At 39.4% G+C, this 72,089-nt stretch overlaps 1 protein-coding gene across 1 annotated transcript; it reads left to right on the plus strand.

Moving 5' to 3' along the window:
- The first annotated feature begins 32,921 nt into the window (after positions 1-32,921).
- On the plus strand, positions 32,922-46,113 carry LOC123745128 (tigger transposable element-derived protein 1-like). Its single transcript, XM_069300465.1, has 3 exons — positions 32,922-33,684; positions 33,793-34,598; positions 45,712-46,113. The coding sequence occupies exons 1-3, from the start codon at positions 32,922-32,924 to the stop codon at positions 46,111-46,113; spliced, it is 1,971 nt and encodes a 656-aa protein (XP_069156566.1).
- Positions 46,114-72,089: the final 25,976 nt, after the last annotated feature.

Consider the following 72,089-nt stretch of genomic DNA (forward strand, 5'->3'; position numbering starts at 1 on the left):
CTTGAAAAAAACATTATTTAATATCACGAAGACGACAAAAAGTATGTAAGGAGTTGCTAATTAAAGAAAATGACATGCGAAGCTCTATTAGCACAGTTCAAAGTGCTGAAACAAAGTCTGAATAAAGAACACCAGGGCAGACTTGCGCACAGGCAAAACATTTACAAATATACATAAACACGACATCATTTTCCGCTCTTTTTTACATATAAACAGAGGCGTAGGAAGTTGCAATGAAATGTCGCTTACGAATAAGCCCCTTGTGGGAAGTTCGGGGTATTGTGGTGGTGCTGGATAGGATCTTCATGCTCCGGAGATGTGGTTGATAATTCTTTGGCAGTGGCTGGAAGCCGTCGAGTGATATCTCAGGCGCCGGAGAGATCCTGACTCGTATCGAAGAAGATATCTCAGACGCTGAACAGATGCTGACTCATCTAGCGCCTGATATCTCAGACGTCGGACGGATGCTGGCACGAGTGTGACATCTCATACTCTGGACAACTGGGGACTCGTCATGTGAAAGCTATACTTTTTCCAGACTCCCATAATTATCAACGTTCCTTCCCGATAGTTTAATTAATTTCTGAGCAGTCCCAGACAATCGTATCCATATTAGTTATAATTTTACGTTACAGACGACCAATAGCCTCCCTCAATCTTTGTACCCCTGAACATATGTAACGAAACACTGAAACTTTTTTGAGAAGCCTGCCACGGAAGAGAACGATAGCTTTAAACGGCCTGTCAAGGCACGTAAACCCGTACTCATAGCAACATACACACACCAGTTGATTGACGGTTAAGAGGTAGAGCCAAAGAGCGAGAGCTCAACCCTCGCAAACACAACTAGGTGAGTACACAGCAGATTAAACCCGTACACAGAACAAGCTACACACACACACACACACGGCAGGTAAACACGCACATACTACATGTGAGCATGTACACCCTGCAGGTATACACCAGTTAACATGTACAGCAGATGCGAACACAATAAATAATTCGGAGCATAAAATCGGTAAACACAAGCGCAAAACACTGACAAACAACAGGAAAACACGTACAAACAACAGGCAAACACGTACAAACAACAGGAAAACACGTACAAACAACAGGCAAACACGTACAAACAACAGGAAAACACGTACAAACAACAGGAAAACACGTACAAACAACAGGCAAACACGTACAAACAACAGGAAAACACGTACAAACAACAGGAAAGCACGTACAAACATCAAGTAAACAAGTTCACAACAGGTGACCACGTACACACACACATAAGCCGCTATAAACAACAGGTAAACACATGCACACTATCCATATAATGATCCACAATTTCCGCTTGTTGTTTTCCCCGCCAAAAGTTATTGTTATTGGCTGGTTTGAGGGTTAGACGGTCACAACACTCGTTATTCCCGTGTTAATGCCCTCAAACACTCATATTTATCCCAATAAATGCCTTCAAACACTCAAATTTAACCCCCAATAAATACCCTCAGACACTCCTATTTAACCCAATAAATGCCCTCTAACACTCATACTTAACAAGCTGTATATCCTTCAATACATGTTAAACTCGTAAATGTCCACCAACATTCATGTTTAATCCGATAAATGTCCTGCAACACGTTTATTTCACTTAATGATTGACACACATGAGATGAGCTCATCAATAAATAGACTTTAACGTACGTCATAATTTGACTTCTATACACTTCCCATTTTCCAAAATATATGGTTTTCAACAAATGTAATACTTCTTCATAAATGGCCATAAAATTATATGGTCTTCACAAGCCTACTGCCATCGATAAATGATCTTCACATGCCATACTGCCATCGATAAATGACCTGTAACGCTGCCAATAACCTTCAATAAATGGTCCGAGGCTCATGTCATAGTTCCATTATACAAAATCAGGTTTTTTTCCAACGTAAATCAATGGTCGCGTTGTGTGGCCGATCAATTAATTATTGTTATGGTTAATGCATAACACAATGTGAATACTAAAATATGGTAAAAGAAAAAAAAATCGTCGTAATTATCAGACGAGATTTAAGCGCACAAAATTCTGCTCTCTGATAATATTGATTCTTGGTGCGTTTAGGATTTATGTTATTCCATGAACCATTAATTAAAAGAACAGGGCGATTTATCATTTTTTGTGTGGGTAGGGTGAATTGAGAGATTCCTCTTTCACTGCCAACAACCGCAACTAACCATCTGTGGATTTGAAATCTTAGTCTCTCATTCTGCCATCATCCTCGTGTGAATTTGCAATCTAAACCACATTTCTGACTTTGAACCTTCAATCTCATATAAGACTTTATTTTATAACCTCATCCTAAATGCCAGCAGCCTCGCATCCTCTCACAGCTGCAACAGTCCAACCACTGCCACATATATGTGACTGGAGATCACTGAACCCCAGAGAAGCCACCGAGAGGAGACACAGAACTGATGACGTTCGAACACTTCCGGAACAAATGCTTCACTGGTGAATTTTGTTCGAATCACAACTCTGTAAATGCTTCACCTATGTACGACAAATACAAATAATTCGCCAACAGAACCAAACACCTAACCTAACCAGTGCTTAAATATGTACAATATGCTAATAAAAATAATATTAATTAATATACGACAAAATTCCTGTTTTGAATGAACTGCATGTTAAAAATTGATGAATGTATCTTTAGGGTCGACCGCTGGATGGAATGGACATGGTCCGAGGACAGGTTGCATAAACAGTGAGGTTGGCGGTTGGATTGACGAGCTTGGATCTTTGCATGCGAGGACGAGCTTCGTGAACCCACTCCTAAGTAGACCCGGTCATCGCTAAAACGTATGTTGTGTGGGACAGACAGGAAATCGAGAGTACTCTTTGATGTACAACAGGAATTACTACTCTGTGACAGGCGGACAACGTGCAATGCTGTCAGTGCATCTTGTGATCGATTCTGCAACTCGACAGCAATCTATTTGGAGTCTGGAAGAGTAATGTGGATTATCTGCGACGGACTCCATACTCCACGAGAGGCTACAAGGCTTGTGAGAACTTAACTATTGACCAAACCACACACTAAAAATTGAAGAGCCGACGACGTTTCGGTCTGTCCTGGATCATTATCAAGTCGATTGTGATGAGACGCGGGAGGTGCCGGTATTACTGGTCATGCTCACTTTGGTGAGCCCAAATGATTCTGCTAATCAACATTATTTTGTGGCATTTGCACTGCAATGTGGTTCTTCATTTCAACAAAAAGTGAACTGAACTGGTTGTTCAGTGCTTACAGCAGACGAATCACCCGAATAGAACATGACAAGATTTTACCCACATACATACCCACATCAACCTCACAACCCCATATCATACACCATACCTACCTCCCCCCACACTCAGCCTCTACCCCTACAACAGTTTTCACCACCCACCCCCACAGACTCCACCCTCTACCCCAACAGCCTCCACCCTCTACGCCCACAGCCTCCACCCTCTACCCACCACAGCCTCCACCCTCTACCCACACAGCCTCCACCCTCTACCCCCCCACAGCCTCCACCCTCTACCCCTACAGCCTCCATCTCTCTACCCCCACAGCCTCCACCCTCTACCCCCACAGCCTCCACCCTCTACCCCCACAGCCTCCACCCTCTACCCCCACAGCCTCCACTCTCTACCCCCACAGCCTCCACACACCCCCACAGCCTCCACCCTCTACCCCCACAGCCTCCACACACCCCCACAGCCTCCACCCTCTACCCCCACAGTCTCCACACCCACACCCCTCTCCCAAGCCCGCACCAAAATAATGCACTATTTTCACTCAAAACAACTTGACATTTATGTGTTCGTGACATTCTCCCGACGAGTCGACATTAAGCCGACTGCGATATTGATTCGCTCAGGGCCCGCTAGCATTTTTGGACGTTATGACATTTACCCATATTCCAATTTAATCCATGTTTTGATTCTTGAAATATTTTAAAAAATTCACAGACGAATCGTCTATGAACTTTCGCTATCGTTGAGTATCGTCGTTTAACTTTCATAGTGAATAACGAATATTAACTCAAGGTTTAGTAATGGGGGCTTAAAACTATATAAAATTCACTAGACAGTAAATAGGCAACATTTGCTGAAAACATCAACGCCGTTTCATTATAAATGATCTAATTATTTGACAAATAAAAAGCACACACATTAAATGTAGTTGTTTTGTCGTGTTCCACTTCTAATCCGGAGAGTTAATGAACCTTTCTACTTGGACTGGCCGATACAGAAACGGCCTTGCTTCTTTGCAAATCAGCGCTCGATACCCGAAGGTCTAAGTGGCTGGGTACCATTGCTTCTCTCCGTCCCACCCCAGATCCTAGTCCTCATATCCCTTCCAAGTGCTCTATAGTCATACTAACAGAGCGTTTTCTCATCATAACTATCTTACCTAGCTAACCATTCTCATTAAAATATACTGGTTTATTGTTCACAACTCTTTAGTCACAACCGCTTAGCATTTGGCTAAATACTCTTAACAACTACAAAAGATACACAGATATATAAACTGAAAGAGAGGGAGATTTGATGCACTGTTTTGTAAATAAAATTACAGGTTGAATGATAGTTTGAGTAATAGCCTGAAAAATGTGTACAGTGCGAGGAAGACTGGATTGTTTACGAGAGAGGCCGAGAGTGACAGAGACTGTGTTTGCCTGCATACGTCTTTAAACAACATTAGGGCAAGTTGAACATGCTTCATTTCCCTCTGGCTAAGCGTGAGATACCAGTGTTCAACTCATACATTATCACATTCACCCATTTCCCTTTTTCAGTGTCATACACCATGTCTGTCTCTTCATGTCCCAATTCACCCCTCCCCCCAAACCCAGGACACTTCACATGGGAGGGGGGGAGGGCATTAGCAAATTCCCCTACGATTATCTTATAACGATGATGAAGCGAGATGATGCGAGTCAGATGTGATAAACACTATTTTAAATACAAGATTACAAAAACCCATTTACCTCCAGAACATTTTATTCAGGACTACAATGTTTATTGCTAGAATGATTAACGAGAAAGAAGACCATGGGAATGATCCTCTAGAGTGGCCGAACTAGAAGTTGTCTACTTTATAACAAATCAGCAACACAGATTCAGGAAGAAAGTCATGCAAGGTAAACCTATTCAAGTTTACCAATAGACGTACACACTCTGAAGAGAATCGGAGGGTTAAGAGCCTTACATATTCATATACTGCCAGAATGCCTTTGACACTGTTCCTTAATTTTACTTAGGCCTCACATCCAAGCTCCCACTACATATACCTCCAAAATGCTGCAAGTCAAACAAGCTTAGTGCAATCTCTTTTAGAACATTTCCCTTCTTACAGAATAGGATGGAGGCTGTTGAATTAACGAGCATTGGTCAATGTCTAGAACTATTCACTCATTCCCAATGATGAAGACAGGCAGAGCCAAGCAGTGATTCAGGCAACACGTCTCATAGACACGCGCGGTGCTGCAAGGCATCATAACTCGCAGTCACAAAGTTGCATGTCGCAGAGTAAAGCAACTATCTACATTAGCTCCGGAGGACCAACGTGATTGATCAACAGTTTGCAATGCCACTTAGGTAAACCTCCACAACCAACTTGTCCAGACGACCAATAAGCAGAGTCTCACATAAATATATCGCTTGACCTGTCAGGAAAATAAAATGAGATAAAATGCTCTATGAAGACGATGAGTCACAATAACGTGGCTGAAGTATGTTGACCAGACCAAACACTAGAAGGTGAAGGGACGACGACGTTTCAGTCCGTCCTGGACCATTCTCAAGTCGATTGTGTGAAAAATCGACACAATCGACATGAGAATGGTCCAGGACGGACTGAAACGTCGTCGTCCCTTCACCTTCTAGCGTGTGGTCTGGTCACCATGCTCTATGAAAATTGTACGATATTGTAAATTATGATAAAGCGCATTAATGCAAATATATATTTTAATATTCGGTTTAATTTGCAAATTTTCGTGTTAAATTTTGAAAAACAAAAAGCAGCTATTCCTTATTTGCCAAATATGCCCGTGAATCCTCATTTAATTTAGAGTAATCGTATATCACATATTAAACGTGAAAACATTTACAATCAGAAGCAAACAGTGATAAGAGATACAGGAAGACAGCAGCAACGTGCTACTCACATAAACCAATCTTGTGGAATCACGTACAAGAATAAACACAAGCGAGTGCTAACACCTGTGCTAACACCTGTGCTGACTAACACGAGCCGAGTATATTCAATACAAAAGCTCCCACGAGTGATCAACAGGATGAAAACAGTGGATGAAGTCCACTGTTGTCTGATAGGCACGCTCCGCTGGGTGCTCTGGGTACTCGCGTTCATTTTCATAATTCAGCAGTAACTATGCCAGCCTTGTGTCCGAAGCTCGCTCTCTCTACTTAGCGAGAGAGAGAGAGAGAGAGAGAGAGAGAGAGAGAGACGCGGAGAAATTTTTATCAGGTCGGAAAGATATTATATACAATCTATTGGACCAAGTTGTCTGCTAGAAAATTTACTGTACACTACGTAGCAGTGTCTCTCCCTCCCTTCATCTTCCCCCCCCCCCTCTCTTTCTCTCTCTCTCTCTCTCTCTCTCTCTCTCTCTCTCTCTCTCTCTCTCTCTCTCTCTCTCTCTCTCTCTCTCTCCCTCTCCCTCTCCCACCATAGTTGCACACACAGACATCTAAGAGATGCTGACGCAATCCTCTAAGATTTTATGATAGAAGTAAGGGAAAACACACATACATTAGGAACCATTGACGGAAGTGGAAAGCTGTATAAAAATATGATTAATGTGTGTGAATGACAGAATGTGAACATTTTTATGTATATATGCATGTAAACAGAGGAATATGTTATATATATAGCTATGAAGGCAAGTTATTTTTGAGGAGAAAGTCTGCACGACTATGTAGCATTTGAAAGGGATACGAGGATATGGATGTGGGGATGTGAGGGTTGAGGGAAGGAATGGTGACGAACCACTTGGACCATCGGGAATCGAACGCCGACTTGCAAGAAGCGAGGCCATCGTTGTACCGATCAGTCTAAGTGGTTGGCTTCCCTAAGTGGCTTCCCTATGAAAATATTATATATATATATATATATATATATATATATATATATATATATATATATATATATATATATATATATATATATATATATATATATATATATATATGCATATATGTATGCTTTTGTACACACACACATATGTTTTATATAACCTGTTACAACCAGCTCCCACTCACATGAAAGGAAGGAGATGCATATATGCATGTGAACATATATCATTGCTGTTACTGAACTCATGTCATCTCTCAAGGTCAGTCTACTTTCCTTCGTATTTGCCTTTCGTGCCTCATTATATATGTAAGCAGTCAATGACATCATCAAGAGTTTGGCTACAGCTGGGTGTCCAGCACAAAGGGAACCTCTTGAGCAGACCTGACAACAATCACAAACACCCAGATGGAATCACCCTGCAGCCATGGAGGAAAGGTAGACAGGTTGTATAGGACTACACTTGTGCGTCTACATTGGCTGATACCGATCTACTTCACAGTACAGTTGAGGGAGACGGGGAAGGAAGGAATTATCAAGGGAAAGCGCCAAGTCATTACGACTATATAGCACTGGGAAGGGGTCAGGATAAGGATTTGGGATGGGACAGGGGGAATGAATGGTGTCCAACCACTTAGACGGTCGGGGATTGAACGCCGACCAGCATGAAGCGAGACCGCCACTCTACCGTCCAGCCCAAGTGGTTGGGAGGCCACATTTAGGGGGACCCAGAAAATAAGTACAGGGACCTAGAACGTTGTTACAGGTTCGTGCCGATAGGATCTGAGACCCTGGGCGCCTGCGGTAAATGTGCATTTAAGTTCCTAAAGGAGGCGAGTGAGAAACTCATTGGGAAAACTAAGGACTCAAGAGCAGCCAGTTTCCTGTTCCAGCGCCTCAGTGTCGGGATCCAGAGAGGAAACGCGTGCTGTATCTTGGGCACGCACCCAACCTCCGAAGAACTGGAGGAGGTCTTCGAACAGTGACTGGTATATATATATATATATATATATATATATATATATATATATATATATATATATATATATATATATATGACAATGTCAGACCACGGAGGAAAAATGAAACAGGAAATTTCCTTAAGTACTTTCGTATATTAAATACATCTTCAGAAGGTCTTTAATATACGAAATACGACCTTCTGAAGATGTATTTAATATACGAAAGTACTTAAGGAAATTTCCTGTTTCATTTTTCCTCCGTGGTCTGACATTGTCACATTCTTAATCACGTGTTTATTTTCGTGATATACACACACACACATATATATATATATATATATATATATATATATATATATATATATATATATATATATATATATATATATATATATATATATATATATATATACACACACACATATATATATATCACACTCTCACATACACTTTTGCAAAAATTCACCACGATTTCTAATACATCAGGAAGCCAAGTCAACCCACACCATACTTGAGAGGCACCAAGGTGTATCCAGTGGTTATAAACCTTTCCACACTCTCATCTCCTAAAGTGAAGTTCACACTAACGGGAAATTAACGCTCACACATTCCACCACATGAGAGGAGGGGGAGCTTCAACCCCCCCACCCCCACACACACACACACACACATCATACAGTGCTGCTACACACGCTGTTCCAGCCGCTCAACCATGACCTTCCATAAAAATGATGTGAAGAATCTACATCACGCAGCCCAGGTTACCTTCCCCTTGTAAGTCAGGTGTACAGAGCTTGTCGTTCATAAATTCGGGGGTTGGAGGCTTTATTAACAAGCATATGGCTATTGTTTATGAGGACTAGCTGCTGTATTTACGCTATTTTTTTTTACGTTTACATTGCATTACATTTAGACGAGGGGCGTGAGGTCATATGGGAAGTGAACAACGCACTCTTCGAGAAACGTTTAAATGTAATCAGTTGTAAATCTTTGGTAAAGATTCATTAATAAAACAAGGGGGGGGGGGATAGGTGCTATAATGATGGTCATTTGACTAATATTGATATGGATGGGCTGATGTACAAACCAGGGGTTATGAGGACGGCCGCTGTCTTACGAGTACAGACCGGAGACGGGTAGTCCACAGGTCTATTGTGCTGGGACTCTTAATAAATGTGAAGTTCTGGAGGTCAAACAGCGGTGTGTTTTTACTGTTTGTGAACCAAAGTCTTCGTTTCCATATTATAAGTTTGAATTTCTATTTACAAAATGATGTTTTTGGAAATATTTACTTGACAATGGACATCTTCAGCCACTTTCTTAATGATGAACATTTACAGCCTCTCGATAATGAACATTTTCAGCCTCTCAATAATGAACATTTTCAGCCTCTCGATAATGAACATTTTCAGCCTCTCGATAATGAACATTTTCAGCCTCTCGATAATGATCATTTTCAGCCTCTCGATAATGAACATTTTCAGCCTCTCGATAATGAACATATTCAGCCTCTCGATAATGAACATTTTCAGCCTCTCGATAATGAACATATTCAGCCTCTCGATAATGAACATTTTCAGCCTCATGATATTGAACACTTCAGCCTCTTGATAAGGAACATTTTAGACTTCTTGATAATGATAAATTTGAACATACTCCATGATAAATATAGCTTCAGCTTAATTTAAGATATTTCCCCCTTCCTTCTCTCCACCCTCTGAAAATTATATATTATTCACTACCTTAGAGAGCTTGCCCAGAACTCCAAGGTCTGAACTTAAATCTAGTAGAGCATGCGAGGAAAATAATTAAGATTTCAGTGTAACAGTAAATGTAATATTCTTTGTTAAAAAGAGAAAAAAATGCATTTCTAAAACAACAATTAAGGTGTAGTATGTCGTTAGGATTGGTGGTTTTTTTTTTGCAGTACATAAATCATTTGCAGCGCCATTGGCTGATATTTATATCAGAAATTTGGATGGGAAATTGATTTATCATTATTCATCAAATTGTGTAGTGTCTGAGAGCTTATCAGAAGGCATGAATGGTTGAGTGTAGTTGATACTGATGCTGAGAAGAACTCAAACACTCTCACTTATCTGCGTGGGACAAATTCTCTCTCTCTCTCTCTCTCTCTCTCTCTCTCTCTCTCTCTCTCTCTCTCTCTCTCTCTCTCTCTCTCTCTCTCTCTCTCTCTCTCTCTCTCCCTTCCCTCCGTGTTAGAGCTGTTGACCATTTCGCCAGCGCTAAAGTGTTATAACCTGATACTCGTCCTCCATAATCTACAAGTCCATTAGCCACTCTGCTCTGGGTGTTGAAAGGAGGGATTACTCGATGTGTTTTCTTCTCTTAAGGAAGAGACAACAGCGTGTGTTTGGGTATTACGCGTGACAGCGGGAGCGATGAGTTGGTCCTTTAGTACAACAAATCCACTCAATATCTGCAGTGTAACATTCGTGATTGGTAAATAATTTCGTTGAAAAACGGAACACCAGTTAGTGAATGCAGGTTTTTGCGTGTGTGCGTGTGTGGTGTGTGTGTACTCACCTAGTTGTACTTGCGGGGGTTGAGCTCCGGCTCTTTGGTCCCGCCTCTCAACCGTGTGTGTGTGTGTGTGTGTGTGTGTGTGTGTGTGTGTGTGTGTGTGTGTGTGTGTGTGTGTGTCTTGTATGTTTGACAGCAGGATCGAGCTCCACCTCTTGGACCCCGCTTATCCAATAACTCCCGCCCATCGTGTAGTTCATTCCATTTTATTCTTCTTGCGCTAATTCAATTTTATTTATCTTATATGTCCGTCTCGTATCTCCCTTCCATCCATGCCTTCCTGTCCTATGGGTATTCATTATATAAAATGTTATTATGTTAATATGATTTGCTCATCTGTTAAACTAGACAAAGTTATCGTCAAAACGGGAGACTATTTCTAGATAATGCAGAAACAACAGGGAATCCGCATAACTTTAAAAAGGGGAATTATCAAGAGAAATCGCGAAGCCATTACGACTATATAGCACTTGAAAGGAGTCAGGGATAAGGATTTGGGATGCGACGCGGGAGGGAAGGAATGGTGCCCAACCACTTGTGAACCGGCCGGGGATTGAACACGGACCTACAGTAAGCGAGACCGTCGCTCTACCGTCCAGCCCAAGTGGTTGAGTACAATGCTAGAAAGGGGATAGGAAAGAGACCCAATCACAATAAAAAATGAAGAGATATATAGAACCATTGAGTATGCGATTAATAAGTTACTTAAAGTTCATCGACGAGCTGCAGAAGAAGGTAGGGGCGGGACTAACTAGATAGCCAAGTGACGGGGTCCGCGAAGTTACTTTAAGCACCTTTAAACACGTACACAACTACACGCGCTCACGTACGCACGTACAAACACACAGGAGAGTGCCAAAGCGGTCAACAAAATTCAGTATTACACCCCCCTCCCGGGGAAAACAAAGGGAGGTTAATTTTTCAAATAATTCCATTAGAACGTATTGCAGCTTTAACCCTATGGAAATAATTAAACGAATGCTTTAACGCTTTTTTTAATCTGGGCTTGCTAACATAATGTATATTAATATTAATTCATCAGCTCGGGATCCAATGCCAGCAGGGCAGCGCTTTGCACAGTGACAGTAGCAGTTTATAGAGCGCACACGTACTAATTTGTACAGCAGGGGAGTGTTAATTTGCACAGCAGGGGAAGAATTAATTTGGAAAACAGAGATACACGCCAGCTTATACAGAACGAAAACACTAATTTGTAAATCAGGGAATACCTGCTTGTACAGCATAAAAAATGTAAAATATATTCCAACCAGGAAACAATAGAACAGCAAGAAAGTTGTAGCTCACTGAACACAATATAATTCTCTAGTATAGCCAGAGTGAAATATTTTAAGCAACAAAGCAGCTTTGTTTCGGCAGCGGGAAAAAACGTCTGATTGTTGAGCAGGGATGAACTTCGTCTGTGCATCAGGAAACGCATTAGTTTGCAGAGTATTATTTTAAGCGCTACGACAGAGCTAGTTTTTTAAAGCAAATACTTGTTTCCTGCAGCAACAATACCCGTATTCAGAGATGTTCTCACCTGCTTAGTGCGGGGGCCAGAGAGCCTGCCCGCACCGCTTCGTATTTCAACATCTGGATTATATATAATTAGTAATCAAAAAGACGGCTTTAGGGAAGGGAAACCATGCCTGATGAAACTGATAGAGATTTAGGGAAAAATAATCCGGCAGGTCAGAGAATTGCAGTCAAACTGCACCTTTACTGCCAAAAGCGCCTTTGGCGCAACGCAGCATAAGGCGTTGCTGTATAATAGCGCCTGATCTATATCATTTTGATTGCTCAACACACTTTACTGATTAGAGTGAAATCTATAATTTATGTCTGATATGAATGTTAAACAGTTTCAGTGTGACTTCGTCTGTTCATTATATAGAACATAAAATTCTTTCTATTGGGAAAACTCTATTTTTCTAATCTTTTAATTTCATTATATATTGCCTTTCGTTTAACCTTTGTGAATTCGAAGCGATCTACCTTTTGGTATTATCAGGTTGTAGAGTATAGCAAGGTTTTCTCTCTCTCCATCAACATTAAGCAAGCCAAAAATAAAGTTGCTCATAAAATAACGTTTGTGCCTTCACTCTATTGATTAACACGTCTGTAATATCTTAATTTTTGTATACTGATGTTGATGGTGGGTCGTCTGCATATCAAATACTATTCATACCTAATATCTCTAAAATATATATATTTAGTGTGAACAGACATAAATATATAGTTTCTAATAGATCCTCCGCGTTCACTCAAACTCCTCTATTGACAATTGCATTTGTTGGCATACTCTGTCATGTATTTGTCGGGCTTCACGAAGCCATATATCGAAGTGACGGACCGGATCTCAATAGGCAACAATTTTGTCGAAGTCCTTGTTGAATAACTCTACAATATATAATGGCAAATGAGTTGCATCCGATGGTCTTTCTAAAAAAAAAGTCGTCCCGATTGCAATCGTGTAAAGTAGTACTTGGCTAATTATTCGAGATAAGATTATATTACAGAACGTTTCTAATTACAGCGAGATGAACATGAATTTCCATTGACTAAAACTGTTAACTCCTTGCAGAGAATAACTCTCAACGTGTCTGAAATAAATAACTTAACCCATCATATATGAAATGAAAGGTACCTTTATTTAATTTCACGTGTGTTATTTGGGGGGTTATTCATTAACTTCTTGTTTGTTGTATATTGAGGCGAATGAAGAGTGCGCTATATGTGACGAGAAAAGAACACATGAATAATTGAAACAGAGAGACCGCTCTTGCGTTGCTGACATTGCACTAGGACGACGTGTGTGTGTACTCACGACATACTGTCGGGTTTTCTTCCTATTGGGGAGTGTTGAACTTGCTGCTTTGCCGGTATGTCCACTCACAGGTTGAGTGGTAGTGGCCACTAAACTAGCCCCTCGGGGCAAAACTTAAAACTTCCCGTTTCACGTACGGGTATTTTCCCTTGGCTTGCGTTTTAGAGTCTAAACCAGTAGCTCATTCAGGCTTTGTAGACTGAATTAATGTCGGGCGTGGACAGGTGTGGTTGACAGCTGCTGCTGTTGCTACCAGCTGTGGTTATCGCTGATGGGGATGGTGTTTGCTCCATTGTAACTAAGCATGTCTCGAAGGAAATTTTGTTTAATCTTGCCTGCTTTTCTGGCTTCGGGAGGAGAGCTTTGAAACGTAAATTTACTTAGATTTTATATTATACGCTCAATTCTTTTCGATTTCCTGCCAGTTCAGCACTACAATGTCTAACTCGAACTCTAGCACGCACTCACGAATACAATAATAGAAGTAAATGTTTCATTTGCATAAATAACTTCATAGCCATTGCATTTTATATTAAACTATCAAAATCAGCGTATGTCATGGTAAAATAATTAATTGGTATTTTTTGACACTGAAAACACGGTTTTGCATTAAAATTTGTTTTGGACGGCATGGAACCGTCCAAAACTCGATTTTGGACGGTTCGATACCGTCCATTACAGGAGGCTTTTTATACTATTTTAACAGCAAGCGGGATGTAACCGGAGAAGTGTTTGGATGGGTGAGCGGATACCTTGAGAAGGTCCTCTTCACAACTCTGCATGCAACCTATGTCAGACCAACGCTCAAGTGTGAGCAAGAGCTGTTCCAGTAAAACGTTCTTCAGCCAAAGAGTTACAAACAAACGAAAAGGGTTACGAGAAAGAGACTAAAGAGCCAAACTAAATCAACTTTACAAGAAAAATACAAAACACGAAAGTCATTGTATTAATAGACCAACTACTGAAAAAAACCGAGCTCTGAAGCTAGCACTAAACCCTACGAGCAAATCTAGGTTGATGCGCGCACTATGGCAAAAACATATACCCTTCTCAGATAACTGAGTTGCTCTTGACACACACACACACACACACACACACACACACACACACACACACACACACACACACACACACACACACACACACACACACACACACACGTATACGAGCTCAACAGCAACAAAGAAACTGTTACAAGTGGAATCTGAAAATCTGTAAAACATAATAATAATAGACTTTATAAATAGTGTCTGGGGAAGTTGCAACAGTAAGGAGGCTGAGCAGAGAATGGCGGTTGAGAAGAGTGGAGAGAGGATTGAGAGAAGTGAGAGATGGAGAGAAGAGAAATGGCGACAAAGAGATTGAGGGTGTAGAGAAGGGGGAGAGGAAGAGAGCGAGAGCACGAGCGAGAGAGAGAGAGAGAGAGAGAGAGAGAGAGAGAGAGAGAGAGAGAGAGAGAGAGAGAGAGAGAGAGAGAGAGAGAGAGAGAGAGAGAGAGAGAGAGAAAGAGAGAGAGAGAGAGAGAGAGAGAGAGAGAGAGAGAGAGAGAGAGAGAGAGAGAGAGAGAGAGAGAGAGAGAGAGAGAGAGAGATTGAGAGACTGAGAGAGCTGAAATGGTCATAAAGAATATTCATGGGAGTGTGTGTGAAGGCGTGAAATGGGTCCCGTGTCCTGAAAGATTGAATAGATGCTGCAACTTGTCTTTTTAGCAAATATATGATACGAGAGAAAAAGGCCAAAATAAATTAGCTATTTCTGGCGTGGGCAGGAAAGTTTCAGCATGATGGACAGGAGATAGAAAATAATAAATTGAATGCCCGAATTTTTCACGGCCTGGCGAGAGACCGTGGAAATTTTACCTTTTTGTTTTCTCTCTCTTCATCGTCATGAAAAATTACTGAAATTATGTATCGAAGATTTGCAAATCACTGGTTATTTTTAGAAGTATTTAATAACAGAAAACTATAAACAAAAAATTGCCCTATAGCTATTTACCCCAAAACATAGATGGAGAATTATAAGTTTTCTGTGTTAATGAATGTAAGTAATAATATCTCACTAAGGTTATGAAAGGTATGTGTGACATCACGCGAACGTTAAAATGTGTCTAATTTGCAATTCCATGTGTTGTGTTTTTAACAAATTTATTTATTACTTATATAAAAATTGGATTCCATAAAACTGTTGAATATGAAATGCATGGTCTTGATATTTCGATTTAACACAAATTATTTGAATTCGCTGGATGTAAAAGAATGCAGCTGAAGCGCCGAGCAAATATCTCTAAACAATAAACAATAATTCATTGGAGAAGTGAGAACTACCAGACAGTTAAGAGACTTTTAATGATTATAATTACGAGGAAATAGACTCTAAGAACTAGACTAAAAGCCAATATCTTTGACCAATACTATGGAATGACTTTTGATTGGAAATTCTAACTTCCACCTTGGTTTAAAGAAAAGACGTCTGTTCTGTAAATTGATTAGTTCTATGACAAAGTTTGAATGTTCATACATAAAGAAAAAGGATTTGCAGACTGTATCTTCCTGGACTGCCAGAAAGTATTCAGCTGTGTTCAATACAAATTGAGAACAATCTTTTATTACTTAACGCGTTATGAACCGGGTGACGAACTCATAATCAACAGGAAAAAATTAATAGTGAAAATGTAAAGATAAGAATAGAGGTATAAACATTTTCAAGTTCGAGTTCACTAAGAATTTAGGAACACAGTTCCTAACATGAGCCTCATGGTCTGCTATACCATCCCGATGGGATCACAAAATGGATGAAATCCACAAATCAATTAAAAATCCTGAACTGATGGCATTGGTGGGCACAAAACACTAATGCGATATCAAATGTAATAGCTCAAGGGATTACAAAATAAGAAGAAAAAGGAATAAATGCAAGGTAAAGGATTGACATTCCTTATAAAACATTAACAGATACACTGACTACATCACCTGAAGCACTTAACAAATGGAAATAGATAGTGGGTGTGGTAATATACAACACCCCATCATATAAACAGATGACTGACAGAAAGGCAAATATATCAAATGTGCATTCATAGCTGCAGTAGAAAGAGTATTTACAACAACACACAGAATAATTACACAATTATTGTGTAATAATCTTCACAATTATTATGGAGAACTAAATCATGAAGAGAAGCTCGGAAATGAGAAACCTCTCCTAATATAATATGGGAGATAAGAAACAATACTCGAATACAGAAAATTGCATGAAAATGAAGAAATATATGTCGATTATGCAGTAGAATGAAGAATTAACGTCAGGAATAATAAATTAAGGAAGAATAAACGATTTTATAATCCAAGAAATTATGGAGTGTATCACATATAGATGATAAGGCGCACATCAATAAGGAATAAAGGCATGAATGGGTATAAAACCATATTTAACGGAAAATGTCAAGAAGCAAAACCAGGAAGCAAGACGAGTGCCGCACTACGGAAAAAGAATAGATAGATGTTAATCTTAAAGATGCAAACCAGCAAGGCATATGCAATCACCAGTAGAGAACAAAAACAAAACGCAAACAAATTAATTTAATTAAGGGAATCTTACATCCAAAACCATGAAACAACCTATCCCATTGCGTAATTATAAGGAAATTGACAGTGACTTACTAAGTAAATAACCAAGAGGAAAAAAAAAGAGAGTTACTCAAAAAGTTAAAATGGAATGTTTGAGACACTGAATGTCAGACATGACTGTCACGCCAGCTACTGTAACAGCTCAAACCCCTGTATTGGGCACGAGGTTGTCTACTTGTGTACAGGTTGTTGTCCAGGACGCAAATTTCAGAACAGAACTGAGGAAGGTAATTGTGGTCGCAGTTTATTTTACGATAAGCTGTTTTATGCTATTTGACTTTTTCTCATTTTAACGTAAATATATTTTAAACTTAAATTGTGTAGAGAAATCCTTCTCCATTGTCACTGCGTTAATGCCAAGATTAATTATTCTCTGTTGAGCTCGTGAGTTTTTATGTTGACTTGAGATTAGCACTATATTGTTTTTAATTTACAGGCGCTGTTGACGCTTTCTGCTTTGTGGAGGAGTTTTTGTAATTTTCTTATAAATATTTACCTGTTTCACAATGTGTGATATGTTTTTGGTATATATATTAACCAAGCGCTGATAAATACTGAATGTTCCAGAATTCTTAAATATCTGCATAATATAGAGTAAATGTTACAATTATTTATATAAGAAATTGTTAAATGTCTTTGAAACCGCCAATATATAACATCAGTTGGCTTACATGTAACAGAAATCTTAAACATAGCATATTTTTAAGCATAAATATATAGAAGTAGTTTAATATAATCTTAACCTGAAGAACAATCCTATACTGCTATTGGGGCTGTATGCTTTGGCTAGTTCATTACGTGGATGTATGCTGTAAGAACTAAGTACTGTTCAACCATTTAGACTATAATGTCACGTACAAATAAATTCGTTTATAAACGTATATTTCATTGGGTGTACCATCACACCTTTCCCGGTGTGTAGTGGCGGCGGAGTCTAGCAACCTCCGTCAAAGGAAACTCAGAATGGATCGTTTTCAAAATGTTGATTTTTTCCCACGACAGGTGATGGAATGTGAGAGCCGTGTTCTATTACTAGTGAACTGGTACTCCTGGAGAAGCGAGGCTCTTCATGTCTCTGGAAATATCAAGGATAATATTAGTATTACGAGTGATTACTAGTATTACGAGTTATTACTAGTAATACTAGTATTACGAGTGATTACTAGTATTACGAGTTATTACTAGCAATACTAGTATTACGAGTGATTACTAGTATTACGAGTTATTACTAGTAATACTAGTATTACGAGTGATTATTAGTATTACGAGTTATTACTAGTGATACTAGTATTACTAGTGATAACTAGCATTACGAGTTATTACTAGTATTACCAGTTATTACTAGTATTACGAGTTATTACTAGTAATACTAATATTACAAGTTATTACTAGCAAATACTAGTAATACTAATACTAGTATTACGAGTGATTACTAGTATTACGAGTTATTACTAGTAATACTAGTATTACGAGTGATTACTAGTATTACGAGTTATTACTAGTAATACTAGTATTACGAGTGATTACTAGTATTACGATTTATTACTAGTGATACTAGTATTACTAGTGATAGCTAGCATTACGAGTTATTACTAGTATTACCAGTTATTACTAGTATTACGAGTTATTACTAGTAATACTAATATTACAAGTTATTACTAGCAATACTAGTATTACGAGTAATTTACTAGTAATAACAGTAGTACAAGCTATTACTAGCATAACCTCCATCGTGGGTAGTTCACACTAGCAAGAGTGAAACAACAAATTGTGATGACATGAAGCTGGTTGATAATTCTGTTTTGCTCGTTGGTTATATTTTGATAGAGGATTACAAAATTGTTCCATCGAGCGGTACCGAACGGTTCGTGAACCCGTGTGGAACGAACACCTGAGGTTACTCTGTTGTTGAACGTGTTTAACGAGAGGTTGGCCGTGTTAAAGAAGAATTTATTAACAAGTAATGAGATTAATGGAAACACAGGTCGAAAATAAGAATCATGAAGCTCTACGAGAGGAAGGGTAGAGGTGTGGGGGGAGCAGAGAGGTGTGGAGGAGCAGAGAGGTGTGGAGGAACAGAGAGGTGTGGAGGAGCAGAGAGGTGTGGAGGAGCAGAGAGGTGTGGAGGAGCAGAGAGGTGTGGAGGAGCAGAGAGGTGTAGAGGAGAGGAGAATGCAATAAAAGGAGCAGAGGAAGACATCGTTAATAGCAAAACATTCCCAGCTTCTCGAGCCGCCACTCACAACTCTCACACACGGAAAATCTGGAAAAATAATTTGACAGCTGACGGTTTGGAGAACACGAACCCCGGGGGTTAGGGGAAAGTGGCGAGAGGAGAGAGGGGAAAGTGGTGAGAGGAGAGAGGAAGTGGTGAGAAGGGCGCGATGAGGGGAGAGGGGGAAGAACGTAGCGAGAGAAACAGAATAAAACGGAGAGAGTAGATGTGATGAGGGGAGGGGATGAGGGAAGAGGGATAAAGTGATGAGGGGGAAGTGGTGATATAATGGAAAGTTGTGAAAGAAACTGATGAGGGATAAGGGATAAAGAGGTGAAAGGGAGAGGGAAGGTAGTGAGGACGAAATAATAAGGAGAAGTGGTGAGGGGAAAATGGACAAGGAAAGGTGATTAGGGGGGGAAATGGAGAGGGAAGGGGGAGATGAAGCGGTGATGGGAAGGAAGGGAAAACATTGAGGCCACACGAAGAGGGAAGATTGGCGCAGACTGAGCGGCTTGACAGGTTAAAGTCAGGGAAGGTGACGGTACAGCAGACGGCACAGGAGAAGCAGCAGACGGAGCAGCAGAGTATGGGCGTACAGGACTGGGTGGGGCGGTACGAGATATGGGAGAAGAGAGGGTAAGGGGAACAAGAGAGGGTAAGGGGAACAAGAGAGGGTAAGGGGAACAAGAGAGGGTAAGGGGAACAAGAGGGGGTAAGGGGTACAAGAAGGGGTAAGGGGGAACAAGGGAGGGTAAAGGGGAACAAGAGGAGGTAAGGGGGATACGATGGAGTGGTAAGGGGGGATTTGACATCCCGGAGAAGGAAAATAAGAAGGGAACGTAAGAACGACGGATGAGGTGATGAGGAACAACGAGGAAAAAAATAGAGTGAACACCTGAAAGATGAAAGAAAAGGGAGAGAGAGAGAGAGAGAGAGAGAGAGAGAGAGAGAGAGAGAGAGAGAGAGAGAGAGAGAGAGAGAGAGAGAGAGAGAGAGAGAGAGAGAGAGAGAGAGAGAGCGAAAAGATTAGAACGGGAAGAATGGGGGAAGAGTGAGAGAGGGCAAAGAAGGGCGAGAGGAATTGGAAAGAAAGACGAGTGAGGGAGCATGACAGCACTATGGAGAGGGGAAAGAGCAGAGAACCGGAAAACTGGTTAGCATGATGGGAGAGTAGAAAGAGGACCTGCAAGGAATAGAGACAATGGACCTCTGAGAAAGAAGAGGGGGAAAAAAGGAAAGAGGATACAATGGGACTAAAGGACACGAGAGAGAGAGAGAGAGAGAGAGAGAAAGAGAGAGAGAGAGAGAGAGAGAGAGAGAGAGAGAGAGAGAGAGAGAGAGAGAGAGAGAGAGAGAGAGAGAGAGAGAGAGAGAGAGAGAGAGAGAGAGAAGCCGAGGAATTTCTAAACTGTAACAGGAATTTTCTAAACTATAAACCCGTATACACGGGGAGATAAGCTAAGGGAAAAAAAGGTAAGGAAAGGGTACCTTTAGAGAGCGATGGAACACTAGAGGCCAAATTATGTTAGGATGGAGAATGAAGTGTTATTGAAAAGTGAGTGAAGAGTGAATGCTGCTACATGGACAGAAGTAGGTGAGGGGGACACGGGAAGGAGACAGTGGGAGATTAAGAGAAAGTAGAATGAAGATGTGGGGGAAGAGTGGAGTGAAAGGTTACATTGCCGGGGCGTAAAAAGATTGTGAAGCCAGGTTCGATCCCATGTAAACGGACCTATGAATATTGAGATAGCACGGGAAGATTGGGGAAATTAGAGGCAGAAGGAACAGAAGAGGCTGATGGGACAGGACGCCTGCAGGAACTGGAGAGGCACAAGGAACACGGTGGATCACAAGGCTGGAGAAACAGTTGACACAGATGACAGGTAGAGGAAGAGAACAGTAGAAAGTTAAGACATCGCCAAAAAAAGGTATATAAAACGGTAAAAAAATGACGGGAGAATGAAGACCATAAGATGATAAAGAGGCAGCAAAAGCCATGAGAAAATGAGAGGGGGGAAGAGTAAGGATAAGAGAATAATGAGGGGAAGTAAAAAAAGACGGAGACTTAAAAATGGTTAGGCACCAGGAGAATGTGTTGGGTGAGGGGAGACTTGAGGGGCCACACGAGACCGTGAGTGTTCAAGGAGACGAGGGAATGTGAGGCAGGCACGGATGGTGACCAAGTGAAAGAATGAGAGGGGAGAGGTAGAGTTTGAGGGGAAGCTGAGGTTGATGTAGCTGGGGAGCGCGAGGGGAAGCTGGTGTTGAGGTGGTTGGGGAGCTGAGGGGAGACTGACAGGCGAATTGACAGTTTTGAGGATAAGAATACAGCAGTGTCAGGGGGTCTGAGGTACGGAAAAGTTTACAGTGACGGCAGACGTGGTGGTGTATTGTGGGGATAAGAGTAATGGTGGATAAAAGGGGGGTTACAGAAGATACGGTGGATAATGGGGTTAAAATGGAGGGTTAGGAGACGATGGATATTAGGGTTTAAACGGAGTGTTAGGAGTCGATGGATAATTGGGTTACATATGAGGATTAGGAGAAAGGTGGATGAGGTTATTATAGAATTTGAGAATACAGTGGATAATTTCCAGTGGATTGTCACGTGCATACATCTTGAGTACATCCCCTCTTAAGAGGTTTGGGAAGATCCCGTACTGACAACCAAGTTGTTGGCAGATTCTGTAATGACAACTAAGTTTTGGGCAGTTCCTGTACTGACAACTAAGTTTTGGGCAGTTCCTGTACTGACAACCAAGTTTTGGGAAGATTCCGTACTGACAACCAAGTTTTGGGCAGTTCCTATACTGACAACCAAGTTTTGGGCAGTTCCTGTACTGACAACCAAGTTTTGGGCAGTTCCTGTACTGACAACCAAGTTTTGGGAAGATTCCGTACTGACAACTAAGTTCTGGGCAGATCCTGTACTGACAACCAAGTTTTGGGCAGTTCCTGTACTGACAACCTGGTTTTTGGCAGGTCCTCTATTGAGATCCAAGGTAAAGATCCAACATACTTTAGATAAATAAAAATATAATGAGATAATAAAGGAAATAGATTCAAGATAAAGATGAAAGGGCAAGATGCCGATAACTAAACGTGTCGATAAAGAGAAAAAGAATGGGAGAAAGGGGTGTCTGACGAACAGAAAATATAATGACATAAAAGTTATATAAAATGGGAAATTGAGATAGCACGATAAAACTAAGAATTGGAGAAGAGAGAAATAGCGAATAAGGACGACTTACAGAAAGTAAAATAAAGAGGTCTTCTAAGTCAGATATCTAGAAGACTGCAAATATTTTTTAATGTATAGCCTCCAAAAAACAAAGAAGGCAAACGAACCTCAAACAAAACAGTAAGAAATAAGGATACGGTAGAGTGAGAAAGAGGAAGAGAACGCTTAGGGCCAGATAAGATGGAAGGAGAGACGAAGAAAATGAATAAGTTAGGAAAGGAAGGATGAAGTTGAGGAAGGGAACAAAGGCAAGAGAGGTTGAATAAGGATAACAAGGAGAAAAGGAGGGAGACGAGGAGAGGGAGGGGAGAGAGGAAGGGAGAGAGGAAGCGAAGGTGGAATGTGTCAAAGGATCACCACATGAGAGACAGTCAATTTAACATGATTTTATTTTACACTATAAACAGGTTATTCCACCGTGTACCGGAAGATCAAAAGTTGAGGAGAATGATGGAGCACGAAAGAAAGAGGTCAGAGAGACAGGAAGAGAGCAAATGCATGGAATACAAAAGAGAGATTGATAGATTTGTTTATTTACAAGTTATCTGTATTTGCTTAAACAGTGGATGGTATGAGTATAAAAAAAGGGTGAGGACACTGAAATTAATTTCTATTAACATTAATATCAAAAGAACATCAACATTTATATCAACATTTAATCGACATATTTTTTGTGTTGAGAATGAAAATAAAGATGAGATACGGAAAGAGAGAAATGGGAAAAACAAGGACAGAGGAACAGTAGAAGGTATAACTATCAAAAATAGCCAGTTGGCCTCAATTAAAACATTCAGTTACTTACTTTTGGGTTTTAGAGTCCCTATAAACCGTGAGTCTCCATATAATCTTTTTTAATATATTTGTTAAGTTGTAATATTTAGCTGATATCAGGTATCTCTCTGCTATTTTCCTCAGCTTAAAACAGAACACTTATAAGCACTAGACCACTGCAATTTCAGTGTTTAATATTGATGCTTTGTCGTCTGAATTCACTCCTGGTGCCATATTTTAGTGTCATGGGCACATTTATTCATAGTTCAGTTCACTCTTATTCCTAAGTGATTTATGAACATAGTGAGCTAATGAGGTTCCAGGACAGAGGTATGCGGCATACCTCATACTTTTGTTCCTCGAATTTTAACTCCCTTATGTTGACCTTCTGTGTCCTTTGATATAATGTTCTAATCCAGTTTCAGTTGTTTCTGCTAGTGCTGTGTTTCACCACCTTCTTATCAATCTCTCGAAGGGAACAAAATTAAAAGCCTTGTTGGGCTCAGTCTTATATTTCTGTAATCTTCAGCATTCGCTACTGATTCATGTATATGTGAGAAGAACAAATTAGATTTTGTCAAACTTTATGAATCGTATGTAAAAAAAAAATTGTCTATTGTTAATATACATGTTTAAGATAATTGAAGCTAAACCATCTAAACGATACTCATAGTACCGATTGAAAAGTACTAAGCTCTTCTCTAAATATTTTTTCAGGCTAAACTGTACTTTTGCAGAGATCTGGGGACTTCACCTATGTGTCAGCATTGTTGATTTCAAAATCATACTTTCAATTTTCATGACGCGTTTTGAACAATTTATTCTATAGTTGGCACGTATGGATTACTTTTTAAATTAATATAGGTATTTATTGCCTCTTTTAAGAGAGACTTTGTTCTATTATTATTCTAATTGGCAAATAAAATACTTGGTTTAAAAATTTGTTTTCATTAATTAAGATAAAAAAATCATGAACATCATTAAGAAGTTGAAATTATTTCTACCCACTGAGAATATTAATTACGTGCTGAGAAGAAAGTTGACTGGCTGCTGAGATCTATTTGTAGTTGCTTTTATAGCTAAACAAATTAAATTAAAATATTATTTATAATGAATTTCCCTAGAAGCTGAAAATAATTTAGATATTGAAATATGGGTAGACAAGTCCGTAGAGTATAAACAAACTACAATTGAAGTCCCTGTAACAATTTGCTGTCAGTGTGACGAGACTTCATTACAACGTAATATATTGTAGTTAGGGGTAACATTTCATAGCGAGAGTGATGTACCACGATTAGAGTGACACATCGACATCAGGGTGACACCTCATGGCCAGTGTGACATCCGGTTGTCGTGGTAATTCCTGGTCGTCAAGGTGACATCTCTCGGTACCAGTGGCAGGCCGGGGGTAGGATAACAGACTTTAATCAGAGTGATGGATAAAATATTGGCTTAAACATCATAGTTTTAATAGCTCGAATTACAAGCCCCGAAATTATTGTGACTGAATTTACTATATATATATTTATGCAAATACATATTCATTCCTACACTGATTAATCAAATATTTCACTCAACTAATTACTTTATACGTGTATATTAAAAATATTTGCTCATTTCCACACTATATTATATATATATATATATATATATATATATATATATATATATATATATATATATATATATATATATATTGTATATATATATATATATATATATATATATATTATATATATATTGTATATATATATATATATATATATATATATATATATATATATATATATATATATATATATATTATATTATATATATTATATTATATATATATTATATATATTATATATATATTATATTATATATATATATTATATATATATATATATATATATATATATATATATATATATATATATATATATATATATATATATGCGAACAAGCCTGAATGGTCCCCAGGACTATATGCGACTGAAAATGCGTCTCGTCGTGATGGTCAACCGGATTAAGGCGTCCTGTAAATACCAGCTGCGTTGCTCCTGGCAGTATGGGTTCGAGTCACTTCTGGGGTGTGAGTTTTCAGTCATATATATATATATATATATATATATATATACATATATATATATATATATATATATATATATATATTATATATATATATATATATATATATATATATATATATTATATATATATATATGTGTGTGTGTGTGTGTGTGTGTGTGTGTGTGTGTGTGTGTGTGTGTGTGTGTGTGTGTGTGTGTTTCGAATCATGTAGGTTCGAAACGTTGTGTAATTTTATAATCAGTGTAATACATTCAACAGTTATTTATTTCTTTTTCTTCACCTTGAATGAACGTGACCTTTGGAGAACTCCTCTTCCAATTAAACCCAGATGCAAGAGCGGTATAGAAACTAGTTAGAGGTATAGAAACCGTAAACAAGTTTCTAAACTCTAAATGTTTCGCTTTTCTAAAGATTGTTAAGATTGTTTGCCCAACTTTGAGATATATGTACCTCGTGAACATTTCTGATTGTTAGATGCGTAATTACAAGTAACTCCTGTAAACAGAAAACGATAAAAATTTACTCCTTAAATTTTGGGGCGCTCTTGAAACCATTGCTTCATTTTCTTTGAGGTTATTATTACGAATGTACGTTCACATAGCCCCAACACACACAAATTGTAAACACACATACGCAAAGACACACACATGCACACACACATGCACACGCACACACACACACACGCACACGTAATAGAGGGGGTTCCCAGCGGTGCCCGAAGCAATCCGGTGACAGGGTCGACCAAAGCAAGTTTATCAGTATGCATTACGTGCTTCATTATATGCCACGTGTATTTATTGTGTGTCAGCATGTGTCAACCGACCTGTAAGGCAGTGGGAGGGTATGGGGGGGATGTGGCCTGGGGAAGCACATGTCTGGGGAATTTAACATAGATCTTAGTAGTGATTTACACTGCTGAATATTGCGTAATCGTTATACAAACAGTAGCAGTATTTATAGCAACAGTTTTATCCTTAGTAATGACAACAGAAGTTATTAAGAATAACAGTAAAGCCAACATGATTATACGTGCTTTAGATATGGTTCATGCGGATGGCTGCAGTATCCGGCGTTCTCAATTCTCATACTCGATTTGACATGAAATGTCAAAATCAATCATTTGTAAATGTGTTATTTATAACATATAATCAAGCTTATAAAGTTTGGCGAAATGCTTAAATTACAGCTAGCAAAATGTTTTGCACAAGTACTCTCATATTTCCATCAATAGCATACAGGTGAAATTATTTTGAAGGATTTTGATGAGTCATTGTATCAAACTCGGGTTTAATCTAAAATCTATTTTCTTTATGTTTAACCGCATTAAATATGTTCCATTTTACACAAACTGTAAAATAGGTAACATCAACATTCTGGGGAATTTTTAATCAGGAAGTTCATCATGTCTGGGTTTTGAACTGCAACAATGATATAAAAAGCAAATTGAATTAATGGCGTTGTTGAAATAAGCATTGATGTTGTCTTGTCTATATATTGCGATTGCTGTGCCTGGCGATGCCAAAATGTCCATGTAAAGTTAGAGACAATATATTAATGAAAATAAAATTTTCCTATTATTCATTTTGCTATTGAATGAACCATACAAATTATACATGGTATAAATGTCTGAGTATACTGGCGAACGATAATTCAGGAGACAGGGATTGTTAATGAAACAATGTATCGATACTTATTTTAACAAGTCCATTTGAAAATATATATTTTGCAAAGTTTCATCAAAACGTTCTATTCATTTGACACAGACCCTGTTGACAAACGGAAAATAGTTTTACTTGGAACACCAAAGCAAAAACCAATGTCTGGTGTTCTAAATTTACTGTAAGCGTGAGAAAGGTACTACTAAATTTCCTTCTCTAAAATTATCTCGACCGGTTCACGCCTCACGTCTAACTCATGTGCCGAATTTCACCCAAACTGGTTAATCCGTTTTTGGAGCTACTTTATCTACACACGCCACCCCGAATGACGGCACGAGTTACACACACACACTCTGGCGTTAATAAAGCGATGCGTTATTCCACAACTCGCTAAGTAAACATTAAGGTCGAGAAAGACCAATAAAAAACAGTGGCATTTCATGGTAACCAAACGTAGATTTCCACTGATGATGAGTGACTTCGGAGTAATAACTCGTGCAGTGCCTTGCTGTTATTTCTATCGCAGGGGGATTTTCAGCAACTTTTTTATGTTGACAACAGTATTTTCTGTAGTGGCGAAACACTGACACGCGTACACACGTGCGAGTACACACGCACACACACACACTCACACAAACACAGTCCTAATAGCCCCAATATTAAAAAAAATAGGAAACAGGCAAGCGACATTAAACTACAGGCCAGTTTCCCTAACTTGTATACCATGCAAGGCGATGGACAAAATCGTGGAGGCAAAAAGCTCTTAGAACATCAGGAGAGAAGGAGCTTTGTAACACACCATCAGCATGGGTTCAAGTAGTAAATCGTGTTTCACAGATTTAATAGAATTCTATGACCAGACGACAAAATTTAGGCAGGAAAGAAGGGTTGGGCAGACTGCATTTTCTTAGACTTTAAGATAGCTTTAGATTCAGGCCGCCTTAAGAGGCTGTTACAAAAGTTGGAGAAACAGGCAGGAATAACAAGTAAGGTACTCCTGTGGATAAGGTATTATCTAAGCAACAGAAAACAGCGAATAATTGTGAGCGGGGAGACATCAGAGTGGCGAGATATCACCAGCCGAGTACAACAGGACTTTGGACATCGAAATATCCGGTTTTTGATATATGTGAACAATCTTCCAGAGAGCATAGTGTCATTCCTCTTAATGTTTGCTGATGGTGCGAAAATTATGAGAAGAATCAAGTCAGAGAATAATAGAGACAACAAGACGGCCTGGACAATCTGGCGGAATGGTCTTGAAAATGGCTACAAATTTTAAATTCAAGCAAGTGTAAAGTAATGAAATTAGGTGAAGGGAGCAAGAGGCCGAAAACAAGGTAATATCTGAGAGGTGAAATCCTTTAAGAGTCAAGTAGAGAGAAAGCTCTGGCCTTTGATATCACACTGAACCTGTCCCCAAAAGCTCAAATCAAAAGAATATCATCAGCGGCATATGCTATCATTAGAACTACTTTTTACTGGCAATCATTAGAATTGCCTTCAGAAACGTTGAATCATTCAGAACCTTGTATACCTCATATGCAAGACCAATCCTGGAGTCCATGCCTAGTTAAACACAGGACAAAGTTAGAGAAGATTTAGAGGAATGCCACCAGACAAGACCCGAGAGCTGAGAGGTATGAGTTATGAGAAAAGGCTACGTGAATTAAATCTCACATCCTTGGAAGACAGAACAGTTAGGGGAGACATGATCACCACCAACAAAATTACCATAGGAATTGACAGGTAGGACAAACTATTTAGCAAGGGTGGAAAACGAACAAGGGCACAAAGGTGGAAACTTACTACATGAGAAAATGAGACATAAGAAAGAACTTTTTCAGTGTCAGGGAATTAAATAAATGGAATGCAATAAGCAGTGATGTGGTGGAGGCAGACTTAATGCACAGTTTCAAATGAAAACATAATAGAGCCCAATGGGATCAGGAACCGGTGCACCAGTTCATAGACAGTTGATTAGCGGGACCAAAGAGTCGAAGCTCGACCCCCATATAACCACAACTAGGCGAGTGCACACACACTCATGAATATAAAATAAATATGATATAACAGATTAGGAACATGGCAAGGAGAGGAGGAAGGGAGATGTACGTAAGTTAAAGAGATAAGAGAACATATATTATATATATATATATATATATATATATATATATATATATATATATATATATATATATATATATATATATATATATATATATATAAAGTACAAACTGGAATAATATTTACATCACTTTTCCCCGATCTATGAAGCACACAGTGTATGATAACGGATCATAATCCACCAGTATACAAATTGTATGAGTTTGTAAATATCAGGCTCACTGCTGGCACAGGTCACGCACATCTGCAGTGCCTTGAAAGGTCACCCAGTGAGCCTTCCTCTGGGGTTTCTGAGCCTACGCACGTGTCCTCCGCATATCGTACCCAATAGCCAGAATCGTACGACTCAGCCTATGAGGGAGGGACCATTTTGCGTAAGCCAGAGAAATTATTCAATTTTGTTGTATTTTGAGTTTGGTCGTAAAATTGTAATATTCTTAAATTACTGCCCCTTGATTTTGTGGGGAATTTTATTAAAGAGGCTTATTTGGGATGACTAGCAGAGTGAATTTAATAGTTATAAATAATTGTGTCATGGACAGGCATCCAGTATATATATATGAATATTAAGCTAATATCGAGGTCTTCTTCCCAAGGTCTAACTACTGATCATTCCCAGGATGCATCCCCACAACTCGCTAACCCCTGGATACCTATTTACTGTTGGTTAACAATCGCAGTAGGTGATACGAAACGCGCCAAACATGCTCTGCAGAGACGGTCGGCGAGGCACAAGTCAACACTAATAATATATAATATATAAATATATATATATATATATATATATATATATATATATATATATATATATATATATATATATATATATATATATATATATATATATATTATATAATATTAGTGTTGACAATATATATATATATATATATATATATATATATATATATATATATATATATATATATATATATATATATATATATATATATTGTTGATTAAGACCGAAAGGGTAAGATTAATAATTCTAACACGAATCTTCTCAATATTTCTTACGTTCTTCTTCACTGTCGAGGGTAATTGATAAATTAACTCTCCAAAATTCATTCTTTTATTTCTGGTCTGACGCCTGAGCGCGTTTCGTAATGCTTATTACATTTTCAAAGGTTTACACTTAAAATACATCATATTTATACTCGTTTTGGATGAGGTGACGAAGATAAGACAGAACACGAATCAATGGTTATAAATTGGATATGAAAACATAAGAATTGAAGTAACTGCAGAAGGCCTATTGGCCCATATATCCTCTTGCTGCTTCTATGTTGGTTCGGGGTCTTGAAGTGGGTAGAATATAGTTGTGCATTAATTGGCTGTTGATTACTGGTGTTGACTTTTGATGTGCAGTGCCTCGCTGATGTCGAGTCTCCTGCTATTGCTGTATTTATCGATGATTTCTGTGTTGCTTGTTAAGATTTCTCTGGTGATGGTCTGGTTCTGAGAAGAGATTATATGTTCCTTGATGGAGCCCTTTTGTTTGTGCATAGTTAATCGCCTAGAAATAGACGTTGTTGTCTTGCCTATATACTGAGTTCTTTGGGGCTTACAGTCCCCAAGTGGGCATATGAAGGCATAGACGACGTTGGTTTCCTTCAGGGCGTTCTGTTTGGTGTCTGGGGAGTTTTTCCTGAGTTGGTTGGCCGTTGTTTTTATTTTTTGTAGTAAATTATCAATTGTATTTTCTGATTTTTGCCTGTAGGGATAACGTTCCTATCAATAATGTCTTTTAGGACCCTTTCCTCTATTTTATGAGCCGTCGAAAAGATGTTCCTGTAAAACAGTCTAATAGGGGGTACATGTGTTTTGTTAGTTGACTCTTCAGAGGTTGCATGTCGTTTCACTTTTCGTTTTTGACAACTTTAACAAAACCGTTTGAGAAGCCATTGTTGACTAGGACCTGCCTTACCCTTTAGAGTTCTTCATCGACTTGCTTCCATCCTGAGCTGTGACTGAGAGCACGGTCGACGTAAATGTTGACAACACTTCTCTTGTACCTGTCTGGGCAGTCACTGTTGGCATTGAGGCACATTTCTATGATTGTTTCCTTAGTGTAGACTGCAGTGTGGAAGCCTCCGTTCCTTTCCGTGACTGTTACATCTAGAAAGGGCAGCTTTCCATCATTCTCCATCTCGTACGTGAAACTCAACACAGAATTCCGCTCGAATGCCTCCTTTAGCTGCTGCAGACGTCTGATATCAGGTACGTGCATGAAGATGTAGTCAACATACGTGCAATATATGGCGGGTTTCAAGTCCATGTCAACTAAGACCCTCTGCCCTCTGACAGGACACCTAGGTGAGAACCCATGGCGACCCCATCTACTTGCGTATACATGTGCCCATTTGGACTGAGAAAGGGTGCCTCTTTTGTGCAGGGTTGGATTAGTTTCCTTAGTATGTTTTCTGGTATATCAAGAGAACAACACGGATCATGATACACTCTATCCGCTATCATCCCGATTGTTTCATCCACAGGTACGTTGGTAAACAATGACTCTACATCCAACGAGGCTCTTATCCCCATGGCCAGCGCTCCCCGTAGTAAGTCAACAAATTCCTTTGGAGACTTTAGGCTGAAAGCGCGAGGTACATAAGGAGTCAGCAAGCAGTTGAGTCGCTTAGCAAGTCTGTACGTGGGTGTGGGTATCTGGCTGATGATTGGCCGAAGTGAGTTTCCAGGCATGTGACATTCCCATAAGCATAACCAGGTTTGTATTCCCCAATAACCTTTGGCAGGTGTAGTCCGGATTTCTTGGCGTTCACACTTTCGATCAATCTGTTTACCTTCGTTTTCAGTTCGGCTGTAGTGTCCTTCGTTACCCTTTGGAATTTAGTTTGGTCAGAGAGTATGAGGTTCATTTTCGCCGGATATTCGTCTTTTTTTAAGAATAACGTATACTGGCGACTTGTCACCTCTCCTGACGACATCTCCTTATTCTCACGAAGGCACTTAGCTGCCGCTTTGAGCTCGGGGGACAGTATGGGGCTTTTGTAGTTACCTCGAGTCTTTCCTCCTTTTGCAATAAGTTCCGCTTGCAAGGTGTCTTTAGTGTCGTGTGACTTGAGATTGCTTTCAATGCACAACGATTTCTTCCTTAGATGTCGATGAAATCATTGATAAATACAGCGATAACAGGAGACTCGACATCAGCGAGGCACTACACATCAAAAAGTCAACACCAGCAATCAACAGCCAATTAATGCACAACTATATTCTACCCACTTTAAGACCCTGAACCAACATAAAAGCAGGAAGAGGATGTATGAGCCAATAGACCTTCTGCAATTACTTCCATCCTTATGTTTTCATATCCAATTTATACCCATTGATTCGTGTTCCGTCGAGTTCCTCCACACACATATTATATATATATATATATATATATATATATATATATATATATATATATATATATATATATATATATATATATATATATATATATATATACAGTAGAACCTCGAGTGACTACCGGCTCAAATGGCGAGCAATTTGGGTAACGAGCGCCCCGTTCGCCGACATTTCGTCTCGTTAGGCGACCGCTCGTTTGAATAACGCCAACACCACATGGTGGGGTCGCGCTGCTTCCAGCACATTCCCGACCGCCGCCTCCGACAGTGTTGTGGTGGTGTCGTGCACGACCAGTATCCCTCTGCATCGTTCAGCATATAATTGTGATAATCGTGGATTTTGTGTGGGTTTGTGACTTCACGTCGTAACGCACGATGTCGGCAAAGCAGCAGCTTGCTAAAGAAAGTTTTGGCAAGGGGAAGAAAGATCCAATCACTGTGGACGTGAAGAAGGAAATCATAGCAAAGCACGAGCGTGGTGTTCGTGTGGCTGATCTTGCCAGGGAGTATGGCAGGTCTTCCTCAACAATTAGCACCATTTTGAAGAGGAAGGAACAATTTAAGACGTTTGACGTGGCCAAAGGAGTTACTAATGTTACCAAGAAACGTCCAAAACTCCTAGATGATGTTGAAAGGCTACTGTTGGTGTGGATGAATGAACGTCAATTACATAGCGATAGCGTCTCTGAAGCTATCGTTTGTGCTAAAGCAAGGGTGCTGTTTATGGACCTTGTCAGGAAGATACCAGATGCGTCGTCTGAAGATGAGCAGTTATTTAAAGCAAGCCGTGGATGGTTCGAGAACTTTAGGAAGAGGAGCGGTATACACAATGTTGTGCCACATGGGAAGGCTGCCAGCTCTGATAAAGCTGTTGCCGAGACTTTTGTGCCACAGTTCCAGGAATTTGTTGATCGGGAGCAGTTCCTGCCCCAACAGGTTTTCAATTGTGACGAGACTGGGCTGTTTTGGAAAAAATTGCCGAAGAGAACCTACATCACGCAAGAGGAACAATCGTTGCCTGGCCACAAACCGATGAAGGATCGGCTCACCCTCGTGCTCTGTGCCAATGCAAGTGGCGATTGCAAGGTAAAACCGCTGCTCGTCTACCACTCTGAAAATCCGCGTGTGTTCAAGGCATGTAAGGTGCACAAGACGCGGTTGAATGTGATGTGGAGGTCCAACAAGAAGTCCTGGGTCACGCGGATCTTCTTCAGTTAATGGGTAAATGACGTTTTCGGCCCCACAGTGAGGAATTATCTCGTCGAGAAGCAGTTACCACTCAGGGCCTTGCTTGTGCTCGATAATGCACCTGCGCATCCTCCAGAAATGCAAGATGATCTGTTCCCGGAGAATCAGTTCATCACCATCAAGTTTCTTCCTCCAAACACCACTCCACTCCTCCAATCCATGGACAAGCAAGTCATTGCTAACTTTAAGAAGCTGTACATGAAGGCTTTGTTGGAGAGGTGTGTTCATGTGATAGACACCACAGGGCTGACCCTCAAACAGTTCTGGAAGGACCACTTCAATATCATGGGGGCCTTGCGTTTGATTGATAAGGCCTGGGAAGGAGTGTCACGGAGGACCCTACACTCCGCATGGCGAAACCTGTGGCCGGAGGGTGTCCCTATGCAGGACTTCGAAAGTTTCGGTCCTGCTCCTGAGGATGACCCGGACGCGCTTTTAGGGGATGATATTGTTGCTCTGGGGCAAACATTGGGTCTAGAGGTGGATGCCGCTGATGTGCAGGAGTTAGTGGAGGAGCACAGTGATGATCTGACCACTGAGGAACTCCTGGAACTGCAGAAAGAGCTGGTGCAACAGGAGGTAAAGGAGCTCTCATCGGGGGAGGAAGAGGTATGGGAGGATGCTGTCCCGTCCAGTGAGATCAGGGACGTGTTGGTAATGTTCGAAAAGGTGACCGCATTCGTGGAAAAACATCACCCTGACAAGGCAGTGACAACACGTTGCGTGAACATGTTTAATGACAATGTGCTGTCTCGGTTTAGGGACATCCTAAAACGTAGACAATTCCAAGTGGCACTCGATACGGTCTGTGGAAAGGGTGAGAAAAGAGGTGCAAGTGATAGTGAACCACAACCCGGTCCCAGTGGGGTTAAATTCCCCAAAAGAGAGAGTCCGCCTGACCCACACGTGGCGTCTCCCTCCACGTCGTAACTCTTCTTCTCCTTCCCACCTCCCAATCGTCTCCCTCAAGCCAGCAACGACTTTTCGTAAGGTAAAGTGAATGTAAAATGGAAACAGTCAAACAAAACATTTATTTTACATGTACAGTATCATATTACCAGTGTATAATGTCATACTGTTGTTTTTTGGGCTGGAATGGATTATTTCTATTGACATTATTTTCAATGAGAAATTTCGTTTTGAATGACGTCCGTTTCACATGACGACCACGACGCCGGAACGGATTAATTCGTTATTAGAGATTCCACTATATATATTATATATTTATATATTTGTATATATATATATATATATATATATATATATATATATATATATATATATATATATATATATATATATATATATTGAAAACTCCACACCCCAGAAGGATTAGAACCCAGACAGCCAGGAGCACTATGCACCTTGGCGTATCAGGAACCTTAACCACTCGACTACCCTGAATGTACAAAAGTCATTGGTAGCCGAGGCTATATCCCCAACGACCCGACAACACATGGTGGTAAGCTTGAGCACCGTTATTTCAACAAAGCACCTTACTTTGTGGGGCCACGTGAGTGACACAAATCGTGTTGTGTTGCTCACAACAAAAATTGTGAGCACAAAACGCTGAAACTTTGTTGAAATTACGTGACGTCTATATTTTGGTGGAATACACGAAAGAAAACGTACTTACCATATCTGTGAACAAATGTTTCCTCTATATGAATGTCTCAAATTATTTTGATACTCTTTCAATCATAATCGACAATAAATTTGCGCGTATAGCATTTTCCCTTTCACACGCAAATTCAATATTGTACTGCTCAAGTAATTTATAAACAGAAGAACGTGTTTAGATGTATTAAATTAAAACTTGAATCATCAATGTATCATTTAATGTAAAGTGGCTTAAAATAAACAGGATGGAAACTAAAACATTGACTTTATTTGACCAAAGACAAAGGAGCCGGTCGGCCGAGCGGACAGCACGCTTGCACGTGATCCTGTGCTCCCGGGTTCGATCCCGGGCGCCGGCGAGAAACAATGAGCAGAGTTTCTTTCATCCTATGTCCCTGTTACCTAGCAGTAAAATAGGTACCTGGGAATTAGTCAGCTGTCACGGGCTGCTTACTGGGGGTGGAGACCTGATCGAGGACCGGGCCGCGGGGACACTAAAGCCCCGAAATCATCTCAAGATAACCTCAAGATAAGACAATGTCCCCCTATTTTATCGCTATAGATCTGAGTATCTACCGAGCCGCAAACAACAGTTTCTACATTATGCTAAAGAGAACATATTGTAGAACCCGTGAAATTATTAGTTAATATCATTAACAGTTAACATTCTGTTGAATAATCAATGGTTCCTGTTTGAAAGAATTTTTTTTTTTTTTGCAAAAAAATATCGTGGTAAAAGTGGCCGCTTTGAAGCTTTCACTCTACACAATGAGCACTCAGCGGCCGGATAGTGTCTCCCTATTGGCATGCAACACTAAAATTACAATCACACGCACGATTCAAAGTTAAATTTGTATGTCGATTAAAAGAAACTCAGACTAATTAAAAGCTAAATATTCAAAAAGTATTCATAAATAGAGCTCCAGGGGTAATCCACTTCTTTCATTCAAGATTAATATATAATTACACACTGTCAACATATATATATATATATATATATATATTTTCGACACAAATAGTTTCCATAATTTTTTCTCATATCGACAATTTAAATAAAAAAGCTGATATTAAACCAAGATGAAAATATTTTATATTCGTGTAATAACTGTTCTCTACTGTGGGAACCAAGTCAGTAGGTTCTTGTAGCGTACAAAATAAATTTGAATTTCTTGCGTAATTGTTACATGTATAGATAAAAAAGATACTAACTGTTTTGTCTGGTAGATTGTTCGATGGTTGGAGGGCCTGACGCTTGCGGTTAGCCTCTCACAACTTTCCATGGTGATTTCTGATTATATGGAGTGTCAGACGGGGTAGAGAGAGGAAGAAAATGAGGGAGAGAAAACGAGAGGGAGAAAGGAGGGAGGAGAGGGAGAACGGAAGGAGGACTAGAGTACAGGAGGGAATGGAGGTCGGCAAGGAGGAAGAGGAGAAGGAAGGGAAAAGATAGGGGGTGAATGGGAAGGAGGCTAGGAGGAGAGAGAGGCAGAGAGAGACAGACACCACCTGGTACCGGAGTCTCAGAGAGGTAAGGGTGATATCCAAATGAAGGTTAGTAAAACCGGAGTTACACAGGAGTCAATACTATGATCCATGCCGTTCCTGTTTTCCCAATGGCAAAGTAGGAAACAACATGCCAGTATTGATGAGTAGTGCAAAACTAATTTAACAAATCAAAACAGAGAAGCATTTTAGAATGCTTCAGGAGAACATGGATAAGCTAAAAATTATATTGTTGAAAATGGTTGCATAACTTCAATCTACCAAGTGCAATGAAATGAGAATGACGGGGGGAGGGGGGGGGGGGTTTAAGGTTACACAGAGCTCGTAGGGGACAATATAACACAAGGGGAAGATAACTGGAAGAATAAAAACAAAATTGTAATATTAAACAAAAACAGTATACATTATTTCAGTTCATTTACCATTGACACAATCCTACATATATGAGAAGACACACACGCACACACACACACACACACACACACACACACACACACACACATACATAAACAACACTAACAAAGATACTCGTGTCACATATAAAGATACACGTGAGACACAGATAAAGACAGGTTACATAAATGACGTAGGCGGCATAAATGTACACTATCTGACGTGATAATTATCAACATGGTTTATTTGACTGGACTTTTCACGAGTAAATAACATAGTTACAACTAGTAAATTTGCCCTTTCAAAACAAACTGAATTTTCAATGAGACAATGCAAATGATGCAATTATTTTGATGCAAATTTAATTGTTTATTGTATTGAATAATGAGAATGTCCTCTTTGTAATACAAATTTGGGGAAAATATATATTAACGAAATATATAATTGCTGATCATTATTCAATGCGTTCATTATTTCATTTTATTAATCCATACGTTATTATATCTCTGTAGAAATTGTTCTAAATTATATTTATACATTACTAATTTCTTCACTGTGTCGCAGTGGTTAGTGATGCACATGATCAGACCCGAGTTCGATACAAGGCAAGTGCTAGACGTTTTTATCACGTTTCCTTACACCTTATGTACCGACATTGACTCATAAATTTACTGACAGCAGCAGAGTACGATATTTGCGATTACAAAGAGTCGAATAAAACGAGTTGCTAGAGTTATTGTAGCACCCAGCGGAGCGAGCCGTGTCCGGTGGGTGGTGGAGGAGCAGGAAGAAGAACATGGCTTTCAGGGGTGGAAGAGAACATGTGTTTTCCACAAGTGGGTAAAGGAAGAGATGTGGATTTGGTGGTCAAGTGTGGCAGGCGTGTGTACCTCGCCCATTGTTGTGTTGTCTTCCATGTGATCCTAATCACTTGGTTCTTTGAGCCAGTAGAAGCTCTCAAACACATTGCCCCATCACTGGTTAGAGGCAGAGTGATCCTCCATAGCTTCAGTACACCCTGTCACCCTGAGAGCCACAACCCAGCTTGGTGACCTATATAAGTGATGCACACTGTCACTCTGGTCTTGGCTTTCCTATGATTTACATATTTAAAAATACTGAACTGTAATGAATGGGAGGTTCGGAAAAACACTGAGGCTTTGGCTAAAATATCAATATACATGTTTCTTTCTACATACATACATATTATATATATATATATATATATATATATATATATATATATATATATATATATATATATATATATATATATATATATATATATATATACACACTGAATGCGATTGCTGAAAAAAAAGGTTGGTGGCTGTATTTCAGGAACGGAAGTCAGGTTGTGAAATATGGTGAGCAGTTGGAGAGCGTCCAGAATTTTTCAAATTATTTGGGAGCACTTTTAGGGAGGGTGGAGGAATGGAGGTTGATAAATCGAAAAACTGTGAAAGGCAGGCGGATTTCTGGTACTTGTAGGAGTCTGGATGGGAGAAGGAGGCGGCCAAGGATGTCAGCCTCTAGGTCAGCTGAGTGTGTGGAAGAGAGCCCCTGCTGCCTCTAACCAGGGGTGGAATGAAAGCCCCTGCTGCCTCTAACCAGGGGTGAAATGAGAGCCCCTGCTGCCTCTAACAAGGGGTGGAATGAGAGCCCCTGCTGCCTCTAACCAGGGGTGAAATGAGAGCCTCTGCTGCCTCTAACAAGGGGTGGAATGGGAGAGCCCCTGCTGCCTCTAACGAGGGGTGAAATGAGAGCCCCTGCTGCCTCTAACAAGGGGTGGAATGAGAGAGCCCCTGCTGCCTCTAACGAGGGGTGAAATGAGAGCCCCTGCTGCCTCTAACAAGGGGTGGAATGAGAGAGCCCCTGCTGCCTCTAACGAGGGGTGAAATGAGAGCCCCTGCTGCCTCTAACAAGGGGTGGAATGAGAGAGCCCCTGCTGCCTCTAACCAAGGGTGAAATGAGAACCCCTGCTGCCTCTAACAAGGGGTGGAATGAGAGCCCCTGCTGCCTCTAACCAGTGGAGTAAGAGCGCTCCTGCTGCCTCTAGTAATGAGTGTGACATATAGATACAGACAACGTACCAGGGTTAGTGTGTGTATGTGGTGTATGTGTGTGTGTGTGTGTGTGTGTGTGTGTGTGTGTGTGTGTGTGTGTGTGTGTGTGTGTGTGTGTGTGTGTGTGTGTGTGTGTGTGTGTGTAGTGTGTGTGTGTGTAGTGTGTGCATGTGTGTGTATTCGCCTAGTTGGGCTTGCGGGGGTTGAGCTCTGCTTTTCGACCCGCCTCTCAACTGTCAATCAACTGTTACTATTTTTTTCCACACACACATACACCCCAGGAAACATCTCCGTAACAGCTGTCTAACTCCCACGTATCTATTTACTGCTAGGTAACAGGGGCATTAGGGTGAAAATAAACTTTCCCCATTTGTTTCTGCCTGGTCCAGGAATCGAACCCGGGGGCCACAGAATTACGAGTCCTGCGCGCAGACCACTCAGCTACCTGACACCGTGTGTGTGTGTGTGTGTGTGTGTGTGTGTGTGTGTGTGTGTGTGTGTGTGTGTGTGTGTGTGTGTGTGTGTGTGTGTGAGAGCGCGCGTGCGCTCTTGTGTGCGTAGGTACATACGTTCATGTGTGGGCACGAACTTTATACTTTAAGTTTAAAGTTATTACAGCATTATGTAAAACATGAGACTGTGGCATGGAGCGGCGGGCCTCAGGAAGATCGGAAGATCGCTCCTTGCTCCCCCCAGCAACAACCCCCAACCTCCTCCCCGCCATCACCCTCTCCGGCTCAGTACATACGATACTAAGTCGTGCGCTCGGCACTCGACTTGAAAGCAAGGAGGAGGAGGAGGAGGAGGACTATCCAGGAGGGGCCAGAAGCACGACACTGAGAGTACATCATGGGCCGTGCTCTACAGCACCCACCCCCTCATCTTGTCCCCTGCTCCCGTGGGTCGAGAGGAACACAGCGTCCTCTGGAGGAATGATTCCTACTTGATGACATACGTTAAGGTACGTTTAATCACTTCTGGACTATAGCATTCACATGAAAAATATCGAGACGCTTTTCTCTAATATATATATATATATATATATATATATATATATATATATATATATATATATATATATATATATATATATATATATATATATATATATATATATATAAATATATATATATAAAGATTCTTATATACTGCTTGCGATGTTTGTCTTCTTTATTATGAACCGAGTCACTTTCTATTTTTAGGTCATTACTTTACAACCTTCCACCCCCACCCAATCCTCAATATTAATCAACGTCTGCCAGAAAGCCACGAAAAATGTATACTTTTTGCCAGGAAGATTTCAGACCACATCGTTATTTATAGTGGAGTGATTCTCCCTCTGGTTGTGGTCCCACTGTGTGTGCACGAGGCGAGAGGGGTCGAGGACAGGTTAGTATACGACCTGACCTCACACACACACACACATAACACATTGCATTTTTAACGGAATCGAATACAGGTTGCATGTTGTTTTAGTAAAAATGAAAATATAACAGTTTATTTTCTGAGCATCGGCTTCGATAGGTTAGGAGGGTTGGTTAGGTTGGACCGTTACGTAAAGAACATTTTTTAGGGAGAACAAAATCTAGAGATCAAAATCGGGAGAATAAAATTCTCGAGGGAACAAAGAGGGTACATAAAGACATTATTTAACGTGGGTGCTACATGCACGATGGGACACAGGTGGAAACTGAGTACGCAAAGAAGCAATTAACAGAGACATTAGAAGGAACTTTTTTCAGTGTGAGAGTAGTTAACAGTTAGTAAGTCAGCCTCCACCACATTAAGAAGTGATGTGGTGGAAGCTGACTGCATACACAGTTTCAAATGTTGATATGACAGATCCCAATAAGCTCAGGAACTGTACACATGATGATTAACAGTTGAGAGGCGGGAAAAAAAGAGCCAGAGCTCATCCCCCACATGCATAAATAAGTACACGCACATGCGTACACTAGATGCGGGTACTTTGCGATGCTCTGGTAAACCCAGTGAGCCGCTCGACCCAATAGCCGGATCAACCCGGCATCATTCCACCAAAAAAACTCTCAAAAAAATATGACAAATGATAATGTGTACTAGTGGAATCCTAACGTATACCAACATATCTCATCTCTGTCTCTCTCCATCTCTCTATCTCTGTTGGTATGGGTGCATAAGAGAGGGGGATGGGGTTTACTATTTTTTATTTACAGAGACTGATAATTACCCTCAAACGAACCAGGTAACCGGCTAATAGCTGTATATTATAATACCCCAAATGTAGGAGACTAGCTGCTAAAAGTATTCCGAAACCCAGTTTCCTGGGTTGAGGTAAGCCAGAGGCAAGCCGTTTAGAAGAGAGAGGAAGCCAAAGCCAGCTCCCTGGGTTGATGGGAGCAGTGTGAAAGAGAGCGGAGACAAGACGTGAGTGTGTGTCTGGACCCTGTTGGACAGCCGGCCCTCTCCGCCTGAGGGAGCTCAAAAATTGCCACCAAGTTACGAACAATGGAACTGAACACTGCCGGACAATTTGGACCGTGCGATACCGACTCTGTTTTCAGCACTGAATGTGTCTCGCTATCTCAGTTACACGTTGCAGACTACGCCTTGCAATGGCCCGTAACTCTTCAACTTTACGAATATGTTCGGGGGTTTGGTGCAAAAGTTGTGTCAGTCAGTATGAGAGTCACATACAACGGGGAATAATTAATACACATTGCAAAAATTTATTCTCAAACACGTTTATTGACTTCGGGTATTATAGAATTAAACCGACAGAAAATGAACCAAAGAGAAAAATGACGAAAGTGTGAAAGGCTGGGAAATGTTAGAGGAACAGGAAAGGGGACGGAGTGGGGAAGGGGGGGGGGGAAGAAGGAAGAATACAGAGAGGAGAAGCAAGAGGTCGAGGTAGGGGAAGAGAAAGACAGGAAAAGGAGACATAGCAAGGGGGGAGAGAGGAAAAGGAAGCAAGAGAAGGATAAGAGACTGAGGAGTAAATTAACCAAAAATGTGAGAGTAGCAAAATTATGGAAAGACTGAAAGAAGAAGGGAGAAGCAACAGCTAAAGGTGAAACATTTTAAAAATAGAGAGTAATAATATGGATGTATATTGTGTTAACGGAGGTAGAAAAGGGCGAAGAGGTAGAACCGCCTATTGACAGAGCACGAGTGCATGGAGGAATTGCGTTAAATCCTGGTTTGTGTCTCGGAGAGGCTGCAGGGTCCAAGTAAGGGCAGTAGAACTTTTGGTTGCAAATCTTTTTTACCATGTCGTAGCGCAGTCGATTAAGGCAGCGTCTGGGATGCTCTCGGACGAAGGTTCGAAACCTCATCACGGCCCTTGTGGATTTGTTCATTTGATGCATCACGCAATTGTGATTTCTGTGGGTATTGCAGTTACATTTCTGACCAATTTTTCCTTCATGCACGTATTGAGAATTTGACCACTAGAGCGAAGGTACGGATCGATTTAGTTATGACCACGATAAGAGCCGAGTAGAGGCCAGCTGAGAGCAGTAGGCTCTAGCATTAAGCAGTATATATACAGTAGTATATATATGACAGTTTCAGACCACGGAGGAAAATTGAAACAGGAATTTCCTTAAGTACTTTCTTATATTAATACATCTTCAGAAGGAGTCATTATAGGAGTCATTATAGTATAATATATTAATCAGTTCCATCGATGGATTTCACGACTACACAGTAATCAGGAATCAAATGCATTATTATAGTGCTCTGATGCTAATAGCAGTAGGCTCATGTGGTTGACATATATGTAATTTTATCAATACCAAGCTGCATATCCTTTATGACGGTGCAGATCTCCACCTGTGTGCCCAAAGTCCACGCAAAATAGAATTTAGGTTGTATTATTTTGTGAAGCCACTTGAAAGTAGTAAGCCTCTTTTGTATAACGGCGCCGGACACAGTAAAGCTATAAAGGTTGCACTACTCTGTCAGGACAGTGGCTGTGAAGGTAATCCTATAAGCCAGCTGTGAGAGGTAAAGCTAACGCAGCCTCACAAACAGCAAGCCACCAAGCACAAGCAGACACCTCACCTATACACAGTGTAGCAATATTAAATATATATATATATATATATATATATATATATATATATATATATATATATATATATATATATATATATATATATATACATATATATATATATATATATATATATATATATACATATATATATATATATATATATATATATATATATATATATATATATATATATATATATATATATATATATATTTTTTTTTTATTGAATATGAACGAAAGGGTAAGATTATTGATTCTAACACGAATCTTCTCAATATTCCTTACGTTTTTCTTCACTGTCGGGGGTAATTAAAAAATTACCTCTCCAAAGTTCATTTTTGCATTTTTATTTATGGTCTGACGCCTAAAAGCGTTTCGTAAGGACTTCTCACATTTTCAAAAACAGGCTTTTACACACATCATTTCATACTTATATTCGTTTTTGGGTGAGGTGATATGACAAATGTTTTTCGGTGAGGTGATAAAAGACAAAACACGAAACTATGGGTATATTGCATATTTGCTGCTTCTATATTGCTATGTATGCTTCTATGCTCGTTCGGGATCTTGAAGTGGGTAGAATATAGTTATGTGTATAATATTATGTGTAGAATATAGTTATGACATCAGCGAGGCCCTACACATCAAAAAGTCAACATCCAATTAACACATAACTATAATTCCCTTCAAGACCCCGAACTAACATAGAAGTAGCAAGAGCCATATAGCAATATAGAAGCAGCAAATATGCAATATACTCATTGTTTTGTGTTTTGTCTTTTGTCACCTCACCGAAAAACATTTGTCATATCACCTCACCCAAAAACGAATAAAAGCATGAAATGATGTGTGTAAAAGCCTGTTTTTGAAAATGTGAGAAGTCCTTGCGAAACGCTTTTAGGCGTCAAACCATAAATAAAAATGAGAAAATGAACTATGAAGAGTTAATTTTTCAATTACCCCCGACAGTGAAGGAAAACGTAAGAAATATTGAGAAGATTCGTGTTAGAATCCATAATCTTACCCTTGCGGTCATAATCAGCAACATATGTTTACAAATAGACTGCTACCAAAATATACTAATAATATATATATATATATATATATATATATATATATATATATATATATATATATATATATATGTGTGTATAATCCGTAATCGTAAAAACGGTAAAAAAAAAATAATTATCACATGGGAAAGATAATTCGAACTTTTCCAAACTATTTCGCGCATCAAACGTTAACAAAAGAATACAGTAGAGAGCAGACAGGGACGTAGAGAATGTATACTGTGTTTGATCTGAATGAATACAGGGGGAAAGGAGGGACTTCAAGACAGTGTCAGGTTCTTTCTCCAGATTAACAGTATTTGGAGCCTCGTATGTAAGGTCCTGTGTAAAATCAAATCAACTCCAAAGATAGTCCTGTGTAAAATTCCCCATCAAAAGATTGACACAGCCGTGAGGACCAAATTAGGAAAAAAAAACAAATTTATATTTTTATATTAAATAAAATGAAAATGAAATATAATTTTTTTTTTAATAATTCAGAGTGTCTAGATTACTGCAGTAATTTCTGCCGTGTTGGGGGCAGGGGGGGGGGGTAAATATAATCATTATTTGCCAGCCCATTCAGCACACACTTTTGTATCTGTAAAATATCTCTCACAAAAGGCAAGCAAGGAATTATGTTCATTAAAAACGTATTCCGGTTAATTCCGTCGAACAGCATGCTATGTTTATTTTAGTCCCAGATTATTTTAGTGGAAGAATTTTCCAACGAGGGATGAAAAAGTCTTTTTTTTTAATTCATTAAAATGTTGCTTATTAAGTCTTTATAAAACCTAATGTGTAGTGGCATTAAACATTATTATTTATTTCCTTCGTTAGCTGTATAATGTTGAGGACTTTTAGACAGGGGCTTTTGAATGGTGGTCGAGCCCAGTAGCGTGTAATGAGTTGGAATCCTGGCAGTGAATGGACAGAAAAGCCTGAAGTAGAGACGGCAGAGAGATGACATCACTGTATAACAAAAACGGGACTGACTGAATATATAATGTAAGGGGGCTATATATAATCTAACACACACACAGGGTAAGGTGAATATACAAGAGTTTAAAATAATCTAGGTAATAGGTGTGAAAAAAGTATTTAACATGTCTACATTTACTTAAAAATGTTGTCAAGTAATAGTACATTATCGTAGTATTTCGTGGCTACATATTCAATCGTGTTTCGTCAAATATGGTTAATTTTTTTGCTACTATGTTTTGCTAAAATAAAAATCCAAGAGGTGTCAGGGTATATCTGGCTTTATCCAAGAGGTGCCAGCGTATATCCGGCTTTATCCAAGAGATTCCAGCGTATATCCGGCTTTATCCAAGAGGTTCCAGCGTATATCCGGCTTTATCCAAGAGATTCCAGCGTATATCCGCCTTTATCCAAGAGATTCCAGCGTATATCCGGCTTTATCCAAGAGATTCCAGCGTATATCCGGCTTTATCCAAGAGATTCCAGCGTATATCCGCCTTTATCCAAGAGATTCCAGCGTATATCCGGCTTTATCCAAGAGATTCCAGCGTATATCCGGCTTTATCCAAGAGATTCCAGCGTATATCCGGCTTTATATAGAAGATTCCAGCGTATATCCGGCTTTATCCAAGAGGTGCCATTGTATATCCGGTCGCATCTAGACTAACTATATTTCCCATTCAACCTAACTGTAATTATTTCATAAGCTCTTTCAAGACCATACTTTCAACAATATTCTGTACATATTTTAGAAGTAAAAAAAAATCACACAATCTTTCATGCTATTTTTGTTAACCTGTTTATTTACATCTATGAATTTTCCTTTTACTATTGTCTAAAAGTTTCTGTTTCTAACTATTTCTGCGGTATCAACACGGTTTCTGTATCAACACGGCTGTGTTGATACAGCCGCTGTGGTATCAACAATGCCAGTCGCTTCCGTAGTAACAATAGCTCGATTTACGTCCTCTGTTATCGATTGTCAAATAGCGCCGGAATATTTTGAAATAGGTTTCTCTTGCCTTGGGTGATACAAGGCGTCACGGAAGGTATCTGTTACTAGCGTAGCCTCAATAGTACCAGGGCCACGGCACTTTGTGGCACCTAGTGGCACCGGGCCTCGTGGCACCCGTGGCGACAATATTAGTGGCATCTGTCCCGAAGGCACCCATGCCACGGGTACCCATCTCAACACCCCCTTTCCCCCCATTCCAAGGGCTCGAATCCCACTGACAGATGATTATGTTAACGGTATGTTAGCACAACATTCCGTTAGCATGCTGCCCTCTGATATAATAAATTTCAACATGGAAACTTAAAAACTAAAAAAACGGAACATTGTTTTCTGATTCCTAAAATTTACCACTCGACTGGGTGGTAATCTTTCCCGTATTAAAGATTTTCACACCTCATTAAATTTTTTACACGCGAGTGTTTAATTTCTTTGAATTTATTGTTATTACAACGAACAACGTGAGCAAAAGAACGTGATAATTACATACATATATATATATATATATATATAATATATATATTGTACACACACCCACACACCCACACCCTATGTTTGGGTGTTTGGATATGCTTAACTAAATCAAATATGTATTCTTCTCAATAACTTAATTTTTTTTGAATTGTACCTAATTCCTCCAGAGAAGGCCGTGGATTGGAGCACAAAATTAATATTGAAATTTCCCTAAACGATCTAATTTGCGATTTGCGCGGAGATTCGTTACCCCTTGAGAAGCTACACGACCCATGACCTACCAAAAAACAATGTTTTGTGTATTTAGTTGAACAAATTATCGTGTGTGAAGTGATGGACAAGTTGTTGCCAGTTTCTTCAATGAATATATATAATAACAAATTATGCACCAGTTTGTTTTCTTAATATGCTCACGGTAAGCAGTGTCCCTACATACCCACCTGAGGCAGTGTCTCTACATGCTCACCTGAGGCAGTGTCCCATAATGCCCACATGAGGCAGTGTCTCTACATGCCCACCTGAGGCAGTGTCCCTACATGCCCACCTGAGGCAGTGTCCCAACATACCCACCTGAGGCAGTGTCCCAACATACCCACCTGTGACAGCGTTCTTCATCATAGGTGTGGTTTCTGAGCCATCACGTTTGGCAAGTAGAGTGACGGTGTCATCTGCTGTCACTCCATTATATTATGCATCATCAAGCTTTGCAGAATAGCGCCCAGTAATTTATTAAGTGTTCGTATCCACTTATTACACATTATTTTGGGTGGATATATATAATAGGACTTGTTTCGTATGGAACATCTTCTGCTGCTTCCTTAATAATATTTATACTCTGTTGGTAAATTACTTTTGCACTGTTTGATATCTAAAAAATTTATTGTTAGAAAACAGAATGGTTGAAGTGATAGTATTAATATCAATCGTAATAATGTGTCAGTTACAGTAATTATAACATTATAATATCATTAGCAAAATAAACCAATATTCCGATGTAAATAATTTTTTTGTGTTATTGTAAAAGTCCAATGTTCCTTTCTTAAAATATTTAATCTTTTTTTTTCTACATTGATGGTCGTCCTCACTTCAATAACCATTTACACCCCATCGATTGTGCCCACCTTGTTAGCTCGACAGGTGTGATGAACTATTTCCCCCGCCGCAGAAAGCCATGTCGTGTTTTCTTGATTCTGTATCTTGATGGAAGCTGAAGTTGTTGTGCACAGTTGCCACGGTGACCTACTTCTTCCATCTAGTTATTAAGTCTCATCACGCTGTTGCTGCTTCATTATTGCATTCTCATTTTCTCAGTTTTCGTCTAAATTTTTATCAATTTACTGTTTTATCATTTTTCTCAATTGCTTACGTGGACGCGTTACGTGGTTTTTATTCATCTAGTTGTATTCACCTAGTTGTGCTTGCGGGGGTTGAGCTCTGCTCTTTCGGGCCACCTATCAACTGTCAATCAACTGTTACTATTTTTTTTCCGCACACACACCACACACACACACACACACACACACACACACACACACACACACACACACACACACACACACACACACACACACACACACACATATACCCAGAAAGCAGCCCGTAACAGCTGTCTAACTTCCAGGTATCAATTTACTGCTAGGTAATAGGGAATCAGGGTGAAAGAAACTAATTTTTTTCTATCATCACCGGGGGATCGAACCCGGACCCTAGGATTACGAGTACAGAGCGCTGTCCACTCGGCTTGTGTGTGAGTGTGTGTGTGTGTGTATATATATATATATATATATATATATATATATATATATATATATATATATATATATATATATATATATATATATATATATATATATGTCGTACCTAGTAGCCAGAACGCACTTCTCAGCCTACTATGCAAGGCCCGATTTGCCTAATAAGCCAAGTTTTCATGAATTAATTGTTTTTCGACTACCTAACCTACCTAACCTAACCTAACCTAACTTTTTCGGCTACCTAACCTAACCTAACCTATAAAGATAGGTTAGGTTAGGTTAGGTAGGGTTGGTTAGGTTCGGTCATATATCTACGTTAATTTTAAATCCAATAAAAAAAAATTGTCCTCATACATAATGAAATGGGTAGCTTTATCATTTTATAAGAAAAAAAATAGAGAAAATATATTAATTCAGGAAAACTTAGCTTATTAGGCAAATCGGGCCTTGCATAGTAGGCTGAGAAGTGCGTTCTGGCTACTAGGTACGACATATATATATATATATATATATATATATATATATATATATATATATATATATATATATATATATATATATATATATATATATATAAAATAAGAAAGGATTCCTGCAAGGACTCAAAAAGGATATATATATATGTTTGTGCTCGAGTCTTAAGTTTCAATATGATACCGTTTTTTGGTACTATAAATATCTGTTTCTTCGCTTGAGGCCTACCTAGAGGATGTCTCCATCACACACACAATGTGGACAGTTCGTAGAAAGAAGAACAAACGTTTGAGCGCTTAAGACACCGATAGATATTTCTTTGGAGGAACATGACCATGCGAGAGCAATACCAGTAAAGCCAAGAAAGAGGCGCTCGTAAAGAGAGCTAGAGAGGGAAGCAAGAAACCTACGATCCCCCCCCCCCCTCCCCAACTTGTCAGGGGGAAGGTTGTGAGCCCAGGACCAGGCAAGTTGACAACCCCCCCCAGGAGAGAATCACGACTGAAGCATAAACCACTTATAATTCCAGTCATCCAACAAACTTCCACAATTCAATCCTCCCTCACAGTCCTGCCGTTGCAGCCAGAATCTTGAAGCTTCACCAAGAGCGAGACGCCCCTCACTTCCCCACAACTTACAATCCTTCCGACTCGCCAAGATAACGACTCGACGCCCTTTTGCACCTTACATCCAACCCTTCCTTCCTCCCTTTCCTTGCTCCTCAGTCTCCTATCCTCTGCTCGAGTCCCCTACGGCCGCAGTCAACCTCTTCCCCAAGTAATAACTCCAGCCTAATACTCTCCCGCACAGATAAACTTGCTATATTTCCGGAAAAGTGATCAAGTATAAGTGAGAATGCTATACAGTCGTAATGGCATGGCGCTTTCTCCCGATACTTCTCTTCCCTGAGAAAGTTACATGGAAAAAATTATAAATGCACACGCAAAAGTAATATTTAAGCAGGAGCTCACCGGGAATGAGAGGGATCTGTATTAAGGAACTCAACGAGATTCCACGAGATCTTCTCAATTAAGCAAATGGAAGCGCTTGAATTAAGAGCGTGTTGAACCAAGTGATGCTGGAGGACTTCCAGTTTACCAGATGTGATTTATGTATGGACGGTTCTACTGGAACTGGACACGACTGAAGCTTTTTGGACCAGACACTATATCAGACCAGTGTCCTTGGTGACGTTCTAAACAAGATAATGGAGAAGACCGGGGCAAGGAGGCTGCCAGCGCATAGGAGAGAGATGGTTTATAATGTACGACCAGCATGAACTTAAAGCTTGACTAAAATATCAAAACTAATTCTGTGACCAAGGAAAAGAGTGGGTAGACTCTAGTTTTATCAAGAAGCCTTGATACTCTACTCCACAAGAGATTGGTCCACAAGTTATAGAAGCAGACGGGAGTGACAATGTAGGTGTTCAAGCGAACAAACAACAGGTGACAGCGAGTCATAGTGAGAGTAGAGATCTTTGAATGACAAGATGTCATTAGCTGAATATCAGAGGGATCAGTACCCGGATAACTCAAATTAGTGAAAAGCTATGAAATTTCGTGCTGGGAATAGGAAGCCGGACTTACAGTACCAAATAGGAGATGAAACCCTTCAAGAATCGAAGAGAAAGACCTGAAGGTTGATATCACACTTAACCTGTGTCCCGAAGTTCACATGAACCGGATATCAGTAGTGGCCCATGGCTAGTTGGCCAACATAAGAACTATAACTTAAATCTAATCAAGAAATTATCCATGACCTTGTTTACCACATATGATAGAACAGTCCTGGAATATTTGTCACCAGCTTGGATAGAATCCATTTAGTCAAGCACAAGACGGAGTTGGATAAAGTTCTGAGGCCTACCACCAGACTATTCTCAAAACATACAAGTATGAGTTACGAGGAAACGCGGAAGGAATTCATCATCACGCCAGCGGGTGAGAAAGAGAGTTAAAGAAGCCACGATTACCATCCACAAAATTCTCAGGGGAAATAGTTAGGCAGACAATGGTCATTTTTTATATAGATCAAAGAATATAAACGACACACATGAACCATTCCTTGGCTGCGTGATATTTCACTTCGTGAAATGATAAATTTAATTTATCATTTCTGCGTGATAAGAAAAATTCTTTAGTTTTCTGTAATCAGAACAATATATTGAGGGATTAAATTAGTAGATAGTGAGGGAAACTGGATATTCCCTGTCTTTTTTCACAAAGATTTACCAATATTTTTTCCTTGAGTTTAGAATACCAATTATTCACGAAAACATGGTATAACGTAGTATAAAAATGTTCTGAAGATTGCGATCCTTAGTAGTTTTCAGCCAGAATCAGCCTTTACCGCGATATAAACAATTTTCGGATGATAGTCGAATTGGGCCTGGCGGCCATATTGGGAAACATCTCCCCACACCAGCATCGCGTATCCATCACGCAAATCATCCCTTGGGCGTCAAGGAAACATTTGAAAAGAGGAGAACGATATTACACTCTTGTGGCGCCCGGCACTATCACTTCTTCCTTTTAAATAGCCACGCCCTAATTCAACTTAGCATGACCCCTCCAATATCTAGCGCCTTTATCTTCCTAGTCTGGCATCAGGCACATGATCAATACCTTTGGTCAAGATGTATCATGTCTCAGAAATGTATTAAACTCTTTCACTGATATGCCACACTGACCACTTCCACAAAAAATAAACTGATCATGAGATAGGTTAGACCCATGTTATACAGCAGTTGATTGGTGCCCATATCTCTATATAAAAAAGGATGAACAAAACAAAACAACACGAGGATAACTATTCAAACTAAACAGAATCCTTCAACCAAAATATGCTCGATTCAGGTGCCAGCCACAAGTAACGATGGGCTATCCCGCCCAAATTCAGGCAATCACTATACATCACACACTGGCTGGGGGACTTTTGTGTTGGCTATAAACATTTATATGTTCCAGATCTGAACAAATCGTATTTCTTAATGCTTAAATTGTCTCTCCTATATATATGTCTGTGTGTGTGTGTGTGTGTGTATTACATATTATATATATATATATATATATATATATATATATATATATATATATATATATATATATATATATATATATATATTTGTATATATATATATATATATATATATATATATATATATATGTATATATATATATATATATATATATATATATATATATATATGTATATATATATATATTTATATATATATATATATATATATATATATATATATATATATATATATATATATATATATATATATATATATATACCCTGTATCTGTGTGTCTGCGATTCAGAGTGAGAATCTAGACTGAGTGGTAAGGTTCCAAGGTTACTTTAGGTTAACATTACAGCATTTACAAAATAGATCTTGAAACACACACACTAGAGTACCATTCGAATATATTCACACATGAGAGCACCCATAGAATATATATACACTACACCAACCCTGAAAAATATACTTATCAAAGAGGGTATACCTTAGAGAAGATATGGACTAGAGATATGATCTACAATATTAACTGACCCTAAATAGCAGCAGAACTGGACAAATCTGTTATTCCTGCTCAAAGAAACTCCGCCATTATCAGCAAAAATCAAGACCCAGCTACATCATGCGCTGGACGACCTGAAACTCATCAGCCCAAACGAGCCGACTCGTATAAAATGGGATTCGTGTAGACGTATGTTACGTATTCATGTTTTTTTTGTTAATTTTGCCCCAAAAGCCATGCATACTGGCAGTCTGTCATCCTTATAGTGAACATATGCTGCCATAGCAGCGTGCTCAACACTCTGTGAAAGGAAGAAAACCTTCTGATATGTTCATCCTGTCATGTCATGTTCAGTGTAACCGGTTAGTTACAAGTCATTATATGACTTGCAGCTTGGGTTAGAGGATAGGGTTAGGAAATACAAAGTTTGTTCAAAACAAAACTAACGGAGCCTAACCTAGGCCATGTTATTACAAAAAAATATAGTTATATAAACTCCCTACTATATAAAAATTGAGTTCGGGCGTCCCTTGGATGAGCATCACCTGAGGGTGGGTTATATTAAGGGTCAAAATAAAGGAAGAGTTAAAATATTCACCCGCATGATATTTAGGTGCAGATAAAGGCAGCAGATCCACCAAGTTTGTAACTCAATTTGGCCCAAGTTATCAAGTTTGCTGGGCAAGATCAGCGTCAAGCAGGAACTTGTTCCCAAGTTGAGGCGCTGAGACCTTATCCTGATCACAACTTACCAACATTCTTAAGGTCTCTGATTATTTTTATTCAACCGAGTGGAAACTTTTCGCTTATATTTGGAGAGGAAGGCGGAGGGCGCCTCCTGCCAAGATTTGTTCTTAACAGTTGTACAAGGGCCTCTCACTGGCTATTTTGTGCTCTCTTTCTTTCTCTCTCTCTCTAACCTCACAAGAGAGAGGGACGCATCACGGTGAACCGTGAATTAGGTATCTGACCGACCCTGATCAACATATGCTGAAAATAACAAACCTGCTATGATTTGTAAATATATTGGAAGGTTAAAGTTAAATGGTCTCGACGGAAGAGGGGATACAGCTCCGATAATGGTGCCGAAGGATGTTTATACCTTTCAGAAATAACATCTTTTTTTAACATCCGACATTTCGTGCGGTAAAGGTCTTCTCCACTGTCTGAAACGTTCTTTTTGAAAGAGGTCTTTTCTTCGGTTCGAGTCTCCTTCTTTTAATTCAAGAAGTTCTGAAACGGACACCTGAGAAAATTAACCTCATTGTTTTTTTTAGTATGAGGTGTTTAAGAGATGTTTAAAAAAGTTTTATTTTGTTGACAGTTTTTCTACCATTATGTTTCATTACTTTCTTGAAACTTTTGTGTGTTCCATTTTTTTAGCTGTTGCTGAAGAACTTTCCAAAAGCTGGCATTGGATCTGCTGTGCATGATAGTAAGATCTTGCTCAAATTTACGACTGGATCATGCGATGGTAAAGTTAACTCTAATACCAACAGTACCAGTTCAGTTCGCAGTTAATACGACTCAAGTTTAATTTGAGTAGCAACTTGAATCAAGTTCAACAAGTTCAATTAAGTTATAATTTGATAGTGTTACTTTTCCAACAAAAAAATACAAAAATAATAAAACATCGTCAGGATGTTCGATATTTTGAAGGCAAGATACTCCTCTGAGTACAAGCCAGGTGTGTAGGCATTAGAGTCACTCAACACTGGCGAGACACCAGAGATTACACACCAGATATCTTAGATATTAAAGTCACCCAACAATGGGAGAGACGCTCGAGGCGATGCTGGGAATTCCCATGAGGCGACTATCTCCTACAAGAAGCTGAGATAGAAAATTCAGAATTCCTGCAATTTGTCGGACTAACAAGAGTTTAGCATATTTCCATACTGAAAAGTTGACATAACCAAAGTTTAAACTCGCGAAAAATAAAAATCATTAATATCTAAGAAAAGGATTTGACTGGTGTTTTAGTAAGCACACAACATTTTCGTGTTCCCAAAATATAAAATATCATACTCTATTAAATATATATATATATATATATATATATATATATATATATATATATATATATGGGTGCCTCAAAATGCGGTTCTGGAGTGGCTGAAGATCATGGGGGTAATACACATGACGCAAGAGTAGTCATAAAGTTTACTGTGGTACACAGTTATGTGAAAGCAGTAGTATTCATCTCGAATTGATGAAACACACACTAACTGTCGGCAGATACCTACCTTACCTTGTGGTAGGTGTCTACCAACAGTAAATGCTGTAATTCGAATATTGGTTGCCATACATTTAGAGCTAGTACGATACTTCCAAGTTTCAGGGAGCTGGAAGTGACAATATTAGAGATATATGGTTGCTCCGTCACCACCTTCCCCAGTACGGGGTTCGAAGCCAGATTTGGTGTGATCTCCTTCCCGCCTTCCCCCAACCCATTGGCCATCGACAAACCGTTGTTGTTTTAGAGTCAGCTACTCGGAACAAAAAGTTCCAAGTAGCACAGACTATGGTGAGCCCGTAAGTGGACAGACTTTCCTCTGGACTCAACCCACAGCAATCGTTGCTGTTTGGTGAACAGAACCAACAGTATAAGAGAAACCATGTCCAAACATCTCGTTTTGGCAGGGAATCAAACACAGGTTCAATTGGCTTTGAACAGATTACGCAAATCCCTCCACCCCCCCCGGCCCCACAAGTAGTCGAATGGGGGGGGGGCTAACAATTTCCTAACCAGGCACTTAATGTCGCCTGTGCGCAGTTTGCGCTGCGCGTGGAAGTAGCTCCTGGCCGCCCATCACTCTATATACTGCTGAAATAAATTATTTAAATCCCTGTTTTCGACTGTGAACATAATATATGCAACAACGCTATACTTTATGTAACAAATCCACTCTGAATTACATCTAAATTTAATGAGTGGCATTTATTGCCGCAATGTTAGTACAAACATTATTATAAAGACTTTTGTAAATATATCTGATTTAGCTGAAGCTCATGCATTGTGTGTTTAAATACTTACGGTTTCGTATCTATATATTAGCAGGTTTTTTATGGTAAATATATTCTAAGATGGTAAAGAGTATGGTTTAAGGACTAACGACTGCCAAGGTCATTGAAGCTACTGTCTACTTTGTGAATGATTTTAAAAGATGTGATTTTTTATGTGTAGGGCGTCCCTACACATCAAAATGTGGATGTGGCGTCCCATTACATCTACTATGCAAATCGAGCTTTGCATAGTAGACCAAGTATTGTGTTCTGGTTACTAGGTACAACATTATATATATATATATATATATATATATATATATATATATATATATATATATATATATATATATATATATATATATTCAGAGTGAGAGAGTAAAAACTTATTTTACTGAGAGAAATGTTTGATCGAGTTCTCTCTCTCTTGCCGAGAACATTTTCTTGTCATCGAGATTCCTTACCAGTGTTGGTGATAAGAATCCAATATTATTATGGTTCGAATGACCATTTCAATAACTACATCACCGTCGACGGGGTGATATGAAATGCGACGACGACAGCGTACGACGACGATGTGTGTGTAACTCACTTCCGAGTGCTAGTGTACGACGACATATTTAACAGTAAGTCACTTCAGATCATGTTTTCTTGACTACTGGATGTTTTGTATTTTGCGTGAATTAAGCAGTATAAAAGAGAGAGAAAAGGGGCTCAATTTATAAGTTATTTAATTAGAGTTACAGTGCAGAAAAAAATGAACATGAATGCTCAACACACGAAAACCTTTGTGCAAGGACACGAATCCCTGACCAGCCGAACGCGAGTCGTATGCTAAGCAATTGAGCAGCAATGTCTGTTATAGTTGTGGCGACTGTGTTTCCCAGGGTGTAACCCACGACTGGCGAGCAGTCTGGGTTGACTGACTTACTTCCCCCAGATCCCATCACAGAGGTTACGAGTGAAATATAGTTCCCATCGCGTCGTCAACTGGTTTTCTATACAGATACTCAACGCATAAAAGGATCCACCACCACCACCAGTGTTCATTCACTGAATAAATAATAAATTACAACTTGACTTGTGCAAACTGTGTTCTCCAATATCAAATAATGTAAACGTAATATAAAGCCGGGGCATATATTTTGAATACTTGTTATAATTAATACGGAATATCGAATTTAGTTTAAAGCTATACAACGTGCTTAAACATTTGGAAAGTATTTCACACACAAATTAGGAAACGAACATCCTGCACATTTATCATTTTAGTTTAACCACCTAACATAAACATATATATTTCCAGAATACAAAATACTTAAAAAAAATCTGAAGATATTCCCTATATAATATATATATATATATATATATATATATATATATATATATATATATATATATTATATACATATATATATATATATATATATATATATATATATATATATATATATATATTTATATATATATATATATATATATATATATATATATATATATATATAATTTAATAAAAAATAGGACTCGAAAAAGGATATTTACTAAGTAATTTGTTATCAATGATGGCTGCAGATATGTATCCGCACCAATTTATTGTACAGTGTTTGGAAGTACAGAAGTAATTAATCAAACATCAGGCCATACCCTGACAAGACATTCGGTGTAGGAATTACAGCGGAGGCAATACAATCAATTCCTGGCGATTGAGGCAGTAGACACAGGTCGTATATTTGATGAGGGACAAGATAGTGGAGACAGTGATAGACACTAAGAGTGAGAGGGGAGACAGAGTGAGAGGGGGAGTGTGTATGTGAGAGATTGGGAGAAAGACAGAGATAGAGAAAATGATTAAAAAGCATTCAACCGAAATTTAAATATTAACACTTAAGGTGGACTATCATTACAAAAGCTTTAATTACTCCCCACAACAGGTAACCACACGCGTAGACATTGTTTACAAATGATGGGGTAGACACTGCGTGTTGATCTGCAATATAGATAATAAAATATCCATCTATGTATGAATAATTTTATCTTCCTGCAGATAAAATTCTGTGTGTGCCAATTTATTTCTACATGAAGGAGGTGGAAAAATATTTTCGCACTTAATTAAAATTTAAAGGAAGGATTTATTCATCACTATCATTAAGACTTCAACTTGTAACTTAACACGAATCAACCTTAACATTACATGAAACAGGGAACATGTGACGGATATAATACTTTCATGTCGTCATTATGTATTTTTTTCATATTAATAACAAGCTCCAGATGACAAATATACCAGGAGAAGTTTGGGCAGTTTCTGACCAAGATGAAAATTGTTTAATCAAAACAGTGACCACTCAACCCGTCCTCGTACACAGTACACTCGTTTTGACGCCAAAATTCCGAACGGCCAAATAAACGGGTACTATAAATCACAGCTGCTCATAAACATTTAGTTTTTCTATGCATGGTCGATAGGTTAGGTTCGAGTGTTATAGTTCTACACCTTTTGTACGTTGTGGCAACGGACAATATTATTATAATATTTTATATATATATATATATATATATATATATATATATATATATATATATATATATATATATATATATATATATATATATATATGTATATATATATATATACATATATATATATATACATATATATATATATACATATACATATATATATATATATATATATATATATTATATATATATTTATATATATATATATATATATATATATATATATATATATATATTATATATATATTTATATATATATATATATATATATATATATATATATATATATATATATATATATATATATATATATATATATCAGATACAGATAAAAAGGAAAGTTGTGCTAAACAAATTTTTAAATCACCTGTCGCGCAGTGGACAGTCCCCCATTCATAATTTAACAGGAGCTCGCCTTAAAAAGTAAAAACAAAAATTACACGAGATAAAGGTCACCAGGCCGCGATGGCTTTAAAGCCCTTATTGCCAAGAAATCATGGATGATAAGGAAATTAACTCAAGGAGCCGAGACTGCTGTTAATAGGTGCGGTCTACGGACGAGAGTGACATATGTCCCCCTTTTCACACCTTGAGTAAAATTTTTCTAACTCTTGCCAAGTCATGTATTCAATATAGGCTCCTGATTACATTACACTTGATGATGATGAGTCATCTTCATTTTAATATCAATGGGCCCCTATAAAAAATATTTTAGGAGACTTTCAATATGCATTTTCAGAGGCGTTAATTTTTATAGGTGGATAGATAAGGGAACACAGGCTAGTAATTTATCAATTAAAAATTCTATTACTTTAACAGTGGCAATGAAACTCGTGATAAAGGGTAGATGGAAGTAATGGGTAGATGGAGATAATAGACAATAGTAATAAAACTATTGAAGCACTCGATACTATAACCTTCTTCCTTAGTCATTCAAGCATGATTTGCAAACTAAAGGACCCATAATCATCCGTGACCATATATATTTCTCGAATTTTTTTTTTACAGAAACAGGTAACTAATAAACTTCAACTTTGAAACTTAAAATATTGTATACAAACTTTCCATATGTAGAATATTGTATTTATATAGATAACAAATATAGAACATAATTCACCACTGTCCTAATTATCTATAATTTCATGCTGGAAACTATAGTAAAAGCGTTGTGAATGATGAGAAACATTTGTATCATATATGAAAGACAATTGCGTCTCACCACTCATTTCAGAATATTCACTATCTCACTCTTAAAATTTTAAACACAAGAGCAGAAATGCTTAATGCAATGTCAAAAAAGATTTGTATCGCAATCCACTTAGTAAACGAGTTGGGATTACAATCCTCTGCTCTAATGGAGATTTCTGTAACACCTCGGGGTAAGGAAGGTAGTTCAATGTCAACAAGGTCTCCAGTTCTGATGTTAGTGAAGTAAGCAGTGTTACAAAAAAGCAGTGGTAACCAGGGTTGACGGGTACAGCTGGTTTGTTAGGAAGGAACCAGTGAAATGGTGGCCATCAGTCACACCAGTGAATGCTTTATAATGTATCTGGACCTTTAATGATCCATTCAAACTCAAGTTGAAGTTGCAGCTTTCTGTGTATTATTTAGTCAGTAAAGGTATGGGTCACAGTTCATAAAGACAAGTTTGGTCGTAAAGTGACTTTTTTGTTCTTTTACATTAAATTTTGTAAATTTGTAGTCGTGAAATTTGATTATTTATCGAACCATGTTGGGCTACTGGACAGAAAAAAGTATAGTTCTAGCTTGTAACAAGCCAAAGTAACCAATAAAAGTGATATAGAAATAGGTGAATAAGACTTTCATTAACTACCGCAATTCTTGCCTTCCATTCTGCCTACGAGATAAACTATTTGATCGATAACAGATTGCAAAAAAAAAATAATCCTTTACCACCTTTCCTAAGGATGAAAGTTATCTTATAACCCTTGTCATTCATAGGATCTAACCCTGTAATATCTCTGAAAAATGGTGTTATAGGAGAAATGATAACACGTCTTCATCTATTATAAGATTCAAACACGACTTGTGTTATCACTCAGAGAGAGCTTTGAATTTGTCATCAATATTGAATAATTGGGCTCAGCCAACACGAGCAAAGTCTCATATTCACTCATCAATTATCGACAAGTGTTTGATCTTTTCGCTGTCATTAAAATATTAGATTTTTTAAAAGGCTGCAATATTTTGAAACATCCGTTGAATGTTCAAGCTTTTCCCTTTCGGTGAACCAGAGTTTCACATTCAGTGAACAAGTGGTTCCACATTCAGTGAACAAGTGGTTCCACATTCAGTGAACTAGTGTTTCACATTCAGTGAACCAGTGTTTCACATTCAGTGAACTAGTGTTTCACATTCAGTGAACCAGTGTTTCACATTCAGTGAACTAGTGTTTCACATTCAGTGAACCGGTGGTTTCACATTCAGTGAACCACTGGTTCACATTCAGTCATTTCTGAATGGTTCACAATTCACAATCAGTTATTTGGTTCACATTCAGTAAACTAGTGTTTCATATTTACGAATCAGTGTTTCACATTCAGTGAACCAGTGTTTACCATTTAGTTCACTACTGTTTCAACCACTTCACATATCCCCCCTACTAGCACACACCAGGAGATAAAATGCTAAACATGATTGATTGATGAAGATTAAGTCACCCAGGAGGTAGCACGGGCCGAATAGCCCGTTATGTTTGCTAAACATACGTTGATGACTGTTCATATACCTCTTTCCTTTTTCTTTCAACTCCCCTAAACACACAACTTTTTCTCCATTTCATAAAATTCACCTTTAGACCATGTTGCCTCTCCGGTTTGGAAATATATTACGACGGATTACATTAGATCCACGGATAACTGTGGACCTAATGGCCCAAAACGAGATTATCTGTTTGGGTTGGGAGTTTTGTCACTATTTGTGCTCGTCTAATTAAAGTTTATTAACTGGAAGTGGGCATTCTGCCTGTTTTTCAAATATATGTATTGTCCTGAAGTGCATTAAATTCACTGGACAATTTATTCTCGTGTTCCGGAACAAATTTGTTCGACTACTGGCAATGTTACTCTTATGCCTTATTAATAGTAAATTTGGGTATTATTTTATATTACAATGAATGTTAGCAGAAGTCTATACAATCATCATAGAAACTTTATATTTAATATTAAATATCTGTAAGGTCTATATTTTCATGTAATTTGTTTGGGGTTAAACCAGAGATGTTTATATAGTCGTAGTTATCAATGCATGAATCTCGTATTTATATTTTATGATAGATATATAGTACAGACAGTTCTCTTGTCTTTCTTTTGGGTACTGTAAACTGACATAGCCAGGCAACTGCAACTATCTCCTTGAGCTTATTGCAAAATTAAAATTCAGTAGGCCTAGCTGTTTTGTTATCGTACCCCCTTATGAATTTACCCATATTTTTTTTTGCTATTTATTTTGGAATTGGCTAATACGAATAGGCCTATCATCTTAGTAGTATCTTCTGATGTCACGGATTTGTACATCCTGGAGAGAGAGCCAGTCCTCGCGGAAGCTTGTAGGCTGACAGAGTACTGTCAAATGGAACACATGTGCTTCTCTCACACACTTTACACTATATATACTTACCCACTACACCAACTACATCTTTACGGGCTATTCATGCCCGTGCCACCTCTTTGGTGTCTTAATCTTCATCAATCAACCACACTACACCACACACTACAGGAGAACACTTCATCACTGCTTCTTGCACCACATTACACCATGCGACCACAAAACGGGACCATTTACACCATCGCAATATTTGACACCTACACGACATTTCACCATGCATATGATACTCCACCATACATATCATACTTCATCATACATAGCTGTATTTTACTTCACAATACAAAACTGCTCAACACTACACCTTGTATAGCTATACATCACTACATTCAGCAATAAAACTCATTGGGTTTCCACGGTATTTCACAACTCGGTAATCTATGTACAGTAGGCTCATTTGACCATATACAAAGAATATACAAAACACTATACTTCACCATACACAGATGTGCCATACGTTACAGTTTACCAGATATATCATACACTGCTAATTACAAACTTCCTAAGAACTGAGATATATAAAATTTTCCCCATACGAGGGTAAGAAAGTGATAGCTACCATGAACTGTGAAAGGAGAGAAGTTCGACGAGAACCGCTACCATGAACTGTGGAAGGAGGGAAGGAGGAGGGAGGGGAAAGGGCAGTGTTTGGGAACGTAACTACTGTTATTATACCACTTCAGATTTGCATATAAATGACTAACACGCGACAAAACTGGGCGCTCCCTGGTGGCGTATTGGAGAGTGGACTGGTGGCTTTTCTATTGAGCCACCGCTCAGGGGGCAAGTGGTGTGTGTGTGTGTGTGTGTGTGTGTGTGTGTGTGTGTGTACTACCTTCACAGTGAAGAAGGTTCAAGTAATATCTCTGCTGTATGTGGGGGGGATTCAGTTTATTTCTGTTATCCCTTAATCTGTTTCTCCCCCTTGCCCAATGTGTGACTCCCCGGTTCTGGTTCTCTCTTCCTATGAGTGACCCCCTTGTTCTGTCCCCCTCCCTCTCCTCCTTCCTTTCCAACTCCCACGTTTAACCCATAGTCCTAGTTCCCTCATTTTTGTGACGCCTCGGCCAAATCTGCAGAGCTTGCCCTACTTCCTGTAAAGCTCTGCTACAGGAACTACTACGTTCTGAAGGCTAGCGAGACGGAAGAGTCATGCAGATCATGATCAAATGAAACGTAGCTCTTATCGACTGGAAACATAAGATTCAGTTTACAAGAGTAAGATGACCGTCTATTCTTGCTCTTGAATACCACCAAAATAATCACCAGATACAACGATAAGGGAATATTTGACATAGCCGAAGCACTACAAGACACACACTCACTAACCCAGCTATCGTAAAGCTGATTACACTGGGGTATGTACTTTAATTTTCAAGACCAAGGCAAAACTACCAGCACACACCACACCTACTGGCCAGAGCTGACATCGATTGAAATAACACCACACAGTTACTAGTGTTAATTTGACTTCACTTCTCTTCCTACCCTTCGAAAATGTGGACAGCTTCAACATAACACGTCCTTTAGCGAAACGTGTCAGGCACAATAAAATGGTAAAATAATCTTTGGAAAGAAAATTTAGAAAATTCTTTTTCAAGCGAAGGAAAAAAATCCAAAATATATTAAACATTCGTGCTTGAATCATTATTCGAACCTATCCAGACATTTTTAATTATATATGTATACATATTCTGCATTATATTACGATTGCGTAGATTGAACATCTGACCTCCATGTAATGTATATTATCTTTTGATGTCAGATTTAAGTCTTTGGTGTCCTACGTATAAACTTAGTATCAGATATACCTTTTGGTGTTGGAGGAATATTTTGCTCCTGTCCTATAACATTTATGACATCGCGCATAAAATAAACTACTGTATTTGATGTAGAGGCTTTGGCAGTCATTAATATAATGTATATACTATTTATTACATATTATATAAAGTGTCAGGAGTAAGAGAGTACGTTGTGAAGGTAAAACCAAGCTGAAGTTTCGATTCTGTCCCCAGAGATGTAATAAAGCAGAGACCCATTAGTAGTAAAGTGAGGGAGGCCGGCGGGTGGCCACACTCTGGGACCATTATGTGTGTTTTAAGTGAGGGCGGCAGCTGGGTCGCTGGCGGGGCGCGCGCACTTCTCCTGCTGCTCCAGTTTTTAGTTAATTATTTGCAAGAGATTATCATTACCTTTATCACTCTCGGGGGCTGAATGAATTGTGCTAGTTCTGTGTGAGTGTGTGTGTGTGTGTGTGTGTGTGTGTGTGTGTGTGTGTGTGTGTGTGTGTGTGTGTGTGTGTGTGTGTGTGTGTGTGTGTGTGTGTGTGTGTGTACTCACCTAATTGTGGTTGCTGTGGTCAGCACTGGCTCTTTGGTTCCGCTTCTGGAACACACACACACACACAGGAAGCAGCCCGTAGCAGCTGTCTAATCCCCAGGAACCGTACCTATTTACTGCTAGGTGAACGGGGACACCAGGGTGAAAGAAACTCTACCCATTTAAAAAAAAATTCTACTCAATAGCTCGGTCGATAGAGCTTCGGCTTCACACGCGTGGGGTCCACGGTTCGAGTCTCCTACAACCTAGGTGAATAGAATGGTCTGCCCATTTGTTTCCACTTCCTCCGGGAAGCGAACCCGGGCCATGAGGACTACGACCCCCAAGCGTTATCCACTCAGCCAGCAACGAGTGTGTAACACCTTCTGTACACGGTAATACCTTCTCTCACGGTATACCTTCTGAATACCGTATGAGTGTTCACGATATAACTTCTGTATACCGTGATCTATCTCCTCTTGCCAAGACGTCTAAGAGCGTTTTAGTGCGCCATTCTGAGATCATCGACACAAACACTCTGACTTGTTCTTCCAAATTCAGGGTGACGATGTCCGAGAGTCCGACGTGGTGCGGTACGTCGCTAATAATCAGCGCTGATCCTCCCACTCTCGATTAAGACACTGGAGTGTGTCTATGTATGAAAGTTCTCCTTTTACCAGGCATCAGCTTGGTCGCCGTCCGCTGTATGCTCTCTCTCTCTTAGAGTGAGGCCACAGTGTAGCGTAGCGATCACAGCAGAGCACCGTAATCCAAGTGGAGAGCCTCACCAGTGGTAGATAAGAGATGAAGGATAAGGCTCATGTTTTCGGTGCTGGCTATCCTTATCATAAAACCCAGAAGGATTCGAACCCAGATAGCCAGGATCACTATGCACCTTGGCGTACCTGGTACCTTAACCACTAGAGCACACGACTGTTCAAAAATCTTGGTAGTCGTGAGACTATTTATCCGAGATCCGACAAAAAATTTCTAACCTCTTAACCTAACCAGAAACGGTACGAACCCAAGCAACCCACCAAACCTATCGGGTCCCATTCATCGAAATCGTAGACGTAGATATATGCGAGCCGTTACTTTCCCAGTTGGTTGCATTTTTAACGTTGATAACCATAACGTTGGTAGTCAGCGAGATTAAGCTGTAGGTTGTAAGCCTAAATATTTGTTCATTAACTGGAACGAATCGTTCCCTACCAGCTCGCTAAAGCCCGAGCCTAAACTAAAAACAAATGACACATAATTAAGCAATTATCTCGTTACTAACGAAGTTGATGACCATAGTGTAAAATGTCTATTGTGTTATTAGGGGCAGTATCTCTATGCCTTATGGCTTATAAAGTATTATTAACTGTAAATGAAGTGTTACTGTATTATAGCCATCAGATTGGTCCGTCCATATAAAATACAGCAAACTATGAAACAAAGATTAAAACAAAAATACACGACGCATTATGATCTGTTTCAAATCAATACCTGGAGCTTTTATTTTTTTTTAAATTTGTTAAAAGATTAAATACAAAAAAGTGCATGTATCTGCTTGACAAATTATGTTTAGGCTAAACAACAATGGTTTGGCAGAGTTTCTGGCACTAAATGGTCCAAATTTCCCATGGTGTATTTTCTGGCCATGATGGCAGATGCGTGGAAGCCATTCATGAAAATCTGAGTCTTCTTTCATCCTGTTGCACCACCTGCGACAGATGGTTTACACAGATGGAGTAGCAGCTGGAAACACATGTAATGTGGTTGTTGGGGGTTTAACACCTCAAATGCTCAACGCTATTCACCTCTTACACAATATAGAGGAACATACGCGGTAATTGTCATTACAGATGAGACAGAAAAAGAGGAAGCCCCACGAGTAGTGTACAAATGAGGTTGGAATGGGTGGAAGGGGTGGGATAGGTATACAAGAAAGGTTCACTGAAACTTGAGTTCAAGACTCGGAAGAGCTAGGAAGGGTTGTTGAAAATGAATGTGTAGGTATTACTTCCATTCCAAATATATATCTCATAGAACCAACAAGTAAACGAAGGAATATCAGATAATAAAGCAAAACAAATGTAAACAATAATTAAAAGATTAGTAAAACTAAAATAGTAAGAGAGAGTGTGTGTTGTGTGTGTGTGTGTGTGTGTGTGTGTGTGTGTGTGTTGTGTGTGTGTGTGTGTGTGTGTGTGTGTGTGTGTGTGTGTTGTGTGTGTGTGTGTGTGTGTGTGTGTTGTGTGTGTGTGTGTGTGTGTGTGTGTGTGTGTGTGTGTGTGTGTGTGTGTGTGTGTGTGTGTGTGTGTGTCAAAAGTGTCAAAGAAAGCAAGGCCCACATAAAACACAAGGGGTCAGGAAAGCATGGGGCGCTTCGCCAGTGTAGGAGGATGCGCTGCTGCTGCTGCTGAACACAGAAGCCAATCATCTCCCCGTCTTACTAATTAGCGGAGTAATTACCGGGATAATGAACTAATTACCTAACAAAGTTTCGAGCTAATTAATGCGCCGTTTAAATAAGGATACAATTCCCAGGCAGGTGACGGCTTCGTGATGCTCTTGATTACTGCTTTAATGGTGTTATGGTAGCCAGAATGGCCTGGGGGGGGGGGAAGGGGTGTAGGTCACACTACCCTGTACACAGGCTCAGGCGTCGCGTGCACACAGGCACAGGCGTCGCGTGCACACACACGCACGTGCGAACACGTCTACCTATCCACAGTGCCTATAGCAACTGTGGATGGAATGTGCAAAATCTAAACTGTTGTCCCTATCCCCTCAAAAAAAAAAGGCTCATATTTTGTTCTATGAAATTTGATGAGAGTCCGAGAAAGAATTCTACAACTAAATTAACTTTTCATAGATCTATTTAAGCACATAGGTGAAATATATTAAGCTTAAGATTGTGTTAGAACTAGGATTACCTATTTAGACCTATGGCAAGTTAGGTCAGATTCATGGGTTAGGCTCTCACACTTTCTTGTGCCATGTAAATTTCCAACAATTTAAAACGTTATATTTTTTAGATATTCTAGCCTATAGGGATTGGGATGTTTGGAGAATGAGTTGACACACACACACATACATTACTTCCACACTTGCCCGCATGTCTACTCACATTCTTCAAGCATCTAACATTTTGTATCTACACCCATTCCTGCATCTCTTCAAATTTAGGGTGCAGTTATTTTATTTTAAACACTTGTAGCATAATGCTGATCTATAACAGAAGACCACAGGCGAACTTTCCTCGACATGGAGCTCGATACCTGCAGTGTGTGCCAGCTTTTATTCGTATCTCCTCATGCCACAAAATGCTACTCAAAGCCTATTATTCCAACGATAATAATTAGATATCCACACCATACCTTCACAAACACACAGTTATAAAGGACGTCTATTCATGTTGTTGTATGGTAGGAGCTCCATACAAGCCGCTAGTGAGCGCAAAGAACAAGGTTTATGTACACAGGTGAGATCTTTCTGGTTGCACCCACCACACAGACACATGTAAGTAACTAGTTGTAACAAACTCGATAAAACTTCTGGGAATTAAATGCCTAGCCCCCCTTCTCCAGCTGAGCCCAATTTAGAGAATGAAGACAAACGGCAAGTGCTCTCTAAATTGTTGGGGAAAAAATCCATTCAGTTTCCTATTTCTATACAAACTCCCTCTTTAGTTGCATTTTATACGAGGCAGAGAGGGAGCCCTCCACCGACACACACTCGCTCACTTAAATATCCAAATTTCACAACACATACGGTCCATCGTTGCCACTTTATTTCCTTCTGCTACTTTGCTACTTGTTTTGCTCTGACCGACTTTGTAGTGGGTATGTTAATGCTGCCTAGAATTAATGTGCCAATTTCGACTGTTGTTCTTGCTCTAGCGACTACAGCTTTTGCTCTAGAAGGATCAACACACTCGCGCGCGAGAATATTCAGGCTGTCTGCGGACCGGCCTTAACCCCCCCCCCTCCCTCCACTTGTTTAAATGAAGACAAATTCCAGCTGTCAGGAGAAAGTTTGTAAACAATGTAGCGAAGCTCGGGAAGAGACAGGCGGCCCGGCCTCCCTGACGCGCACTATTATATACCACAACGGAGTAGGTGCCTGGGTGCTTATTCCGTCCGTCCTGTCTCACATCCGTCCTGTCAGAGAGCGTCTCTCTGCCCGTCCTGTCGGAGAACGACTTCGTCCGTCCTCTCGGGGATCGCCTCTTTCTTCCTTCGTGTCGTACGAAGTCTCCTTTTGTCCAGTCGCAAGATGTCCCCCGCCTTATACTTCGCTTCCCCACCCTCCCCAACACGTAATTCCCGGGATTAACATGTTTAATAATGCACAATTCATTATTATTTATGTACATGTGTGCGCCACTAGTCTCTGGTATATCCAGGGGAAGAGAAGAGCGCTGCTACAGGAGTATAATGAGCATACATCACCCTCCCTCGACTTACAATCCCATTTCGTAATTATCTTAATGGATATAGAAATAATTGCTGTGTTTTGTAATAGCTATGTAATATTTTTTACTTCAAATTAGCTGTTTACGTCCTTTTTTACACGCGGTGAACTATACACGTACTGCGAATCGATCAATTTGTTTTTCTTGTTATTGATAAAAGTTTGAAATAGAACTTTACACTAAGGTGACCTGCGACAATTAATCATAAACTCAGTAATATATTACACACACACACACACATTACACACACACACACACACACACACACACACACACACACACACACATTACACACACACACACACACACACACACACACACACACATATATACACACACACACACACACACACACACACACACACGAGTATCATTCGAACTGGGAATAAAATGACTTATCTCAACCACTAATTCCTTCAGATTTTTTTTACCGATTTAATAAATGGAAATGATAACTGTTAGATAATTATATTAGCTTGCTGACATCTACGTATTACACATATCTTGTTTAATTGTTCTGTTTATCTAATTAAAAGTATATTTAGCACGTGTTACTCCAGACACCACCAGACACTACCACTACACCAGACACCACACCACACCATACACCACCACCACTACACCAGACACCACCACCACTACACCAGACACCACCACCACTACACCAGGCACCACCACCACAAAACCAGACACCACCACTGCACCAGACACCACCACTACACCAGGCACCACAACCACACCAGACACCACCACCACTACACCAGACACCACCACCACACCAAGCACCACCACTACACCAGACACCACCACTACCCCAGACACCACCACCACCACCACACCAGACACCACCACCACACCAGACACCACACCACACCAGACACCACACCACACCAAGCACCACCACAACAGCACCCCACTTACAGTTAACTTCATCTCTCAGGGTAATGGTGTGTGGGGTGTAGGCTGGAGCACTCCCTGGCCAGTAATTGTGGACATAACGTCGCAACATTAGGCAGTGAAGGGCGTGGTGACAGGCGGCCAGGGGACTCCTGCCATCTGTCACACTGTGGTTTGTGGTGATTGTTTCCACACACACACACACACACACACACACACACACACACACACACACACACACACACACACACACGCACACACACACGCGCGCGCGCGCGCACGCGAATCAGGAAAAACGTTAGGATGGACTTGAACAAAATAAATCTCTAGTCAAAAGAGCGTGCAATAATTGGAAAAAGTTGAAGCAAATTCGGTTAACATCTTTAAAATGAAATACGACGATAAACAAGAGGAATGGAATTCAATGCATTTACTGACCTGTGGATAGAAAGGAAGGGATAAGGAACTACTGCTCTATCCTGTAAACACAACCAGGTGAGTACACCTTCCACATATACATACAAGACACTCACATACACTTACGCACATTCGTTCACACATGCACATTAAGACCATAAGAACAAGGTAACTGCAGAAGGCCTATTGGCCCATACGAGACCGCTACTATTTATAACCACTCAATCCCACTCATTCGCAGCTCTGCTGTTATATATACTAAAGATTCTACACGAATGAGTTAAAGAATAATAAATTCACATTGTCCAGGGGGGTAGAAATAGCTTAAGCTACTCTATCCCTTTGAGATGTATTTCTTTCTTATCTCAATAAACATACTTGAACTTGAACTTGATTCACATTGTACGTTCGCCTCTGTAGAGACAATTCCCTGGAATATTTCGCGTCCTGAGGTCAAAGGTTATATGGCCCCTCCCACATATCACTACACAGCATTTGGGAACTTAAACTGTTGGTACAACGTTTGCCGGTTACTCCCCCCACCCACCAAATAGAGAACTCTATCTCACCTGAACTCTGAATGTTATTCAACATAGCATTTGATCCAGTTATGCTGCCGAACAAGTCACCACTTACTACAGTCATGCACAGTTGTTCATTACAAGAACAAACTCGACTGCACGACAAACGATCCGCAGGTATGTCGGAAATACAAAGGCCTGTGTGAAAATCAGTAGGAGCCATTAGAAGGATTCGAACCCATGCTCTGGGTACTCCCTAAGGTTTCAATTCTCCTCATGGCTCCTGCTGATTTTCTCATTAATACATCACGTTAATGTAAGTTCTTTGTGCACAAATGCCTGTCACACGTAATGTCCATGTTAAGGCTAAATATTATTTTTTGGAGGGACCTTATGCTAGTGCCTCCAATAATCATTTATGTAAGGACTAGTTCTCTCTCTACCTTTCCTTGTAGCTCAGTCTTCTTGGTTCAGGGACCAGTCTTGCAGGGAATCTTAGGAATGTTAATATTTGCTTTGGGATTTTAGTGGAGGAAATTCCACATTGATGCTCGAATTTTAAATATATTTTTTTAAATGTTTATATCTAATTATGGCCTATCACAGTAATTCAGTTTGGTCATATTGTAATGAGGATCAGACAAATAACAAAAAGCTAAATTACTAAGCTGAATGATCACATGCAGTTAAAGTAGTAAATCCAAACGATCTATTTAAATCAAATAGTTACATAGTTGATAGTACAGCAGGCCAGGTCTGAAATCTTTTACACTTTCGTATTCAGAAAATATACTGTCCCAGATGATGTTTTAACGAAGATGGACATGTGTGCGTGCACGTGGGCGCACACCCGCGCACACGCGCGCATTTCCTTGCAAATAACAATCACATTTAATGGCTTTTCAAATGAGGAAACCTCCAGACCTATGGAATGAGGAGTTGAATGCTACAGCAAGAGGTTCACAGAATGCTGCTGCTGCCTCTTTTAGGATACATTATAAGATCTTGTGACAGCCTGTGGTTTTCATCACATCTAGCTCCTGTAATTGTTTCTCTACTTCCTATGGTGTTACTTGTATATCGATCAGTTTCTGGTAGTGCCTGTTCCATTGGAAGTCGTAGATCCGGGGGGGCGGCTCTGTATCTATTTTAAAAAACTCAGGGAAACCTTTTGAGAGCTCTTCACCCACGCTTCCCTATTATTCTTTGAAAGACTGTCTCTTTTCTGTAGCCTGATCACATGTTTATTTCCCGACATCTTACACAAGTTTCTGAATGCCGTTCTTATGTTGGCCAGCCTGGCATATGCCGCTGATATTATCCTCTTGATATCGGTTTGATGATCTTGATATATGATGATTTGTGTGTGTGTGTGTGTACTCGCACGTGTTCGTATGTATGTGCACTCGAATATATATATATAGAATTTCGGACAATTGTATATTTTTATGTCAAACTTTTGTAAGTTTATTTTTATTTGATGAATCTGCCGCTCTAAATTCATACGTCTCTGATGCGGTTTTCTGTCATCACCATAACAAAATTAGATCTACGTGGGAATGCAAATAAAATTAGCAGTGCAGAAATAGCATCTGTTAAAAACGAGGTTGATGGGGGAGGAGTGTGTGA

Source organism: Procambarus clarkii, chromosome 44 (genome assembly GCF_040958095.1).
Source record: "Procambarus clarkii isolate CNS0578487 chromosome 44, FALCON_Pclarkii_2.0, whole genome shotgun sequence".
Taxonomy (NCBI): domain Eukaryota; kingdom Metazoa; phylum Arthropoda; class Malacostraca; order Decapoda; family Cambaridae; genus Procambarus; species Procambarus clarkii.

Excerpts from the sequence above, each read along its gene's own strand:
- LOC123745128 (XM_069300465.1), top strand. The coding sequence starts at position 32,922 with ATGTCGGCAAAGCAGCAGCTTGCTAAAGAAAGTTTTGGCAAGGGGAAG. Across the intron at positions 33,685-33,792 it reads TCCGCGTGTGTTCAAGGCAT|TGAGGAATTATCTCGTCGAG; the intron begins GTAAGGTGCACA and ends TCGGCCCCACAG. Across the intron at positions 34,599-45,711 it reads TCCAAGTGGCACTCGATACG|AGGTGTCAGGGTATATCTGG; the intron begins GTCTGTGGAAAG and ends TAAAAATCCAAG.